Genomic DNA, 72,089 nt, shown 5'->3' with positions numbered 1-72,089 from the left:
TTCTTTCAAGAACAGATTGTGTTCTTCATAGAACCAAAAATATCCTTAGTAGTTAAGCTTGTGAGTTCTACAAGATTAATTGCACCAAGAATTTCAGAGTTGTTTTCAAGAGTACTTGAAGGTAAGTTTCTGATTCTTGTTCTAAATTCCTTGCTTTCTCTCTTCAAGAGTACTTGGGGGTTATAGGGATTGTCGGGTACTTCCGTGATTGCATGCTTTCCGCTAGATCTTCCTTGTTGATTTGCAAGAGTACTTGTTAATTGGCTGGGGTCGTATTACTTCCCCCCATTTGAACCCAACTTCTTTCTTTACCACCTCTGTGAGTGGGGCTGCTATGGTAGAGAAGTGATACGGATCCATTGGTGCTTCTTAATGGGACAATTACATGGAGCCATGCCAATCGATATGGGGGCAGCCATATCCTTATTTGTTCAAGCCCAAATTACACAAGAGCTTCATGATGTGGGCTTGAACGTGTTCTTATTCTTTCTTGCTTGTTTTAGTCTAATTAATAAGGGATGTGGGCTTATAGTATTTATTTAAGTTGTTTTGGGTTGGTTTTATGATGCATGCAATCTGCCCAATATTAAGTTGTCTATTTTGGGTTGGAAATCATTCTATTTTGTGTGTACTAGTTAGGCCCATATGTTTTGGCCTTAGGGCAGCCTAGTTAGATGCTCTTCTTTAGGGTTATGTTTGTTTAAGGCATATAAATAGCCTCCTTAAGATGTAAAACGAGATTTTTGGCATAATTTGAATCGAAGGCAGAATTGCTCATGCTCTTGCATGTTCTTCTTAATTAGAGTGATTGTGAGAATTTGCTATCCTCGAATTGCTTCAAGAATTAAGGTAAACTTATCAATTCATTTGTGGCGTTTATCTTGTTCTCTGCTCGATTATTGGTGTTACCGTTTCATTATAAACGTGGGGTGCCATAGAGCGTTTTAATCTCGATTATTGGTGTTTCCGTTTCATTATAAATGTGGGGTGCCATAGAGGCGAACTTACATCTCATTCCTTTGATTCCCGATCCCGGTTCCTTATCATTTGGTATCAGAGCCAAATCAAAGTTTTGGGGTAAGTTCTGTTATCTTAGTTTAGGAATTTGAGTTTTCTATTTGCTGGATTTCCTTTGATGTTATCTTAATACTTGCTTTCATTCTAGATCTGGATTTTTCTCTTTAGATCGTGTTGGATCTAGACATTTTCTCTTTAGATCTTGTTTAGACATTATCTCTTTAGATCTTGTTGGATCTAGACAATTTCTCTTTAGATTTTGTTGGATTTAGATAATTTCTATTTAAATCTTCTTGAATCTAGTTTTCTTTTGTATCTTCTTATTGTTTGCATCATTTTCTAGTTACCCTTTTGACTAATTCAAGATCTATCTTTGAATATTCTTGTTGTTTGCTTGTTTCTTGATTAAAAAAAAAAAAGGTTATTGATAAAGAGAGATAAGTCAGAATTTGTTAAGGTCATTACCTACTTAAGTTGAATTGGGAGACACAAAAATTGTTGGACAACGTACAAACTAAGTCAATATCTACCTAGATTGAAATTGAAAGACACAATTGCTGGACAACCTAAAGGCATTTTGACTTGATTTGGGAATTTATTGATAGTCCATCTTACATTCAATTGAAGGATATCATATTTTGACTTGATTTGGGATCTTATCTTGAGAAAACACAAAAATCATTGTTGGGCAACCTAAATATTAATTCATTACCTACCTAAATTGAAATTGGGAGACACAAACCATCCACTTATACCTTGTTAAGCCCTTACCCTACCTAAATTGGGTCACATTTGTAGGTTAAGTGAGGATATAAGTCAAAAACGTGTGCTACAGTAACTTGCTACAGGAACTCAGAAGCAAACTTGCTACAGTACCTTAAAACGTCTGCTACAGTAACTTGCTACAGGAACTCAGAAGCAAACTTGCTACAGTACCTTTAAATAAAAAAATTTTTTTTTTGGGTTTTCTTTGTTTGCTTGCTTTGATTGGGTAGAATTAATTAGGTCCATATTTGGTTTGCTTTGTAGTGAACTAAATTCATGCATTATATCCAGAAATTGTCTTTTAAATTCTAGTTTCTATTTCTTGTTTTTGTGCTATCTTTGCTTCATTTATATTGTTAGGGTGTATTTGCTTGTTCCAACACTCTAATTAATAATCAAGTAGTACATTGTTTTGTTCTTGTGCTACCATTCATTTCGTTTGAGTTTTCATTCTAGAATTGTGCTTACGTTTCTTTTGTTAAGGTTTATTTTCCTTGTGTTCTAAACTTGCTTTGAGATTGATTGGTTGGCCTGAAATTCTGAAGTACAATTGGAGGATTTGCATGGAGTGATTAAAGAGTGTAAACACGTGAGGGAGTGCTTTATCACTGACTCAAATGTTTTTGTGATTTCTATTTTGAACACTAACCATGAGTGCAGGCACATTTGGAGATAATAGTGGGGAGGGAAGTCAAATGGAGGATCCCCAGTTGAAACTTGTAATGGAGTCAATCCTAGGACAGTTTAGAACTTTCAACAATTCCGTCCAAGATATGAGAAAGGAGTTACAGGAGTTTAAAGCTACCCAACGCTCTAATACAAGAAGAGCTCGACCTAGTGGTACACCAACTAGATTTCAAACTCATGAAGAGAAGAAGGTCGATAATCCTGATCGTTACTTTAAGGATTTGAATAATGAGTTAGGAAGGGTGCAGGGAAGGAAGAATGTGGATTACCTCAATAGATATTCATCCACAAAGGAAGAGCGGAAGACCATTCTAACACCAGTTTGGTCAAAGGAAGTATATGTAGATCAATGTAAAAATGAAAGTATGAGACTTCATGTTGAAAATAAAGAAAAAGAGTGTAAAAATAAAATGAGTGAAAATATACTGAGTGCAAATAAAAAGAAAGAGGGAAAAGAAAAAGAAAACAATGTGAGTTTGATAGCTAGAGCAAGTAAGGATACACATGCTTTGTACCACAATCAGCCTATACTTGTACCTTTGTGTAAGGGACCTTATTTGGCCACTAATGATCTTAACCCATCCTTGCCAAGTGTGTTTGTTGATCTTTTGCAGGACTTTGAACATGTGGTTCCAGAAGAGATTGCCCAATCTTCATGTGAGGGTGAAAAGGTGGTTCTTGCACCATTGACACCTCAAGAAGTGAATATTGATCAGAAAAAGTTGCTTGAGAGAGAGAAAGAGGAGTTCACTGATGTCTTTCTTGAAGAGTTGCCTAGTGGATTGCCACCTTTGAGAGGGATAGAACATCAAATCGATTTCATTTTTGGCTCCACCATTCCAAATCAACCAGTCAATAGAAGCAATCCAATGGAGATAAAGGAGTTGCAAAGGCATAATCAAGTTCTAGCAACCAATGGAGTACAATACAGTCTAAAAAGGAAAGGAAGATTAAAGAAAAAGACATGGATTCTAAGGAAAAGTGGTCTGATCCTAGCTAGCAAAAGGATACCTCAACTTTTAACTAAGATTCGAGGACGAATCTTTTTGAGGAAAGGGGGAATGATACGGATCCATTGGTGCTTCTTAATGGGACAATTACATGGAGCCATGCCAATCGATATGGGGGCAGCCATATCCTTATTTGTTCAAGCCCAAATTACACAAGAGCTTCATGATGTGGGCTTGAACGTGTTCTTATTCTTTCTTGCTTGTTTTAGTCTAATTAATAAGGGATGTGGGCTTATAGTATTTATTTAAGTTGTTTTGGGTTGGTTTTATGATGCATGCAATCTGCCCAATATTAAGTTGTCTATTTTGGGTTGGAAATCATTCTATTTTGTGTGTACTAGTTAGGCCCATATGTTTTGGCCTTAGGGCAGCCTAGTTAGATGCTCTTCTTTAGGGTTATGTTTGTTTAAGGCATATAAATAGCCTCCTTAAGATGTAAAACGAGATTTTTGGCATAATTTGAATCAAAGGCAGAATTGCTCATGCTCTTGCATGTTCTTCTTAATTAGAGTGATTGTGAGAATTTGCTATCCTCTAATTGCATCAAGAATTAAGGTAAACTTATCAATTCATTTGTGGCGTTTATCTTGTTCTCTGCTCGATTATTGGTGTTACCGTTTCATTATAAACGTGGGGTGCCATAGAGCATTTTAATCTCGATTATTGGTGTTTCCGTTTCATTATAAACGTGGGGTGCCATAGAGGCGAACTTACATCTCATTCCTTTGATTCCCGATCCCGGTTCCTTATCAAGAAGTCCTTCACAAACCTCCGGTAGAAGCTTGCTAAGCCATGGAAACTCCTCACCTCAGATATAGATTTAGGAGTTGGCCATTCTCGAATTGCTTTAACCTTCTCCTCATCAACTTCAATCCCCTGTGCACTCACAACAAAACCAAGAAAAACAAGCCTATCTATGCAAAAAGTGCATTTCTGTAGCTTAGCATATAACTTTTCAGCTCTCAAAGTTATCAATACTAACCTAACATGTCAATATGGTCATCAATAGATTGGCTGTAAATCAGTATATCATCAAAATAAACCACAACAAATTTGCCTAGAAAAGCACGTAAAACATGGTTCATTAACCTCATGAAAGTACTAGGTGCATTAGTTAGACCAAAGGGCATAACCATCCACTCATATAAACCATATTTAGTCTTAACCTAGGAATTGGATGACGATACTTAACTGTGATTTTGTTAACAGCTCGGCAGTCAACACACATCCTCCAAGAACCGTCCTTCTTAGGCACAAGTAATACAGGAACTGCACATGGGCTCATACTCTCCCTCACAAATCCCTTAGACAACAGGTCATCAACTTGGCGCTGCAACTCCTTAGTCTCCATGGGTTGCTCCTATATGCTGGCCTGTTAGGAATTGTAGCTCCAGGCACAAAGTCAATCTGATGCTCAATGCCTCTTAGGGGTGGCAGTCCGCTAGGCATTTCATCAGGAAACACATCAGGAAACTCCTGCAACAAAGAAACAAAACTAGAAGGCAAAGAAGAAGTGTCAATGTTAGTCAAATTAAGCAAAGTTTCCTTAAACCGAATCATTAAGATTGGTCTACCCTCACTAACACTACTGCGAATCTCTCTCTCTCTTACATACATGTTTTGTTTCTTTCTTCCCTTTCTTGTTGTTTCACTCACCAATGGGCCATTCAATTGTTTCTTTTCACTCTTGGCCTCTTTTTCCCCTTTTTCTTTATCTTTATTTTCTCCCTCCCCCTAAATACAATTCTGCCCCTCACTTTCTAATATCCTCTTTTGGTCCATATAGACCTCTGGTGGTGTCAAAGGAGCTAGAACCACGTGTTTACCCAAATAGGTAAGAGAGAACCGGTTGGTGTACCCATCATGCTGGACTCGCCTGTCGTATTGCCATGGGCGGCCTAGAAGAATATGCCCAGCTAGCATAGGTACTGACGCGGAACCCAATGAAAATAAATTTCATGAACTCTATGACAAGTTTTGGAATAGATCAAAGATCTAGAATAAATTCCCCTCTATGGCACCCAAAGCTTAAAGAAGCAAGAACACCAATAATAGAGTAAAAGAATAAGATAAACGCCACAAAGAATTGATAAGTTTACCTTGATTCTTGATGCAATTAGAAGAATGCAATCTCACACTCTCTAAAAACATGAACACGCCTAAGCATGAAGAAATAGTCTTTAATTCATTAATTGTTGATGAATAATTACAAAATAACAAGCTATTTATACTAATCTAAAAGGTCCAGATCCTTAAAGGATTTAGAGTTAGCTAAGGAGTAGGATTTAGCAAATCTAAACCAACTAAGGATAAGACTAATAAAATCATAACAACTTAAGGATTTGGAGATCTAATCCAAATCCACTAAAGATTGACTAAATCTAATCAAAATAAGGCTAACTAATCAAGGGTGGTCGAAATATTGGAGGCCCAACCCATTAGCAAAGCAAAAACTCAAAATAAGCTAACTAACTTAATGATAGGCAGGGACAAGCACGGCCTGGGTGTGCTATTTGGCACGGGCGTGCTTCAATGTAGGAGTTCCCTCATGAGAGTCAGAGGGAAGCACGGCCTGGGTGTGCTATTTGGCACGGGGGTGCTTCAAAGTCAGAGGGAAGCACGGCCTGGATGTGCTATTTGGCACGGGGGTGCTTCAGAGTCAGAGGGAAGCACGGCCTGGGTGTGCTATTTGGCACGGGGTGTGCTTCAAGGTAGTTGTTTTCCTCAGCAAGTCAGACGAGGGCACGACCTGGGTGTGCCATCTAGCACAGGCGTGCTAACCAAGCATGGTCTAGGCATGTCTTGTGTTGGAAATTCAGGTTCCAACTCAACATGTGCTTCCATCAATGTGAGAAACTTAGATGTTCTCCATGCTTCCTTGAGCTTTATGTTTGAGTGGTAGCCATTTCGTATCAGGTACTACATCACAAGTGACCTCATCCTTGTACCATCCAATGGAGAATGGCACCTTCACCTGCTTGTTTACTCTTACAGAACCCATATCATTGAGCCATTGAAGCTTATATGGCCTTAGGTGCTGTACACATGTCAAACACAATTTCTGCACCATGCTCAAACTAGCTACATTAGTGCAACTTCCACTATCAATAATCAAAAGACATACCTTGTTAAGTACCAAGCATCTAGTATGGAAGATATTCTCTCTTTGTTCTAAGCTCTCCTCTTGAGCTTGCATGTTGAGAACTCGCCTGGTAACTAGTAACTGTCCCATCTCAGGTTGTAAAACTTCTTCATCGACCTCATCATCATCATCATGGTAGTCCTCAAGTGGCGGCATTGGGTTTTCTTCATCCTCAGATTCAGAATAGGTGTAGTGATACGAAATGGCTACCACTCAAACATAAAGCTCAAGGAAGCATGGAGAACATCTAAGTTTCTCACATTGATGGAAGCACATGTTGAGTTGGAACCTGAATTTCCAACACAAGACATGCCTAGACCATGCTTGGTTAGCACGCCTGTGCTAGATGGCACACCCAGGTCGTGCCCTCGTCTGACTTGCTGAGGAAAACAACTACCTTGAAGCACACCCCGTGCCAAATAGCACACCCAGGCCGTGCTTCCCTCTGACTCTGAAGCACCCCCGTGCCAAATAGCACATCCAGGCCGTGCTTCCCTCTGACTTTGAAGCACCCCCGTGCCAAATAGCACACCCAGGCCGTGCTTCCCTCTGACTCTCATGAGGGAACTCCTACATTGAAGCACGCCCGTGCCAAATAGCACACCCAGGCCGTGCTTGTCCCTGCCTATCATTAAGTTAGTTAGCTTATTTTGAGTTTTTGCTTTGCTAATGGGTTGGGCCTCCAATATTTCGACCACCCTTGATTAGTTAGCCTTATTTTGATTAGATTTAGTCAATCTTTAGTGGATTTGGATTAGATCTCCAAATCCTTAAGTTGTTATGATTTTATTAGTCTTATCCTTAGTTGGTTTAGATTTGCTAAATCCTACTCCTTAGCTAACTCTAAATCCTTTAAGGATCTGGACCTTTTAGATTAGTATAAATAGCTTGTTATTTTGTAATTATTCATCAACAATTAATGAATTAAAGACTATTTCTTCATGCTTAGGCGTGTTCATGTTTTTAGAGAGTGTGAGATTGCATTCTTCTAATTGCATCAAGAATCAAGGTAAACTTATCAATTCTTTGTGGCGTTTATCTTATTCTTTTACTCTATTATTGGTGTTCTTGCTTCTTTAAGCTTTGGGTGCCATAGAGGGGAATTTATTCTAGATCTTTGATCTATTCCAAAACTTGTCATAGAGTTCATGAAATTTATTTTCATTGGGTTCCGCGTCAGTTTGGTATCAGAGCCAAAGATTAAGGTAAATTCTTATTTATCTTAGCTCTAGGATCTGTGTTTATTTGTTTTCTTATTCTTATTGCTCTTTTGTTTGTTTTCTTCTTCATCTTGTTTCTTTGTGTGTTTGTTTTCTTTTGTTAGTTTCAATTCATTTTTTGCTTCAATTAAATTTAGTAATTTCGTTCTTGTTTCAATTCTGGAAGTTTAGATCTTAGATCTTGTTGACTAAAAAAAAAAAAAAAAAAAAAAGAGTATAGAAAGAAAAATTCGTCCACCATTGAAATTGCTTGTGTGCATCTTGATTTTGTTCCTGAATCCAAGGGATTTGATCCTAATTCAAAGGGATTTTACCTTATTTTATGGGATTTTGCCATCTTTTGTGGGATTATTCCTAATCCTTAGGAGATTTGACCATATTTAGTGGGATTGTTCCTAATCCTAAAGGGATTTGACCATATTCTATGGGATTTAGTTATCCACTATAATCTTGTGATAAAATCCAATCTTAACTACTTGTGGATAAGATAACAAAAATTAGTTGACCATATCTTTTGAGATTAAGCAAATCTATTACAATCCTTGTCAAATCTAAGAAATCCTACTTAAATTGGGTTGTAGTTGACCATATCTATTGAGATTAAGCAAATCTACTACAATCCTTGTCAAACCTAAGAATCCTACTTAAATTGGGTTGCATTAAAAGGGACACAAGGCAGCACGCCCGTGCTTCACCTTAAAGCACAAACGTGCACTTTTCTAACTTCCACTTGTTGGACTAGGACTTAAACGCACGCCCGTGCTCCATCTAGCACGCCCGTGCACGGTTCTGACCCTAGTTAAAACATTGTTTTCTTTTGTTTTTCTTTGATTACTTGCTTTGTTTTGGGTAGAATTAATTAGGTCCATATTTGGTTTGCTTTGTAGTAAGCTAAATTCATACATTATATCCTAATATTGTCTTTCAAATTCTAGTTTCTTTGTTTTTGTGTGAGCTTTCTGTTGCTTCTATTACATTATTAGGGTGTGTTTGCTTGTTCACTACACTCTAATTGATCATTAAAGTAGTGCATTGTTTATGTTCTTGTGCTACTGTCCATATCGTTTTGAGTCTTCATTCTAGAATTTGTGCTTGCTTTTCATTGTTAAGTTTTATTCCTTGATTCTAAACGTGATCTTTGAGTTGGTTGGTTGAACTAAGATTCTGAAGTTCAATTGGAAGAATTGCAAGGAGTGATTACAAGAGTGTAAACACGTGAGGGAGTGATTTACCAATAACTCAAATCTTTTTGTGTTTTTTCCTCTTTGAATACTAACCATGAGTACAGATAATAGTGAGGATGAAAGTCAAATAGATGATTCCCAATTAAAACTTGTAATGGAATCAATCCAAGAACAGTTTGAAAGCTTCAACAGTTTCTTCGAAGATATGAGAAAGGGTTTGAAGGAGATTAAAGCTGCCCAACGCTCTAATACAACAAGAGCTCGTCCTAGTACTACACTAACCAGATTTCAAATACCTAAAGATGAGGAGGTCGATAATCCTAATTGTTACTTTAGGAATTTGAACAATAATTCAGGAAGGATACAAGAAAGGAAAAGTGTGGATTACCTCAATAGGTATTCATTCACAGAGGATGGGTGGATGACTGGTTCAAATTCATCTTTCTCAAAAGAAGAGTATGAAGACCAATATGGAAATCAAAAGATGAGTTTTGAGACTATCAATAAAGAAAAAGAGTGTAAAAATAAACTGAGTGAAAATCTATTAAGTAAAACTAAAAAGAAAGAGGGAGAAGAAAAGGAAAGACAAATTCAAATTGTACCTTTGTGCAAAGAAGTTTGTTTGACCATCAATGATCTTAACCCATCTTTGCCAAATGTGTTTGTTGATCCTTTGCAAAAATTTGAAGTATGTGGTGACCAAGAGAAGCTACCTGAGATAGTGACCTCAACTTTGAGAGAACCAGAAAAGAATGAAGAAAAGGAGGAGGAAGAAGCCACAGGGCAAACAAAACAAATTAATAGCCCATTAGAGAGTGAATTGTCAAAGGAACAAAAGAGAGAAAAGAGTAAGGATGAAGGAAAAGAGGCCACAAAAATAACAAAACAAATTAATGGCCCAACTGTGAGTGAAAAAGAGAAACAAATTGTGTATGTGAAAAAGAAAGAGATCCAAAACAGTGTGAGAGAGGGTAGACCAGTCTTGATGATTCGGTTTAAGGAGTTTTTGCATAGTTTGACTAACATCAACACTTTTTCTCTACCTTCTAGTTCTGTTTCTTTGTTGCAGAGATTTCCTCAAAGTGAAGAAAAGCCTACATTGGTGAAGGAGATGCACGCTAAGGCTAGGATTCATATGAACATGAAGAACAAAAGCTATGCCAACCGTGCCAACAAGAGAAAAAGGCATGATGTGTTTAAACCTGGAGATTGGGTTTGGGTACACTTTCGCAAAGAAAAGTTTCCCAACCAAAGGAAGATTAAGATTGATGAACGTGGAGGAGAACCATGCCAAGTTGTGGAGCACATTGATGACAACACCTATAAGACAGGCTTACCAGGTGAGTATGGTGTTTCCATTACTTTCAATGTTAGTAATCTGTCTCCTTTTAACATGATTGCAGATTCGAGGACGAACCTTTTCGAGGAAAGGGGGAATGATACGAATCCGCCATCACTCATCCATAGAGACCAAGGGAACAAGGGAGCATGGATACCTCAACTTCTAACTAAGATTCGAGGACGAATCTTTTTGAGGAAAGGGGGAATGATACGAAATGGCTACCACTCAAACATAAAGCTCAAGGAAGCATGGAGAACATCTAAGTTTCTCACATTGATGGAAGCACATGTTGAGTTGGAACCTGAATTTCCAACACAAGACATGCCTAGACCATGCTTGGTTAGCACGCCTGTGCTAGATGGCACACCCAGGTCGTGCCCTCGTCTGACTTGCTGAGGAAAACAACTACCTTGAAGCACACCCCGTGCCAAATAGCACACCCAGGCCGTGCTTCCCTCTGACTCTGAAGCACCCCCGTGCCAAATAGCACATCCAGGCCGTGCTTCCCTCTGACTTTGAAGCACCCCCGTGCCAAATAGCACACCCAGGCCGTGCTTCCCTCTGACTCTCATGAGGGAACTCCTACATTGAAGCACGCCCGTGCCAAATAGCACACCCAGGCCGTGCTTGTCCCTGCCTATCATTAAGTTAGTTAGCTTATTTTGAGTTTTTGCTTTGCTAATGGGTTGGGCCTCCAATATTTCGACCACCCTTGATTAGTTAGCCTTATTTTGATTAGATTTAGTCAATCTTTAGTGGATTTGGATTAGATCTCCAAATCCTTAAGTTGTTATGATTTTATTAGTCTTATCCTTAGTTGGTTTAGATTTGCTAAATCCTACTCCTTAGCTAACTCTAAATCCTTTAAGGATCTGGACCTTTTAGATTAGTATAAATAGCTTGTTATTTTGTAATTATTCATCAACAATTAATGAATTAAAGACTATTTCTTCATGCTTAGGCGTGTTCATGTTTTTAGAGAGTGTGAGATTGCATTCTTCTAATTGCATCAAGAATCAAGGTAAACTTATCAATTCTTTGTGGCGTTTATCTTATTCTTTTACTCTATTATTGGTGTTCTTGCTTCTTTAAGCTTTGGGTGCCATAGAGGGGAATTTATTCTAGATCTTTGATCTATTCCAAAACTTGTCATAGAGTTCATGAAATTTATTTTCATTGGGTTCCGCGTCATGTAGCCATCTCGAATCACTATTACCCTCTTGTTAGGGCATTGAGAAGATATATGGCCCTTCCCAAGACACTTGAAACATTTGATGTCTCTACTAGGAGTATTGGAGCTTGATCCTTTCGAATAAGTTGGAGCATTAGGCGTGAATGCCTTAGGCACTGAATCTGTCCCCTTTTGTGTAGAACTTTGAAACTCCTTTTTCTCTTCTCTTTTAGGCCATCTAGCACCCCAAGAGTTGCTGTTGTTATTGGCAGCTCTATATGAGGTGTTGTTCTTTCCTTTTCGCTGCTTCTCTAACTTCATAGCCATATTCAGCATCTCCTCCATGGAATCATACCTGTACATCTCGAGTGCATCAGCTATGTCCTTATTAAGGCCACCTAGGAATCTAGCCATAGTCACCTCCTCACTCTCCTCGATGTGTGCTCTAGCCATGCACATCTCCATATCTTTATGGTAGTCTTCTACTGATTTGGCTCCTTGGACGAGTCTATGAAGCTTCTGATGCAACTCCCTGAAATAATGCTCAGGAAGAAAACGTTTTCTCATTACCTCCTTCATATCCTCCCAATTGTGGATAGGTCGTCTTCCCACTTTTCTTCGACTCTGATTAAGTTGATCCCACCAAAACAGAGCATAATCTTGGAATTCTAAGGCTGCAATCTTCACCTTTTTCTCCTCAGTATACCTGTTGCATTCAAAGATCACCTCAACCTTCTTCTCCCATTCCAAGTATTCGTCTGCATTGTTTCGGCCTTTGAAAGGTGGCACCTTGAGTTTGATGTTACCCAAGTTACCATCTAATGGCGTATCAACCTCTTCTTCATCCTCCCCATAGTAGGTTTCATTTCTGTAAACACGGCCTCTACCAATCCCTCTTCCTCTTCCTCTGTTATTTCTACCTCCTCTTGCCCACGGGGGCTCTCTATGCCATTCATCATTCTCTTCTTCATACTCTTCATGCCAAGGTTGTCTAGTGTGCTCTTTGGAAGTGGTTGCACCCCTCCTCGTGGCATTAGGGTCATGCCTTTCTGTCCTTTGTTCTTGAAGTTCCAATCTATCATTAAAGCTCTCCATAAGCCTAGTGATTCGTCCCATCTCTCCAGAGAAGGCATCTAGAAAGGCTTGTAGTTTTGGATCTTCAACGTTGAGAGGGCTGTCATTCTTATCTCTAGATGAATCAGACATCCTGAAATAGAAGAATAAACACAAAACTAAAGGAAATGGTTAGTTTATCACTCCCTCACGTGTTTCTCTCTTTACTTGGCTTTTCACAATATGTGAGTTTCACTCCAGCCTTTTACCACTCTTTCCACTTGAATAATTGCACTTCAGAATCCCAAAGTTGCTACAAAAGTCAAGAGAAAGTTAGGAAAGCAAAGAATAGAATCAAATAATGCACAAACTCTATCAAGAAATCACAACGTTTTGAATGGCAATACAAGAATAAGAAAGGTGTATTACTAGAAATTAATAAACTAAAGTGTAGGAACAAGCAAATAACACTTTAGCAATGATAAGAGGCAAGGCACGGGCGTGCTGGAACGACACGGGCAAGTTTTGGACTTCCAGAGGAGTGCACGGGGGTGCTATGGTTTGGCACGGGCGTGCTTAGACTTCCAGAGAGCTACACGGGCTGATTAGAGAGGGAGCACGGGCGTGCTTCTCCAGCCTGCAGTTTTGCCTGGACTTCCAAAAGCGTGCACGGGCGTGCTATGGTTTGGCACGGGCGTGCTTAGACTTCCAGAGAGCTGCACGGGCTGATTAGAGAGGGAGCACAGGCGTGCTTCTCCAGCCTGCAGTTTCGCCTGGACTTCCAGAAGCCTGCACAGGTGTGCTATGGTTTGGCACGGGCGTGCTTCTCTCTGGATGTGTGAAAACCAATATTTCCTAACTACTACAGCTCTAATTGTTCCACACAAACAAATAATAAATTACTAGAATCAATAAATAGACAATTCTGGATAAGATGAACGAAGTTAATTCACTACAAAGCAAAATTAACTATGGACCTAATCAATCTAATTATCAAAGCTAGTATTCAAGAAAATTTCCCAAGAACAATATGTAACTATAGCAATGCTAGGATATCAATTCACTTCAGTGCACAATTTCAGGTTGTCACAAGTCAATTCTCAAGCTTCATACAAGCATATAGTTTACTAGCATATAATTCTCAGGTCAAACGAATAATAATTCTTTTTTTTTTTTTTCAATGCGAATTTGCAGCAAAATATAAACAAGAATTCCTTTTTCTTTTCGTTTTTTTTTTTTTTTTTAAAGTCCCTAACCCTAGGATAGATTGAAATCCACAACCACAGTGCTCTGATACCAGATAATGCGACCCTAGCTAATTAACAAGTACTCTTGCAAATCAACAAGGAAATCTAACGGAAAGCATGCAATCACGGAAGTACCCGTCAATCCCTTTAACCCCCAAGTACTCTTGAAGAGAGAAAAACAAGGAATTTAGAACAAGAATCAGAAACTTACCTTCAAGTACTCTTGAAAACAACTCTGAAATTCTTGGCGCAATTAATCTTGTAGAACTCACAAGCCTAATTACTAAGGAAGATTTGGTTCTATTCATGCAAGGATGAAGAACACGGTTTGTTCTTGAAGAACAAAGAAAACACGTTGGTTTTGATTCAAATTAATGTTGGCTGCCGTGCAGCTCTTACAATGCAATATAAATAACCTAAGCTAACCCTAATTTAGCTATTAACTTAAGTTAGCCTAGGCCTAAACCTAATGTGGCCCAATTGGGCTTAATTAAATACAAGTCCAGGCTAACTAATTAAAACAAGCCTGACTTAAACATTAACTAATCTAGGACTGGCCCAACTCTGGAAAATAAGCCCAACCAGCCTTACACTAATTAATTAAGTCCACTAATAGAATTGAAACAAAACAGGACAAATGGGCCAGAGGCCCTACACAACCCATATAAAATAACATCCTCCTAAATTTGCCTAAGTATAGATTCATGTAGAATGCATCAATGGGCAGCCTCTTTGCACGCCTCAAGCACCATAACAAGCTTTGGCGTTTCTTCAAGTTCAATCTCACATCTTGCATAATTATGATCTTGAAGCTCTAATGTGATTTGTTCTTGAGCAAATGCATTCAAGGCTGCTCGTAGCTTGGTTGCACGAGCTCTTGTGATTGGTCCCACGGGTAGAGCTAGAGGATCCTTCACCTTGCTTCCTTGATCCGTATCACCCGTGCCAACTAGCACGCCCCAGACCGTGCAACCCTCTGCCTCTCGCGAGGAAACTCTTACACTGAAGCACGCCCTAGACCATGCAACCCTCTGCCTCTCGCGAGGAAACTCTTACACTGAAGCACGCCCGTGCCAACTAGCACGCCCCAGGCTGTGCAACCCTCTGCCTCTCGCGAGGAAACTCTTACACTGAAGCAAGCCCGTGCCAACTAGCATGCCCCAGACCGTGCACTCCTCTGCCTCTTGTGAGGAAACTCTTACACTGAAGCACGCCCGTGCCAATTAGCACGCCCCATACCGTGCACTCCTCTGCCTCTCACGAAGGAAGCTTTACATTGAAGCACGCCCGTGTGCATTGGCACACCCTAGACCGTGCAACCCCCTGCCTCTAGTTAAACTAGTTAGTTTATTTTGATTTTTTTGCAATGTTAATAGGTTGGGCCTCCTATAATTCGGCTACCCTTGATTATTTTAGCCTTGTTTTGTTTAGATTTAGTCAATCTTTAGTTGATTTGGATTAGATATCCAAATCCTTAAGTTGTTAAGATTTGTTAGTCAACTCCTTAGATGGTTTAGATTTGCTAAATTCTTATCCTTAGCTGATTTAGACTAACTAATCTAAATCCTTTAAGGATCTGGACCCCTTAGAATTAGTCTAAATAGCTTGCTATATTGTAATTATTCAATCATTCAATCAATTAATCAAAAAAGAGAATTTTCTTCTTTCATGCTTAGGCGTGTTCTTGCTTTAGAGGGTGTGAGATTGCATTCTTCTAATTGCATCAAGAATCAAGGTAAACTTATCAATTCACTTGTGGCATTTATCTTATTCTTTTACTCTATTATTGGTGTTCTTGCTTCTTTAAGCTTTGGATGCCATAGAGGAGGGTTTAGTTTGATCTTGGATCTCTTCCAAAACTTGTCATAGAGTTCATGGAATTTATTTCCATAGGGTTCCATGTCAGTTTGGTATCAAAGCCAAAGATTAAGGTAAATTCTTATTTATCTTAGTTCTAGGGTTTGTGATTATATGTGTTCTTGTTTCTTTTGCGTTTGTCTTCTTGTTTTGCTTAGTTTTAATTTCAAATTTGTTTCAATTGTGTTTATCAATTTCGTTCTTGTTTTAATTCTGGAAGTTGTGATCTTAGATCTTGTTGATTAGGTTTGCAAAAAAAAAAAAAAAAAAAAGAAAAAGAAAAAAAACAAAGTAAGAAAATTCGTCCACCATTAAAGATTGTTTGAGTTGTGTGGATTTTGTTCCTAATTCTTAGGGATTTGACCATATTTTGTGGGATTTGTTCCTAATTCTTAGGGATTTGACCTTATTTTGTAGGATTAAGTTTATCCACTATAATCTTGTGATAAAATCTAAATCTTAACTACTTTGTGGATAAGATAACAAGAATTAGTTGTCCATATCTTTTGAGATTTGGTGTATCTATTATAATCCTTGTCAAAATCTAAATCCTACCTAAATTGGGTTATATTGAAGGATAAGGGAGGATATAATTCAGCACGCCCGTGCTCGGTTCTGACTTGCAATTATTGGACCAAACTATACACGCACGCCCGTGCTCGGTTCTGACCATATAAAAAAAATTTCTTTTGAATTTTCTTTGATTGCTTGTTTTGTTTTGGGTAGAATTAAATAGGTCCATATTTGGTTTGCTTTGTAGTAAACTAAATTCATACATTATATCTAGAAATTGTCTTTTAAATTCTAGTTTCTTTGTTTTTGTGTGAACTTTCTTTTGCTTCTATTACATTATTAGGGTGTGTTTGCTTGTTTACTACACTCTAATTGATAATTAAAGTGGTGCATTGTTTATATTCTTGTGCTGCTATCCATCTCGTTTTGAGTCTTCTTTCTAGAACTTGTGCTTGCTTTTCATTGATAAGGTTTATTCCTTGTTTCTAAACATGCTTTTGAGTTGGTTGGTTAACCTAAGATTCTGAAGTACAATTGGAAGAATTGCAAGGAGTGATTAAAAGAGTGTAAACACGTGAGGGAGTGATTTACCAAAAACTCAAATCTTTTGTGTTTTCTCTTTTGAATACTAACCATGAGTTTAGGGAAATGTGGAGATGGTAATGGGGATGGAAGTCCAATTAAAGATCCTCAATTGAAACTTTTCATGGAAGCAATTCAAGGACAGTTTAGAACCTTCAACAATCTTTTCCAAGACATGAGGGAGGAATTGCAAGAGATAAAGGCTTCACAGAGCTCTAATACAACTAGAACTCGTCCATAAGCTAGATTTCAAACCCATGAAGATGAAGATACTGAAGATACTAATTTTAACAAAATTGATGGAGACGTGGGATCAATTAAGATGAGGATTCCAGAATTCAAAGGTAACAACAATGCTGAAGAGTACCTTGAATGGGAGAGAAAGGTAGAACAAATCTTTGAATGCCATAACTATTCTCAAGAAAAGAAATCCCATCTTGCTGCTGTGGAATTCAAAGGTTATGCTATGTTTTGGTGGGAACAATTGCTATTAAAAAAGAAGAAGAAAGGGATTGCGACCTGTACCACCATGGGAGATCATGAAAGAATTGATGCACCAAAAGTTTGTCCCTACTCACTACTTTAGGAATTTACACAATAAATTAGCTAGAATGGTGCAAGGAGGGAAGAGTGTGGAAGATTACTACAAGGAGATGGAGATTTGCATGGCTAGAGCCAAGATTGAGGAAGATGAGCAAATCACCATGTCACGATTCCTTGGAGGTCTAAATAAAGACATTGCTGATGCTTTAGAGATGTATAGGTATTATACCTTGGAGGAGATGATAGATATGGCTATGAAACTTGAAAGGCAGAAAAAGGGAGATCCACCAACAAGTACTCTAGCAACACATGGGGATCTAAATGGTCCAAAGAAGGTAAAAAGAAAGAATTTAGAGGCTCTAATTCTCAAAGGACAGATTCAACTTCAAAAGGTAAAGAAGCTGTCCAAACTCCAATTAAAAGCAACAAAGGTACTTCTAACTCTACAACCCCTTCTAGAGAAATTAAATGTTTTAAATGTTTGGGGAAAGGGCATTATGCATCTCAATGTCCTAATAAAAGGGTTATGATTGCTAAAGATGATGGGAATGTTAGTTCTGAATCTGAATGTAGTGATTGTGATGATATGTCTAATTTAATTGATGATGATGATGATGATTCAGAAAATTTAATACTTCCTGAACATGGAGAAGCTTTGGTTGCTAGGCGTGCCTTGAATATGCATGTCAAAGAGGAAAGCCTTGAGCAACGTGAGAACATATTTCACACTAGATGTTTGATTAGTGGAAAAGTGTGTACTCTCATTATTGATGGGGGTAGTTGCACTAATGTTGCTAGTGTAAACATGGTAAACAAACTGAACTTAACCTGTCTCAAGCATCCTAAACCTTATAGGTTGCAATGGTTGAATGATTGTGGGGAGGTGAAGGTAACTCGACAAGTACTTGTGACGCGGAACCCAATGAAAATAAATTTCATGAACTCAATGACAAGTTTTGGAAGAGATCAAAGATCTAGAATAAATTCCCCTCTATGGCACCCAATGCTTAAAGAAGCAAGAACACCAATAATAGAGTAAAAGAATAAGATAAACGCCACAAAGAATTGATAAGTTTACCTTAATTCTTGATGCAATTAGAAGAATGCAATCTCACACTCTCTAAAAACATGAACACGCCTAAGCATGAAGAAGTAGTCTTTAATTCATTGAATAATTGTTGAATAATTACAAAATAACAAGCTATTTATACTAATCTAAAAGGTCCAGATCCTTAAAGGATTTAGAGTTAGCTAAGGAGTAGGATTTAGCAAATCTAAACCAACTAAGGATAAGACTAATAAAATCATAACAACTTAAGGATTTGGAGATCTAATCCAAATCCACTAAAGATTGACTAAATCTAATCAAAATAAGGCTAACTAATCAAGGGTGGTCGAAATATTGGAGGCCCAACCCATTAGCAAAGCAAAAACTCAAAATAAGCTAACTAACTTAATGATAGGCAGGGACAAGCACGGCCTGGGTGTGCTATTTGGCACGGGCGTGCTTCAATGTAGGAGTTCCCTCATGAGAGTCAGAGGGAAGCACGGCCTGGGTGTGCTATTTGGCACGGGGGTGCTTCAAAGTAATACGATCCTAGCCAATTAACAAATACTCTTGCAAATCAACAAGGAACATCTAGCGGAAAGCATGCAATCTCGGAAGTACCCGACAATCCCTTTAACCCCCAAGTACTCTTGAAGAGAGAAAGCAAGGAATTTAGAACAAGAATCAGAAACTTACCTTCAAGTACTCTTGAAAACAACTCTGAAATTCTTGGTGCAATTAATCTTGTAGAACTCACAAGCTTAACTACTAAGGATATTTTGGTTCTATGACGAACACAATCTGTTCTTGAAAGAACAAGAAGAAAACGTTTTGTTTTGATTTCAATTCAATGGTTGGCTAAAAATCCCGTTTTACATCTTAAGGAGGCTATATATAAGCCCCAAACAAACATAACCCTAAAGAAGAGTATCTAACTAGGCTGCCCTAAGGCCAAAACACATGGGCCTAACTAGTACACACAAAATAGAATCATTTCTAGCCCAAAATAGACAACTTAATATTGGGCAGATTGCATGCATCATAAAATCAACCCAAAACAACTTAAATAAACACTATGGGCCCATATCCCTTACATATTAATTAGACCAAAACAAGCAATAAGGGATAAGACCACATCCAAGCAAAGTCCACTAGAATCCATTAGGAGGCACCAATGGATCCATATCATTCTCCCTTTCCTCAAAAAGATTCGTCCTCGAATCTTAGTTAAAAGTTGAGGTATCCTTTTGCTTGCGAGGATCAGTCCACTTTTCCTTAGAATCCATGCCCTTTTCTTTACTCTTCTTCTTCTTTTTAGATCGTATTGAACTCCATTGGTGGCTGCAACCTGAATATGCCTTTGCAACTCCTTTGTCTCCATTGGATTGCTTCTATTGGCTGGTCGATTTGGAAAGTCATTAGTGAACTCCTCTTTCTCTCTCTCTCAAACAACTTTTTCTGATCACTATTCACTTCTTGAGGTGTCAATGGTGCAAGAACCACCTCTTTACTGTCAAATGAAGATTGGGCAATCTCTTCTGGAAATGCATGTTCAAAGTCCTGCAAAAGATCAACAAACACACTTGGCAAGGATGGGTTAAGATCATTAGTGGCCAAATAAGCTCCCTTGCACAAAGGTACAAGTATAGGCTGATTGTGGTACAAAGCATGTGTATCCTCACTTGCCCTAGCTATCAAACTCACATTCTTTTCTTTTTCTTTTTCCTCTTTCTCTTTTTTTGCACTCTGTTTATTTTCACTAATTTTATTTTGAATCTCCTTTTCTTTCTTTATAACATCAAATCTCATGGTTTCATTTTTACATTGATCTACATATACTTCCTTTGACCAAACTGGTGTTAGAATGGTCTTCCGCTCATCCTTTGTGATTGAATACCTATTGAGGTAATCCACACTTTTCCTTCCTTGCACCCTTCCTAACTTATTGTTCAAATCCCTAAAGTAATGATCAGGATTATCAACCTCCTCATCTTCAGGAGTTTGAAATCTAATTGGTGTAGTACTAGGACAAGCTCTTGTTGTACCCCTCCTTGTGGCATTGTGGTCATGTCTTTCCGTCTGTTGTTCTTGAAGCTCTAATCTGTCATTAAAGCTCTCCATCAACCTAGTGATTCGTCCCATCTCTCCAGAGAGAGCATCTAGAAAGGCTTGTAGATTTGGATCTTCAATTTTAAGAGGGCTGTCATTCTTATCTCTAGATGAATCAGACATCCTGAAATAGAATACAAACACAAAACTAAAGGAAATGGTTAGTTTATCACTCCCTCACGTGTTTCTCTCTTTATTTGGCTTTTTTACAATATGTGGGTTTCACTCCAGCCTTTTACCACTCTTTCCACTTGAATAATTGCACTTCAGAATCCCAAAGTTGCTACAAAAGTCAAGAGAAAGTTAGGAAAAACAAAGAATATAATTAAGTAATGCACAAACTCTATCAAGAAATCACAATGTTTGAATGGCAATACAAGAATAAGAAAGGTGTATTGCTAGAAATCAATAAACTAAAGTGTAGGAACAAGCAAATAACACTTTAGCAATGTTAAATGAAGCAAAGATAGCACACAAACAAGAAATTGAAACTAGAATTTAAAAGACGATTTAGGGATACAGTGTATGAATTTAGTTCGCTACAAAGCAAACCAAATATGGACCTAATTAATTCTACCCAATCAAAGCAAGCAAACAAAGAAAACCCAAAAAAAAATTTTTTTTTTTAAAGGTACTGTAGCAAGTTTGCTTCTGAGTTCCTGTAGCAGGTTACTGTAGCAGACGTTTTAAGGTATTGTAGCAAGTTTGCTTCTGAGTTCCTGTAGCACAACGTTTTTGATTTATATCCTCACTTATCCCACAAATGTGACCCAATTTAGGTAGGGTAAGGGCTTAACAAGGTATAAGTGGAGGGTTTGTGTCTCCCAATTCAATTTAGGTAGGTAATGACTTAGTCCAACAATGACTTTTGTGTCTCCCAATTCAATTTTAGGTAGGTAATGACTTTAACAACCAATTCAAATCCAGATTTTTTTTTTATCAAGAAATAAGCAAACAACAAGAATGTTCAAAGATAGATCTTGTTGAATTAGTCAAAAGGGTAACTAGAAAATGATGCAAACAATAAGAAGATATAAAGAGAAAACTAGATTCAAGAAGATTTAACAAGAAAATTCTAGATCCAAGAAGATCTAATGACAAATTGTCTAGACCCCCAACAAGATCTAAAGAGATAATGTCTAGATCGAACAATATTTAAAGTTTTTTTTTTTTTTAAGTCCCTAACCCTAGGATAGATTGAAATCCACAACCACAGTGCTCTGATACCAGATGATACGATCCTAGCCAATTAACAAATACTCTTGCAAATCAACAAGGAACATCTAGCGGAAAGCATGCAATCTCGGAAGTACCCGACAATCCCTTTAACCCCCAAGTACTCTTGAAGAGAGAAAGCAAGGAATTTAGAACAAGAATCAGAAACTTACCTTCAAGTACTCTTGAAAACAACTCTGAAATTCTTGGTGCAATTAATCTTGTAGAACTCACAAGCTTAACTACTAAGGATATTTTGGTTCTATGAAGAACACAATCTGTTCTTGAAAGAACAAGAAGAAAACGTTTTGTTTTGATTTCAATTCAATGGTTGGCTAAAAATCCCGTTTTACATCTTAAGGAGGCTATATATAAGCCCCAAACAAACATAACCCTAAAGAAGAGTATCTAACTAGGCTGCCCTAAGGCCAAAACACATGGGCCTAACTAGTACACACAAAATAGAATCATTTCTAGCCCAAAATAGACAACTTAATATTGGGCAGATTGCATGCATCATAAAATCAACCCAAAACAACTTAAATAAACACTATGGGCCCATATCCCTTACATATTAATTAGACCAAAACAAGCAATAAGGGATAAGACCACATCCAAGCAAAGTCCACTAGAATCCATTAGGAGGCACCAATGGATCCATATCACAAAGTCAGAGGGAAGCACGGCCTGGGTGTGCTATTTGGCACGGGGTGTGCTTCAAGGTAGTTGTTTTCCTCAGCAAGTCAGACGAGGGCACGACCTGGGTGTGCCATCTAGCACGGGCGTGCTAACCAAGCATGGTCTAGGCATGTCTTGTGTTGGAAATTCAGGTTCCAACTCAACATGTGCTTCCATCAATGTGAGAAACTTAGATGTTCTCCATGCTTCCTTGAGCTTTATGTTTGAGTGGTAGCCATTTCGTATCAACTTGTTTCATTTTCTATTGGATGGTATGAAGATGAGATTTTATGTGATATAGTACCTATGCAAGCTGGCCATTTATTGTTGGGAAGACCATGGCAATATGATAGAAGAGCACTTCATGATGGATTCCATAATCGATACTCTTTGATTCATAAGGGGAAAAAGGTGGTTCTTGTACCATTATCACCTCAAGAAGTATATGAAGATCAAAGAAAGATAGTTGAGAGAGAGAGAGAGGTTTCGGCCTTGAGAAAACATGAGAGTGAGGTTTCGAAAGAACAAAAGAGAGAAAAGAGTAAGGATGAGGGAAAAGAGGCCACAAAAATAACAAAACAAATCAATGGCCCAGTTGTGAGTGAAAAACAAAGAGAGGGAAAGAAGAAACAATCTTTTTATGCGAGAGCTAGAGAGGTTAACTGTGCTATTGCTTTGGAGAAGCCCGTGTTGCTTCTTAGGTATAAGGAAGTTTTATTTGCTGAAACTAACACTAACCTTGATAATTTGCCTTCTATGTTTGTTTCTATGTTGCAGGAATTTGATGATGTCTTTCCTAGTGAATTACCTAGTGGTTTACCACCTTTAAGGGGAATAGAACATCAAATTGACTTCAGTCCTGGATCCACCATTCCAAATAGGCCTACCTATAGAAGCAATCCAATGGAAACAAAGGAGTTGCAAAGGCAAGTTGATGAACTTATGGAGAAAGGTTTGGTGCGAGAGAGCATGAGCCCGTGTGCCGTTCCCGTGCTTCTAGTGCCTAAAAAGGATGGAACTTGGCGCATGTGTGTTGATTGTAGGGCAGTCAACAAAATCACTGTAAAGTATAGACACCCTATCCCTAGACTTGATGATATGTTGGATGAATTGCATGGGGCAACTTACTTTACTAAAATTGATTTAATGAGTGGTTACCATCAAATTAGAATGCAACCAAGTGATGGATGGAAAACTGCTTTTAAAACTAAGTATGGTTTGTATGAATGGTTAGTTATGCCTTTTGGACTATTTAATGCACCTAGTACATTTATGAGGCTTATGAACCATGTATTGCGTACCTTCATAGGAAAGTTTGTGGTTGTATACTTTGATGATATACTCATCTATAGCAAGTCTCTTAATGATCATATTGAGCATGTTAGGATAGTATTACAAACATTGAGATCTGAAAAGTTGTATGCTAAACTTAACAAATGCACATTTTGTATAGATAGACTTGTATTTCTTGGATTTATTGTGAGTGCACAGGGAATTGAAGTAGATGAGGAGAAAGTGAAAGCTATCAAAGAATGGCCAACTCTCAAATCAATTTCTGAAGTTAGGAGCTTTCATGGGTTGGCAAGCTTTTATAGGAGATTTGTAAAAGATTTCTCTTCAATTGCAGCACCACTAATAGAAATAATCAAAAAGGAAGTTGGGTTCAAGTGGGGAGAAGAGCAACAAAGGGCGTTTGACACGCTTAAAGGGAAGTTAACTTCTGCACCTATACTTTCTTTACCTAATTTTGAAGGTACTTTTGAGATTGAGTGTGATGCATCTGGTGTGGGAATTGGGGCTGTCCTAATGCAAGAAAAGAAACCAATTGCCTACTTTTAGTGAGAAGTTGAATGGAGCACAACTCAACTATTCAACCTATGACAAAGAGCTTTATGCCTTGGTAAGAACTTTAAATGTTTGGCAACACTACTTACTACCTAAGGAGTTTGTCATCCATACAGACCATGAGGCCCTAAAACACTTGAAGGGTCAAGGTAAGCTTAATAAAAGGCATGGTAAGTGGGTAGAATTTATTGAACAATTTCCATGTGATTAAATACAAGCATGGAAAAGATAATGTTGTTGCTGATGCATTGTCAAGAAGATACACTCTAATTACTGCTCTCAATTTTAAATTGCTTGGATTTGAGTATGTTAAGGACTTATATGTGAATGATTCTGACATATATGTAGCATGTGAGCATGGAGCATTTGATAAGTTCTATAGACATGATGGATATTTGTTTAAGGGCAACAAACTTTGTGTGCCTAAATGTTCTATGCGTGAATTGCTTGTGCTTGAATCTCATAGTGGGGGATTGATGGGACACTTTGGGGTACATAAGACTCATGATATGTTGAATGAACACTTTTATTGGCCTCATATGCATAAAGATGTAGAAAGAGTTTGTAATTCTTGTATTGCTTGCAAACAGGCCAAATCTAAGTCTATGCCTCATGGATTATACATGCCTATACCTGTTCCTAATTCTCCTTGGACTGATATATCCATGGACTTTGTGCTTGGTTTACCTAGGACTAAGCGTGGTAAAGACAATATATTTGTTGTTGTTGATAGGTTTAGCAAGATGGCTTATTTTATTCCTTGTCATAAAACTGATGATGCCAATAATGTTGCTGATCTATTCTTTAGAGAAGTGGTAAGGTTACATGGGGTACCACGAACTATAGTTTCAGATAGGGATGTAAAGTTCCTTTCACACTTTTGGAGAGTTTTGTGGGGTAAGCTTGGAACTAAATTACTTTATTCTACAACTTGTCATCCATAAACAGATGGACAAATTGAGGTTGTGAATAGAACTTTAGGAACATTGCTTCGTTCCACTGTGGGTAAGAATTTAAAAACTTGGGAAGCGTAGCATACATTCTACTTCAGGTTTTAGTCCATTTGAACTTGTTTATGGCTTTAACCCACTAACTGTATTAGATCTTGTTCCTTTACCTTTGAATGAACTTTCTAATTTAGTTGGTGCTCAAAAGGCAGAATTGGTGAAGTTCTTACATGAGAAGGCTAGAGCCAACATAGAAAAGAGGAACAAGCAATATGCTAATAAAGCAAACAAGGATAGGAAGAAGTTAGTGCTTATGCCGGGTGATTGGGTTTGTGAAGCCTTTATCTCTTGCAATTCTTCCCTCATGTCTTGAAAGAGATTATTGAAGGTTCTAAACTGTCCTTGAATTGCTTCCATGAAAAGTTTCAATTGAGGATCTTTAATTTGACTTCCCTCCCATTACCATCTCCAGATTTGCCTGAACTCATGGTTAGTATTTAAAAGAGAAAACACAAAAAGATTTGAGTTTATAGTAAAGCACTCCCTCACGTGTTTACACTCTTTAATCACTCCTTGCAATTCCTCCAATTGTACTTCAGAACCTTAGGTCAACCAACCAACTCAAAAGCACGTTTAGAAACAAGGAATAAACCTTAACAATGAAAAGCAAGCACAAATTCTAGAAAGAAGACTCAAAACGAGATGGATAGCAGCACAAGAATAAAACAATGCACTACTTTAATTATCAATTAGAGTGTAATAAACAAGCAAACACACCCTAATAATGTAATAGAAGCAAAAGAAAGCTCAACAAAAAAATAAAGAAACGAGAATTTAAAAGACAATTTCTGGATATAATGTATGAATTTAGCTTACTACAAAGCAAACCAAATATAGATCTAATTAATTCTACCCAGAACAAAGCAAGCAATCAAAGAAAATCCAAAAGAATTTTTTTTTTTATATGGTCAGAACCGAGCACGGGCGTGCTAGATGGAAGCATGGGCGTGCGTGTATAGCTTGGTCCGACAATTGAGAGTCAGAGCCTAGCACAAGCATGCTTGTGGTGAAGCACGGGCGTGCTGAATTATATCCTCCTTTATCCTTCAATATAACCCAATTTAGTTAGGATTTAGATTTTGATAAGGATTATAGTGGATAAACTAAATCTCAAAAAGATATGTACAACTAATTCTTATTACCTTATCCACAAAGTAGTTAAGATTTAGATTTTATCACAAGATTATAGTGGATAAACTTAATCCCACAAAATAAGGTCAAATCCCTAAGATTTAGGAACAAAATCCCTATGAATTAGGAAAAAAATCCACACAACACAATCAATCTTTTAATGGTGGACGAATTTTTTTTTTCTTACTATTTTTTTTTTTTTTTTTTGCAAATCTAATTAACAAGATCTAAGATCACAACTTCCAGAATTTGAACAAGAACGAAATTGACAAACACAACTGATGCAAATTCAAAAATTAAAACAAACAAACAAGAAGACAAACACGAAAACAAGAAAAACAAGAACACATATAATCACAAACCCTAGAACTAAGATAAATAAGAATTTACCTTAATCTTTGGCTCTGATACCAAACTGACGCAGAACCCTATGGAAATTTATTCCAAGAACTCTATGACAAGATTTGGAAGAAGCAAGAACACCAATAATAGAGTAAAAGAATAAGATAAACGCCACAAGTGAATTGATAAGTTTACCTTGATTCTTGATGCAATTAGAAGAATGCAATCTCACACTCTCTCTAAAGCAAGGAACACGCCTAAGCATGAAGTTGAAGAATTTCTATTTCATTGAATAATTGAATTTTTCATGAATACAATATAACAAGCTATTTATACTAATTCTAAGAGGTCCTGATCCTTAAAGGATTTAGAATAGTTAGTCTAAATCAGCTAAGGATTAGGATTTAGCAAATCTAAACCAACTAAGGATAAGACTAGCAAATCTTAATAACTTAAGGATTTGGATAACTAATCCAAATCAACTAAAGATTGACTAAATCTAAACAAAATAAGGATAAAATAACCAAGGGTGGCCGAATTATAGGAGGCCCAACCCATTAACATTGTTCAAACTCAAAATAAACTAACTAATCTAGCTAGAGGCAGAGGCGGCACGGTCTGGGGCGTGCTAATTGGCACGGGCGTGCTTCAAGGTAAGTGTTTCCTCGCGAGAGTCAGAGGAGGGCACAGTCTGGGGCGTGCTAATTGGCATAGACGTGCTTCAAATTAAGTGTTTCCTCGCGAGAGTCAGAGGCTTGCACGGCCTGGGGCGTGCCACCTTGCACGGGCGTGCTAACCTAGCACGGTCTAGGTATGCCATATGTTGGAAATTCAGGTTCCAACTCAACATGTGCTACCATTAATGTGAGAAACTTAGGTGTTCCTTCAAGTTCTTCATAGCACTTGTTGAAAGCAAGGTCATAGAGCTCTTGTGTAACTTGTTCTTGAATGTATAAGGACATGGTTGCTCCATATTTTTTTGCACGGCTCCTTGTAATTGGTCCACTAGGAAGTACTAATGGATTGCCATTATTGTGGTCCTTGTTCCCTTGAGCTCCATAGGTGGTTGGTGATAGTGGATCCGTATCACAAACGTTTGTTTCTTTGTTCTTCAAGAACAAACCGTGTTCTTCATCGTTGTATGAACAGAACCAAATTATCCTTAGTAATTAGGCTTGTGAGTTCTAAAAGATTAATTGCGCCAAGAATTTTAGAGTTGTTTTCAAGAGTACTTGAAGGTAAGTTTCTGATTCTTGTTTTAAATTCATTGCTTTCTCTCTTCAAGAGTACTTGGGGGTTAAGGGATTGACGGGGTACTTCCGTGATTGCATGCTTTCCGCCAGATTTTTCTTTGTTGATTTGTAAGAGTACTTGTTAATTAGCTAGGGTCGTATTACTTCCAGTCATGATCTCTCTCCATTCAGGCCCCTGTTTTACAAATCGAGACTATAGATGAGTTCCTCTCGTCGTGATTACCCTTGACTAAATCTCAATCATTCATCAACAACTTTCTTAAAAAGTTGTTGGAAATTACAAAAATACCCTTTATGACTTATAAAATCCATTTTCTTTCATCCTGTGATATCATTTTTCCCCCTCTTCTTCTCCCTGATTGGCAGACTCTTTCCTCCTCCGTTTCTTCTATCTTTTTTTTTTTTTTTCCAATTCCAAGCTAAGAAACACACTAATCTCACCAAATTAAACCCATGGAAATTGAGGATTGTTGAAGATTAAGTCTTTGTGTGGACTGTACAGCTTGTAGAGATTAAGAGATTGGTGTTGTTCTCATAGAATTGGTCAGTTGATTTTTAGGTTTTGATTGTTATTTTCGGTTTGGATTTATGTTATAGCATTCTCCTTTCTTTCTTTTATTTGTTTTCTTTGTGATTTTTAGAATTTTCCTCCTTTGATTAGAGGTGGGTGAGCCCTTTACAAGGATAAGGGGAAGAGTAAGGTTTGAGCATAATTTCCAACCTTTAAAAAGCTCTATTAAAAGCTTAGTGTTCATTCATGCTGTCGAATTTTTGCTATTTCTTCATTTTTAGGTTTTATGTTAAATTTGGGGATTTTGATGTTCTTATATATAATTGTTAAAATTGTTTGATTAAATGTGAACTTGGGTGATAATTAAATGTTTTAAAATACTCGAAATTAAAAGGAAACTTCTCTCCCCTTATTTTCTTGAGATGGCCGAACCACCCATGGTGGGTAAGGCTTGTGATTTTTCTTCATTTAGTTTATGAATTAGCCTTTAAATGTTATGCTATGAATATGTTTTAAGTGTTGGTTTTTGACCACGGTTTTAGCACCATGCTCTAGAAGAATTAGCTTAATCAGATGTCATTTAGGCCTCGAACGTACTCCTGGAAGCCCAAAACTCAAAAATCAAGTCAAAAGGTAAGGCAGTAATTTGCCTCGATTGGTACCTATTCTATGATTTCAGCACCAGGATCTAGCAAATTGCTATGGATCCAACGATGCGAAAATCAACTCGATCGGACGACGTTTGGGCCTCGAACGAACTGTCGTGTGTGTGTGTGTGTGTTTATATATATATATATATATATATACACATATATATATATACACACAGTAACGATGATATAGATGACAACTTTTTTTTTTTAAACTACTGGTATTCGAACTCCTATGTTCAAAGATCGCTTAATTTAACTTTAATTGGAATTGAAGATGAAATTGTAAATAAAAAAGTACTTTCATTTATTTAAAAATTAATAACAAAAATAAAATTTAAATAGATGACACGTGTAAATTTAAAAATATAATATTCGAACTCCTATGTTCAAAGATCGCTTAATTTAACTTTAATTGGAATTGAAGATGAAATTGTAAATAAAAAAGTACTTTCATTTATTTAAAAATTAATAACAAAAATAAAATTTAAATAGATGACACATGTGTAAATTTAAAAATATAATATTTAAGACATGTAATTAAAATAATTAAGAAATTATTTATTATTTTTGTTAATGAATTGTACTTTTCAAAAAATTACTACAATTAAAATCTTTTCATTCTTAAAATATAGATAATATCAAATTAAAATATGTAACTAAAAATATAGTTTATTAATTTAATTTTTATACCATACTTGGAGATTTGGAGGTTCCAACATTAGTAGGCAATATAGTTTAGAACAATCATGTCGCAAACAATATCATATGGAACTTATTTTAAACAGTGGATCTATCAACAAATTATTTTAAATATTTCTTTCACCAAAAAGAGTCACTTGGCACATTTTTAACACTTCTAAAGAGATTGAGACCTAGAATAGCACCTCTTCCGCAGGTAGACCAAAAACACCAATTTTGAGTTATAAAATAAATCAGGAAAATATTCTCATGTAAACAATAGTAAATCATTTTTCTTAATTGCTAACTTATTTTCCATTTATCAACTTCCTATTTTTCTTGACTTATTTTCTTTCAATATTGCAAACAATGGAAAATTACGAAAATATTTTCTTGCAAATTATTTTACAAAAACAAATGGAATTTAAACAAAAAATTACCATCTCTCACAGGAAAATTGATTTTTAAGCTGTCAGCACCTTTATGTGAAAAATATTTTCTAGAAAGCAACTTTTTTTTTTTTCAAGACCAAAAACCCAATGATTTTGGGTTGCTCACTAAGACTCCCGTATTCCTATTTGTAAATGCACCACTTTGCATTTACAAAAAAGACAAAAAAAAAATGCAAAGTCCGACAATCTTATCAAAATTCAGTCTTAAAACTTCCAAAAGCACCACTTTAAACAATCCAATGATTGCTCAATAAGGCCTCATAAGATTTTGGGCCAACTCAATTGCCTATGATTTACAGAAAAAAAAAAATCCTTTTTGTAAATACTCAAATAGTTTTAAATCAACACAAGGACTATAGAGCTTCTGCAATGAGTTTCTCAGTAAGAACTTTTGAAAGTCCCATCACTGTATCAGTACTCCCTACCTGCAAGATACAAATTGATGCTTTTGTCAGACTAATTCAAGGGAAGGGCATGAGTAAGTTCCTACTCTCTCCAGGTTAAGAACAGACAAATGCATATTGGAACATTGTAACAGGTAAATTAGTTAGAATTCTACATGACTTAATTCCAAAAGAGACTTTTATGCATATTGGATTAGTCAAAAGTTCTATTTGATGGTGTGGTTGGGAAGAAAGTAAATTAAGAACAAAAATATCAAAAATAAGAAACACATAGTAAAGAATGAGGAAGAACGTTGTAGAATGAAGATAAAAACCACTAGAAATGGAACTCCATGGGATTAAGTAGATAATGCCTAAATCCATAAATATGCACTCGTGCGCGAATGCAGAGAGAGAGAGAGAGAGACCACTGCTTCAACAAAGGGTGATATCAGTGGGTGCTCTAGCATGAGACCTCCAGCAACCTTGAATGTGACACCATCCTCAATCTGAGCACAACTTGCCACCAAGAAAGAAACTTTTTTAACAATATTTAGCAAAGTGACTAGCTCCAGACAGAATTTAACAGAGAATGAGGACTTGTGAAATTTACCAGACTATTAATTACCCCGTCTGGTATCTCATGGAAATAAACCTGTACCACAATCGATATTATTTTTCACGACTTGTGTGCATGTCATGGTCAACTTGTATAAATTTAAAAATAAAAAATAAAAACCAAAAGAAAAAGAAAACACATTTTATAACCAATAAAATCCAACATTGAAGAAATTCCAAATAAAATTCCATTGACATAAAAATATAATTTTTAAACAAGCATTTTTTTTTTTAGGGGGAGGGGGTGGCAAAAGACCAAAATAGAGGGCGCAAAATCATGTATATAATCTCACAGGCATTACACATTCTAGATATATAGGACGTAACAAGTAAAACAAACTTCCATTGTTTTATTGAGTAGTCCATACAGAAAGGTTAGTTGAGTATGAATAGGCTCAACTCGGGTAAACCGGAAGTGTATTTATCAATTGCTTTCTTAAAGTTTAACATAATAACTGATAAATACTTTCTTATAAATAATATGCTTTTCAACTAGCCCCCACAATTAGTTGTGTGTTCAAAATTATTTAAATTTCCCAGTCCAGTAAAATTTACAATAAATGCTAGTACCAGAAAGTAATACCTCTGCCCTCTCCCATGCTCCCTTTCTTGTTCCTGTCTTAAGGTTAGTTACTACAACAGATCCTACAACAGCTCCACTATCACCAGAATAGCCTGCAAACAACAGACACATGGCCACTATACCTGTATGAGCCTTGTAAGTGGTGGAGAGAAGAAAACCGTTAACCAACCTTCGATGAAATTCCATGCTTCTTCCCTGCTGGTTGGCTTTTCTCTCACTGTCCCTTTATATACCACCACCTCAAAATCGAAGCAGATTAAGCAATGAGAAATAACTTTCAATTATTTACTTGACAATAAGGTGAAAATCATCAAACAACAATGTGGACTTCTAATGTTTGCATGTAATTTGTAGCCTGTTCTACTAATGGCGGACCACTTATGAACATTTAAAAGAAGTGTATCTATGAACAGAGAAACAAGTTCCAAACATAATAACTGAATAAGCAACAATGAGCTAAAACAAATGTCAAAACTTTGCATATTTGACCACGGAATCTTGCACATTTAAAACTTTAGACAATCGATTAAAGTATGCTTCACCTTTTTTTTTTCTCTCTTGGAAATTTTCCAAGATTGAAGAATTACTATGAAAAGTTGAAAAGGGATAATGATCGATAATATAAAGTAATCACTACAAAACAAACTATGTAAAGGAGCACAGGATATTTAGAGTTCGGCGCCAAAAAACGTATGGTTTCCATTAAAAAGCCTCAGATATTTAGTGCTTGCATGAAAGCCAATGGAAATGGTTGATCAATATATCAATTAAGGCTATCTGTTATGATTCAATTTTGGTCAACTTGGATATAACAGTACCGATCTCTTCTAGTTATCCAGAATAAGTAAAAATGAATTTAAGAATAATCGCATTTTAAAGTTTTTTGTTAGCAAGCCCGTCCAAGTGTACAAGAGGTTCACCCATGGACAAAAAGCTAAGTCAGTCAAGTCCAGCAGTTAGCTTCTTTTCTGTTTTGTCTGTCCAGCAATTAGTTTCTATTCTGTTTTTCTGTTTTTCCCATGTTCTGTCATGTGTTTGCTTTCCCTAAGTTAGTGGGTGGTTTACCAATTCCACTAAGGCAGTAACTTCCTTATTTGTAGAGGCAGTTACTTATATTTCTGTATTTAATCTTTCATTTCTGTTAATGAAATTCAGTTTGAACTTTCTACAGTTTTTGAGACTTAATGATACGGATCGAATCAAAGGATGAGATGTAAGTTCGCCTCTATGGCACCCCTCGTTTATAATGAAACGGAAACACCAATAATCGAGATTAAATGCTCTATGGCACCCCACGTTTATAAGGAAACGGTAACACCAATAATCAAGCAAAGAACAAGATAAACGCCACAAACGAATTGATAAGTTTACCTTAAATTCTTGATGCAATTAGAGGAAGCAATCTCTCACTGTCACTCTAAGCAAATGGAACAAGCAAAGCTTGAACAAATGAAGTTTTTCAATTTATCAAAATTCTGTCCTTACATGGAAGACAAGTTATTTATACTAAATAAGGAATCTAGGTTTAACAAAGCATAAAACACACAAAACACGCCTAAGTCACTCCAAGCCTTCAAGTCGATGTCACTGTAGCGAGTCAAATTTACTGTAGCAAGTCAAGCTAATTGGCGCGGGCACTGTAGCAGGCGTGCTTCCCTCCACTGTAGCAGTCAAGCTAATTTATTGGAGTGCTTCAACTTTACGGGCCACCAACAACATTAGAAGCCTAGGAATGCCTTCAAGTTCCTCACAACACTTGTTGAATGCGACATCATGAAGTTCTTGTGTTATTTGGGCTTGAACAAATAATGATATGGCTGCCCCATATCGCTTGGCACGGCTCCTTGTAATCGGTCCAATAGGAAGCACCAATGGATCTCCTTCGTCGTTCACCATGCCTCCTTGCGATCCAGTGACGAGTGATGATGGATCCGTATCATCCCCCCTTTCCTCAAAAAGATTTGTCCTCAAATCTGCACCCATGTCAAAAGGAGACAAATCACTAACGTTAAAGGTAGCGGAAACACCATACTCACCTGGTAAGTCTATCTTGTAGGCGTTGTCATTGACACGTTCCAAGACTTGGAATGGACCATCTCCACGTGCATCTAGCTTAGACTTTCGTTGGTTGGGAAACCTTTCCTTCCGAAGGTGCACCCAAACCCAATCTCCAGGTGCAAACACTAGCTTCTTCCTTCCTTTATTAGCCTTGTCAGCATACTGTTTGTTCCTCTTTTCAATATTTGCTCGAGCCTTCTCATGTAAAGACTTCACCAGTTTAGCTTTCTTTTCACCATCTAAACTAGAGAGCTCATGTAAAGGTAAAGGAATAAGATCCAAAACAGTTAGTGGGTTAAATCCATAAACAAGTTCAAATGGAGTAAAACCTGAAGTAGAATGTATGCTTCGATTATATGCAAATTCAATAAATGGCAAACAATCCTCCCAAGTTTTCAAATTTTTACCCACTATAGTACGAAGTAAAGTTCCCAAAGTCCTATTCACAACTTCAGTTTGTCCATCAGTTTGTGGATGACAAGTAGTCGAATAAAGTAATTTTGTACCCAGTTTACCCCACAAAACCCGCCAAAAATGTGAAAGGAACTTAGCATCCCTATCAGAAACGATAGTCCGTGGAACTCCATGTAATCGTACCACCTCTCTAAAGAATAATTTAGCAACATGAATAGCATCATCAGTTTTGTGACAAGGAATGAAATGAGCCATTTTGCTGAACCTATCAACTACTACAAATATACTGTCTCTACCATGCCTAGTCTTAGGTAATCCAAGTACAAAATCCATAGATATATCAACCCAAGGTGAGCTAGGAACTGGTAAAGGCATATACAACCCATGAGGCATAGACTTAGATTTGGCCTGTTTACAAGTAAGACAAGAATCACAAACTTTCTCGACATCTTTACGCATATGAGGCCAATAAAAATGTTCATTCAATATGTCATAAGTCTTATGTACCCCAAAATGTCCCATCAATCCCCCACAATGAGACTCAAGTACAAGCAAATCACGCATAGAGCATTTAGGCATGCAAAGTTTACTGCCCCTAAACAAATATCCTTCGTGTCAATAAAATTTATCAAATGCCCCATGTTCACATGCCAAATATACATTGCCAAAATCAGAGTCAGATGCATACAAATCCTTAACATACTCAAATTCTATCAATTTAGAGCTAAGAGTAGTAAGTAAGGTATATCTCCGTGACAATGCATCAGCAACAACGTTATCCTTTCCATGCTTGTATTTAATAACGTAAGGGAATTGTTCAATGAACTCAACCCACTTACCATGTCGTTTGTTGAGCTTACCTTGACCCTTCAAATGTTTTAGGGCCTCGTGATCAGTATGAATGACAAACTCCTTAGGTAGTAAGTAGTGTTGCCATACGCTCAAAGTCCTCACCAAGGCATATAGCTCCTTATCATAGGTTGAGTAATTGAGTTGTGCTCCGTTCAACTTCTCACTGAAATAGGCAATTGGTTTCTTCTCTTGCATCAGTACTCCTCCAATTCCTACACCAGAAGCATCACACTCAATTTCAAAGGTGTTCTCAAAATTAGGTAAAAAAAGTATAGGAGCGGATGTCAACTTCCCTTTAAGCATGTCAAACGCTTTCTGCTGTTCCTCGCCCCACTTGAACCCAACTTCCTTTTTAATTACCTCCGTGAGTGGTGCGGCAATCGAAGAGAAATCTTGTACGAACCGTCGGTAGAAACTTGCCAACCCATGGAAACTTCGCACATCCGAAGCTGATTTCGGTGTCGGCCATTCCTTGATAGCTTTCACTTTCTCTTCATCTACCTCTATACCCTGCGCACTCACAACAAAACCAAGGAACACAAGTCTATCTATACAAAATGTGCATTTCTTAAGCTTAGCATACAATTGTTCATTTCTCAAAGCTTGTAATACTAGCCTAACATGCCCAACATGATCATTAAGAGACTTGCTATAAACAAGTATATCATCAAAGTACACAACTACAAATTTTCCTAAGAAAGCTCGTAAAACATGGTTCATAAGCCTCATAAATGTGCTAGGTGCGTTAGATAATCCAAAAGGCATTACTAACCATTCATACAAACCATACTTAGTTTTGAAAGCAGTTTTCCATTCATCACCTGGTTGCATCCGAATTTGATGATAACCGCTCATTAAATCGATCTTTGTAAAGTAAGTAGCCCCACACAACTCATCTAACATGTCATCAAGTCTAGGGATAGGGTGTCTGTACTTTACAGTGATCTTGTTGACCGCCCTACAATCAACGCACATACGCCATGTACCATCCTTTTTTGGTACTAAAAGTACTGGAACGGCACAAGGACTCATGCTTTCTCGCACCAATCCTTTCTCCATAAGCTCATCAACTTGCCTTTGCAACTCCTTTGTATCCGTCGGATTGCTTCTATAGGCTGGTCGATTTGGAATGGTTGAGCCGGGAATGAAATCAATCTGATGTTCTATCCCTCTCAAAGGTGGTAATCCACTAGGTAGCTCCTCTGGAAAAACATCAGTGAATTCCTGTAACATAGAAACAAACACAGAAGGTAAACCATCAAGGTTAGTGTCAGTGTTAGAAAATAAAATTTCCTTGAACCTAAGAAGCAACACGGGCTGCCTCAAGGCTATGGCACACTTAACCTCTCTAGCTCTCGCATAAAAAGTGTGTTTCTTTCTCTCTCCTCTCGGTGTTTCACTCACCGTTGGGCCAATAATCTGTTTGGTATCTTTTGTGGCCTCTTTCTTTTCAACCTCTCTCTTAACACTCTTTTGTTCTCTCGAACTGGAAGCCTCACTCTCATTTTCCCTCAAAGCTGAAGTCTCTCTTTCTCTCTCAAGTATTTTCTTCTGATCGGTGTATACTTCTTGAGGCGATAATGGAACAAGAGTCACCTTCTTCCCCTTATGAACCCAAGAGTATCGGTTAAAGAACCCATCATGTAGTGCCTTTCGATCATATTGCCATGGCCTTCCCAACAATAGATGGCCTGCCTGCATCGGTACTACATCACACAAAATTTCATCCTTGTACCATCCAATAGAAAACGGCACAAGTACCTGGCGTGTCACCTTCACCTCTCCATCAACTGTACTAACTCCAGGATTATCGACTTCATCATCTTCAGGAATTTGAAATCTCATCAGTGGAGTATTACTTGGACGAGCTCTTGTAGTATTGGAGCTTTGGGCAGCTTTAATTTCCTGCAATTCCTCTCTCATATCTTGGAGGAAGTTGTTATAGGATCGAAATTGCCCTTGAATCGACTCCATAAAGAGCTTCAATTGGGGGTCTTGAATTTGTCCTCCATCTTTACTAATATCTCCTGACTTTCCTGTACTCATGATTAGTACTCAAAGAAATCACAAAGGAAATTGGTTAAAGTGAAGAAAACACTACCTCACGTGTTTACACTCCTTACCACTCTTTGCAAATCCTCCAATTGTACTTCAGAATTTTAAGCCAACCAATCAATCTCAAAGCACGTTTAGAACACAAGGAAAACAAACCTTAACAACAAGTAAGCACAAACTCTAGAAAGAAGACTCAAAACGATAATGGATGGTAGTACAAGGACAAGATGATGTACTACTTGATTATATTAATTTAGAGTGTAGTGAACAAACAAATACACCCTAATAATGTAATAGAGGCAAAAGAAAGCTCAAAACAAGAATAAACAAACTAGAATTTAAAAGACGAATTCTGGATATAATGTATGAATTTAGTTCACTACAAGCAAACCAAATATGGACCTAATTTACTTCTACCCAAACAATGCAAGCAAACAAAGAAAAACCCAAAAAAAATAAAATTTTTTTAAGGTACTATAGCACGGATGCTACTGAGTACCTGTAGCACTTTACTGTAGCAAGTGACTGTAGCAAGTTCCTGTAGCAAGTGACCCAATTTAGGTAGGGGAGTTCCTGTAGCAAGTGACCCAATTTGTGTCTTCGAATTCAATTTAGGTAGGTAATGATTATGTTGTCCAACAATGTTTTTGTGTCCCCCAATTCAAATTTGGTAGGTAATAATTAGTTGTCCAACAATGACTTTTTTTTTTTTTTTTTATCAACAAGATTCAAGAAGACAAACAAATCTCCAGATTTGGTATTTAATAACTTATAAATTCTTAATAACGTAATCAATTGATTTGTTCTCTTTTTTTTTTTTTTTTTTTTTGAATGAAGAACAAGCAACAACAAGAAGATTCAAAAGAAGGTAATTCTAGATCTAAGTAGATCCAATGAGAAAAATATCTAGATGCAACAAGATCCAAAGAGAAAATTCCAGATCTAAGAAGATCTAACGAGAAACACCTAGATCCAGCAAGATCTAAAGAGAAAATTCCAGATCTACAATGAAAACAAGAAAAAAGACAAACAACAATGGAATCCAGCAACAAGAAAACTCAAATTCCTAACTAAGATAACAGAACTTACCCCAAAACTTTGATTTGGCTCTGATACCAAATGATACGGATCGAATCAAAGGATGAGATGTAAGTTCGCCTCTATGGCACCCCTCGTTTATAATGAAACGGAAACACCAATAATCGAGATTAAATGCTCTATGGCACCCCACGTTTATAAGGAAACGGTAACACCAATAATCAAGCAAAGAACAAGATAAACGCCACAAACGAATTGATAAGTTTACCTTAAATTCTTGATACAATTAGAGGAAGCAATCTCTCACTGTCACTCTAAGCAAATGGAACAAGCAAAGCTTGAACAAATGAAGTTTTTCAATTTATCAAAATTCTGTCCTTACATGGAAGACAAGTTATTTATACTAAATAAGGAATCTAGGTTTAACAAAGCATAAAACACACAAAACACACCTAAGTCACTCCAAGCCTTCAAGTCGATGTCACTGTAGCGAGTCAAATTTACTGTAGCAAGTCAAGCTAATTGGCGCGGGCACTGTAGCAGGCGTGCTTCCCTCCACTGTAGCAGTCAAGCTAATTTATTGGAGTGCTTCAACTTCACGGGCCACCAACAACATTAGAAGCCTAGGAATGCCTTCAAGTTCCTCACAACACTTGTTGAATGCGACATCATGAAGTTCTTGTGTTATTTGGGCTTGAACAAATAATGATATGGCTGCCCCATATCGCTTGGCACGACTCCTTGTAATCGGTCCAATAGGAAGCACCAATGGATCTCCTTCGTCGTTCACCATGTCTCCTTGCGATCCAGTGACGAGTGATGATGGATCCGTATCACTTAAACTCAAGAGGTTTTCAGGGTTCCTCTATTTAGCCTGAACGTCTGCAACCATAGGTCGCAGTAAACGCCCTTCGTCATCCCAATCACCCACCAATCCCTCATACCATCGCCCCATAACTAGATCCTTATCTAGGGACCATAACATTTTTCTACCCATAAAAATTCAATGCTTAAAAATTACGTTGTGAATTCTTCATTTCCTTATCTGCACCATTAATTTTATGAATGATGAGTTACAAAAAGAAATGCTTCAACTGTAGCATTGTTTGTAAATTCTGGCACATACAGCACCTCATAAAATTTTTAAAATCTATCACTGAGCTAATTTAAAAAATATATATATATTAAACTGAAATTTGCTGATGTAGGAAAATCTTTTTTCTTTTTGCAAATCATGTGAAAAAAAATTAACATAATAAAGTACTTCATACCAATGACTCATAATTTTTAATTAGTACCGTAAATTAACGAAAAAGTAAGGAATTGTGGGTTGTCATATCAGCCAATCTACGTGTAATTTTGCATGAAATTGGATCAATGATAGAACTGCAAAAGATTAGAATTGTCATATAAAATCACTAAAATTAAAAATTCATGACAGAATTACCAAAAGCGTTGAAATTGAGGGGTTTTTTTTTTTTTTTTTTTTTTTTTTTTTTTTGTGTGTGTGTGTAATTAAGGCTTTACAAATAGCGATTCACTGAATAACACAAGTTAGACCTAAACCTTCCTTTCTTTTCATATTAAAGCAACCGGAGTTTAGCAACGGAATTTAGGTATTCATATTCAAATCAAAACAATTTAGAACTGGGAATAACAAAATAGAATTAGCACAAACTGTGTCTGCCGTAATCAGTAACGTTGCACGAGTATCCTCTTCCAGTTGACTGTAGTTTGGAGCCTAGCTATGATGACATTTGCCTAGGGAATAAAATAAAAAGACAGGAAATTTTGTTAAAATAAATATAAATAAGAATGGAGCCCAAAACACACAAGCTTTACATTATTAGTTAAGCAGCAACAAGGATTTTTCCTACCTTAGTATTCAATCATGATGCTAAGGTTTGCGTATTGATAAATGTCTACAATTTATATAGCAAGTTCAGAAGGAAAAATTAAATGGAAATGTACAAAAAGTTATCAGGTGGTTTCAGACTTTTTCAATGTAGGATACATGGAACTATTTTGACAAAAAAGGGTTAGTGTTTCTTTTTGTTAACAATTACGGATCTAGTGTCTTATATCATTAGTTTGTGCTGATTTGGTGGTTAGATGTCAGACCTTAATCGATACATGGCATCATTAACCAAGTGCCACTCAGACCCTTACTTGTATATATAATAAAAACACCAAACCCTTTTTTTTTTGTCAAAAAACAATTCATAGACCCTGAAATGAAAGTCTTTAATTGGAGTAGTTTTTTTATACTTTTACCAAAATTAGACCATGAACCAGTTGACTATGTTTAGCTGAAGTGGCAAATTTACATAGCCCAGTCAAAGCAATTAATTGCATTCAGGGTATTTAAGAGTAAGAAAAAGTAGTAGCTAGCAAAGAACCCAAACCTTGGCATGAGCCAAAGACATAACCAATTCCTCAGGCTTGTCTTTCCTTATGCTCTTTTCATCTATATCTGCAGTCTAAATTGAGTATCTTTTTAAATTTCTACCTCATATCCTTAATAAGAATCTAAAAGAGCACAGCATGTGCTTGCATTTCCAAAAACACAGGGGAATATGAGCTGCTGAAGAATATACCACGATTGAGAACTCATATCCCATATCAGTTAAAATTCGCCGCCGAGCCATGGATGATGAACCCAATATTATCTGCCAGAAATTTCATGCCCAATAAGAGGAGCAGATTGAAAGAGAGATCTTGGCTTTTAATAGGCCAAAGAGACATATTTATCCCAAACTTTGCAACTTACAACAATTACACTCCATTTTTAAATTTTTACTAATTGTATCCCAATTGGCAAGTTTGGCATTAATTATATACCCTAGAACAAATTTTGACAATAAACTTCAAATTGGTTGGCAAGTGATAAAGTTGACTTCTACAATAATTTTATTTGGGTCAATTAAATCCAATTTTTTTTCAATCAAAACAAAAAATTATTTTCACATTTTTAAAATATAAAAAAAAAAAAAAAAAAAAGAGAAAGTAGAAACACAAAATATCAAGAATCTAATATTCAAGACTAAAAATGAAAAGAAATTGATTTTGGCAACTTATAATTCTGTTTTTTTTTTTATTTTTATCTTCTAATTGGGTATGGCTATGTAAAATTATGGGTTTAATTAAATATGTAAAATTATGATAGATTTTGACTATCTATGATATTGACATAAAAAGATTTTTCATCACTTATGTCTATTAGTCTTGAATTTTTTAAACGCCCCCCAACAACCCCAACACCACAACCCCCCCCCCCCCCCCCCCCCCCCCGGGCGGGGAATCTGTTTTAGAGTGGAAATCGAAAAATACATTAAAATTATATGTATTTTTCTATTTGGCCATTTAACTAATTTATACGAAATGGAAAAACAAGAGCCAAATGAAACTATGTAGTCCACATAACAAACATTAAAAGAGGATTTGCAAACATCCCTCTCTTTCTCTCCCAAGCTATACTTTCTTGGGGATGCTATGCGTACCAAGGGGATTGTTGACATAGTTGTCCAAGAAGCAAGAGGCATTATGTTGCAGAGAGTACCCAAAGGTCTAGGCACTCTGTGCATATCCATTTCTTTCAAACTCCACTTTCTTATGTGTAAAATGGGAGATGTTAACACTGTTGTCAAAGAAGCAGGACGCATCATGGTGCACAAAATACCAAAAGGCCTAGAGATACATGCACACCTGAGAGATGAAAGATGAGTATTTAGTATATAAAACAGATAAAAAATTCTGAATTTTCAACATAATCTTCAAAAGAAAAGAAAATAAATGCAGGCATCAGTAATTGAAAATGCACATATTGATAATGGCTAAAATTAAATGGGATTAACAAGGAGTTTTCTTCTTCCGTTCTAAATCAGCAACAATGATCTGTATGTTGAGGATGTTATCTTTTGTCCAGCATCATGGTGGCTCTCAAGTGGTCAATTCTAACGAAAAAGTTTTACCTATTTCATTTAGGGGCAGGGTTAAGTCTCAAAACAGACCCACTTTCCATAACATTATTCAACACTTGAAACTGAAAAAATTTCCAGCTCTTTTCAGTTTTAAGTTGTTTGGTAACTTTATGCTTAAAATGACATGTTAAAATTTTTAAATTTAAATGTGCATTGGACACAATCAGTAATCAGGTTTTAAACAACTTTAATTTAGAAGTTTCGTCACTTGTATCATTCAATGCTTCACATTCAGCTCTTAAATATTCTGTAGTTAATTTTAATCTTGCTAGAAATCACCTAAACAAAATTCTAATGCAGACTTAATTTGAAATCTGATAAAGTTTACCCATACATTATTTGTAGTATGCTCTCATAAAAGCTGAAAAAGTAAACTTATAAAACCAACAAAGAATATCATGTCAAAAAAATAAGTTTCTTACGCAAGTCATAAGAGCAAGAAACAATTTCATAACTAGTTGTGTTGGGATCTTATTTGCACCTCTGTTGTACATTAATCACCCGAGCCTGCAAACCATTTCGCTATAACAACCACTAATTTCCTAAGAACTCATATCATCTATAAGCATACGGAAGCAAACCATGTGGTGAAAATGCGTTATTATCAAGCAAGACCAGTTAAAGCCGGAAAACAAGTAAAACATTTCATCGAACAATTATAGTGCAATAGCAGCAGTTTTGGTCCAATAAAACAGAACCCAATAAATAATATCATCTAAACTGCACCAATTTAGAAGACAGTAGGACTAAGAAATTGTACCTCGACGGGTGCAATGTCGTCATTTTCAGCATAACGGTAGGCACCCACCGTTCTACCAATTTATCGATATCAAAAGGTCTCCCTTTGTCGGTATTTCGTTGGCCAACGAGCTTCTATGTCTAAAGATTGGTTTGGCGACTCTTCCACGAGGGACACTGGATCTATTAACTTATCATTGATTTTGTTATTACATTGTCAGTTGTTATTTCCTTTTATTTCATTATTGTAGTTATGGATTTACTTCTTTCCCAAAATTAATATTTTTTGGAAAAATTATTATTATATCCCTATATATTGATTAAATAAACTAGTCAGAATCTGCTTTTTATAAAATTTATGTCCTTTAAATTATGGTTCCATTAAATAGGTTAATCCTTCCGTCTTTTTTCCGTGAGTCAAAACACTAAGATACAATCAAGGGAGAGAGAACATTTTTTATGACTAGAATACCCTTACGCATTTAACCTCACTATCCTCTCACCTCTCTCTAACATTCTCTCTGTCCTATCGCTTCATCTTCCTTACACTTTGCTTCTTCTTGGTTTTTCACCTTCCTCTCAATAAAAGACCAAACCTTTCTATTCACATCTCCTCGATTAACTCTCTTTCCTTCTTTGCAATTTCATCTATACCCTCAAACCCCTCCCCTACCCAGTTATTTTTGAAGAGGACATTAATAGATACGAAGGGGCAAACTAGAGTGAGGCAATTTTGGGTTTAAAATGGTGTATATTATGATTTTGGATTGTATGGAAAAGCATGAAGCTTCCATGGAATTGTTGCAATATTTTTACGGGGAATTTTGATACAGATTCAAAACGAAACACTACCAAGAGATAAGAACTCTGTTCCCTCTTACCCCCACTTTCTTAGACTTTTCAATATTATTTGCATTCTTTTAGGAGTCCTTGTTTCTCGGTTTTGAGAAGTTAAGGATTTCATGGAGTTGGAGAAGAAAGAGAATCTTCATCCATGTCGGCACTAGTTTCATTTTTTTTTTTTCTGTTTTCTACTTATAGATTAGATTAATTTACTGATGAAATTAACTTAATTAAAATTAAAATTATAATAAAAACTAGTTTATTTATTTTTGACAAAAAAATTACAGTAAATAAAATTAATTTACTATTTTTTATTTTTTATTTTGAGTGTCTTTTATGAATTTATTTTGTATTTTTTGGAATCTATGTTTATATAGTTTATATTAGGGTAGTTTCGTCTTTTCATACTAATTTAACAACAAGATGCATAAAAAATGACGGAAGGACTAAAGTTTCTAAGGGGACCATAACTTAGAGATGTAACGGGACCATAACTTATAAATGTAATCATGTATTTTACAAAAAGCAGGTTCTGTCTGGTGTATTTGATCAATATATGGTGACGTAATAGTAATTTTTTGTTTTTTTTTTTTTATAACCGTCAGATGTAATCTCAGGACAGTAGAGTCTAAAGGATTTTGACACATTAAAGCGCATTTTCTAGATATGGAACTTATATATTATGAGAATTTGAATTGAAGTCGCTTACTACTCAAATCAGCAACCTACTTATTGCATTTTAAATTATATTAATTTTATCAAAATAATTATTAATAAAATCATTTTTTATATTACTCATGTATATATGAATGCAAAATGCATGAGCGATTCAGATTATCTACCTCTACTTAAGTTTTATAGTTTAGTTAGAAGCTATGTTCCTTTCCCGATACTTTGCTATTTGGAATTTAATTCCTCAGGACCCACAATAACATCTAATGAAAGAACCAAAATAAGCTTACTATTCATGAATTCTAACTGTCTTTTCTAAATTCTAATTTTTAATAATATTATATCTATTTTTCCTTAATCGTTTAGGCAGGCTATTCTAGACTGACATTGATCCCTTAAGTCGGTTTCCTAATCTAAGTTTTCTATTGTATTCTATATATGTTATACATGCTAATCTAACCTCATTAAAATTCTTTAACTAAACAATCTTCTGTAAACATTAATTAATGAAAATAAGAAAATGCTAATTTCATTATTTAAGATTGTCCTACTGAAAATTCGATAATAATAATAATAATAATAATAATAATTTAAGCAATTATTTTCCACTAATATTATAACTAAGCTAGTCCTTTAGTAACCATTTTCTTGAAAATTCGGCAGCTTTCCTCCTATAAATTTAAATTGGACTATCCATAAGTACACACAGCTCATCCATTGGGCAAGACAATTCGATCTAAGTCCCATCCACCATTATTGCATCATTTATATATCAATATTTGCATAGTCATCTATGTGCATTATACACATTACCATTCCTACTAACGGATAATAATCATTAAATATTTTTACCCAATATTAGCAGTAAATTACTTACCAACTTACAATTCACTTTAAAGCAAATAAGTTCAATGTTTTATATAAATATGCTATAACTTCTTAAATCACAATAACAATCAATCCTGATCATTGTAATACTAATTAAACCTTTCTAAGATCATATGGTTCATTAGTTATTCATTTTCTGTGATTATCGACTTCTATCGCCTAGTTTTGAATCATGTCAATTCACAATACGAATATTACGAAACCGTATTGCAAAACTAATAGCATCTTTGGAATCTGTGCGACAAGACTAACATTCTGACTTCAGTGAACTTCTCACTCATCGGAGTCCGCCGCCGGCCACCGCTACTGCCGCCGTTCACGGTGGTCGGACGGTGACAGACTGAGACTTGGCGTTCTATAAACCAAATCGCTCGAAATTTCTAACTAAACCGTAAACTTAAACTAAGTGTTACTAATCAAATCATTATCAAGCAAAACTCCAAATTCTTCCATTTAAATCCCTAAGATTTATATTGTCCAAATATTTAAACTATTACTCCATTTTATAGCGAATAACTTGTAAATATCTGATGAGGAAGGTTAGTAATACGACCCTAGCCAATTAACAAGTACTCTTGCAAATCAACAAGGAAGATCTAGCGGAAAGCATGCAATCACGGAAGTACCCGACAATCCCTATAACCCCCAAGTACTCTTGAAGAGAGAAAGCAAGGAATTTAGAACAAGAATCAGAAACTTACCTTCAAGTACTCTTGAAAACAACTCTGAAATTCTTGGTGCAATTAATCTTGTAGAACTCACAAGCTTAACTACTAAGGATATTTTGGTTCTATGAAGAACACAATCTGTTCTTGAAAGAACAAGAAGAAAACGTTTTGTTTTGATTTCAATTCAATGGTTGGCTAAAAATCCCGTTTTACATCTTAAGGAGGCTATATATAAGCCCCAAACAAACATAACCCTAAAGAAGAGTATCTAACTAGGCTGCCCTAAGGCCAAAACACATGGGCCTAACTAGTACACACAAAATAGAATCATTTCTAGCCCAAAATAGACAACTTAATATTGGGCAGATTGCATGCATCATAAAATCAACCCAAAACAACTTAAATAAACACTATGGGCCCATATCCCTTACATATTAATTAGACCAAAACAAGCAATAAGGGATAAGACCACATCCAAGCAAAGTCCACTAGAATCCATTAGGAGGCACCAATGGATCCATATCATTCCCCCTTTCCTCAAAAAGATTCGTCCTCGAATCTTAGTTAAAAGTTGAGGTATCCTTTTGCTTGCGAGGATCAGTCCACTTTTCCTTAGAATCCATGCCCTTTTCTTTACTCTTCTTCTCCTTTTTAGATCGTATTGAACTCCATTGGTGGCTGCAACCTGAATATGCCTTTGCAACTCCTTTGTCTCCATTGGATTGCTTCTATTGGCTGGTCGATTTGGAATGTTGGAGCCAAGAATGAAGTCGATTTGATGATCTATCCCTCTCAAAGGTGGCAATCCACTAGGCAACTCTTCAGGAAAGTCATTAGTGAACTCCTCTTTCTCTCTCTCAAACAACTTTTTCTGATCACTATTCACTTCTTGAGGTGTCAATGGTGCAAGAACCACCTCTTTACCGTCAAATGAAGATTGGGCAATCTCTTCTGGAAATGCATGTTCAAAGTCCTGCAAAAGATCAACAAACACACTTGGCAAGGATGGGTTAAGATCATTAGTGGCCAAATAAGCTCCCTTGCACAAAGGTACAAGTATAGGCTGATTGTGGTACAAAGCATGTGTATCCTCACTTGCCCTAGCTATCAAACTCACATTCTTTTCTTTTTCTTTTTCCTCTTTCTCTTTTTTTGCACTCTGTTTATTTTCACTAATTTTATTTTGAATCTCCTTTTCTTTCTTTATAACATCAAATCTCATGGTTTCATTTTTACATTGATCTACATATACTTCCTTTGACCAAACTGGTGTTAGAATGATCTTCCGCTCATCCTTTGTGATTGAATACCTATTGAGGTAATCCACACTTTTCCTTCCTTGCACCCTTCCTAACTTATTGTTCAAATCCCTAAAGTAATGATCAGGATTATCAACCTCCTCATCTTCAGGAGTTTGAAATCTAATTGGTGTAGTACTAGGACAAGCTCTTGTTGTGCCCCTCCTTGTGGCATTGTGGTCATGTCTTTCCGTCTGTTGTTCTTGAAGCTCTAATCTGTCATTAAAGCTCTCCATCAACCTAGTGATTCGTCCCATCTCTCCAGAGAGAGCATCTAGAAAGGCTTGTAGATTTGGATCTTCAATTTTAAGAGGGCTGTCATTCTTATCTCTAGATGAATCAGACATCCTGAAATAGAATACAAACACAAAACTAAAGGAAATGGTTAGTTTATCACTCCCTCACGTGTTTCTCTCTTTATTTGGCTCTTTTACAATATGTGGGTTTCACTCCAGCCTTTTACCACTCTTTCCACTTGAATAATTGCACTTCAGAATCCCAAAGTTGCTACAAAAGTCAAGAGAAAGTTAGGAAAAACAAAGAATATAATTAAGTAATGCACAAACTCTATCAAGAAATCACAATGTTTGAATGGCAATACAAGAATAAGAAAGGTGTATTGCTAGAAATCAATAAACTAAAGTGTAGGAACAAGAAAATAACACTTTAGCAATGTTAAATGAAGCAAAGATAGCACACAAACAAGAAATTGAAACTAGAATTTAAAAGACGATTTAGGGATACAGTGTATGAATTTAGTTCGCTACAAAGCAAACCAAATATGGACCTAATTAATTCTACCCAATCAAATCAAGTAAACAAAGAAAACCCAAAAAAAAATTTTTTTTTTTTAAAGGTACTGTAGCAAGTTTGCTTCTGAGTTCCTGTAGCAGGTTACTGTAGCAGACGTTTTAAGGTATTGTAGCAAGTTTGCTTCTGAGTTCCTGTAGCACAACGTTTTTGATTTATATCCTCACTTATCCCACAAATGTGACCCAATTTAGGTAGGGTAAGGGCTTAACAAGGTATAAGTGGAGGGTTTGTGTCTCCCAATTCAATTTAGGTAGGTAATGACTTAGTCCAACAATGACTTTTGTGTCTCCCAATTCAATTTTAGGTAGGTAATGACTTTAACAACCAATTCAAATCCAGATTTTTTTTTTTTTATCAAGAAATAAGCAAACAACAAGAATGTTCAAAGATAGATCTTGAATTAGTCAAAAGGGTAACTAGAAAATGATGCAAACAATAAGAAGATACAAAGAGAAAACTAGATTCAAGAAGATTTAACAAGAAAATTCTAGATCCAAGAAGATCTAATGAGAAATTGTCTAGACCCCCAACAAGATCTAAAGAGATAATGTCTAGATCGAACAATATTTAAAGATTTTTTTTTTTTTTTTAAGTCCCTAACCCTAGGATAGATTGAAATCCACAACCACAGTGCTCTGATACCAGATAATACTACCCTAGCCAATTAACAAGTACTCTTGCAAATCAACAAGGAAGATCTAGCGGAAAGCATGCAATCACGGAAGTACCCGACAATCCCTATAACCCCCAAGTACTCTTGAAGAGAGAAAGCAAGGAATTTAGAACAAGAATCAGAAACTTACCTTCAAGTACTCTTGAAAACAACTCTGAAATTCTTGGTGCAATTAATCTTGTAGAACTCACAAGCTTAACTATTAAGGATATTTTGGTTCTATGAAGAACACAATCTGTTCTTGAAAGAACAAGAAGAAAACGTTTTGTTTTGATTTCAATTCAATGGTTGGCTAAAAATCCCGTTTTACATCTTAAGGAGGCTATATATAAGCCCCAAACAAACATAACCCTAAAGAAGAGTATCTAACTAGGCTGCCCTAAGGCCAAAACACATGGGCCTAACTAGTACACACAAAATAGAATCATTTCTAGCCCAAAATAGACAACTTAATATTGGGCAGATTGCATGCATCATAAAATCAACCCAAAACAACTTAAATAAACACTATGGGCCCATATCCCTTACATATTAATTAGACCAAAACAAGTAATAAGGGATAAGACCACATCCAAGCAAAGTCCACTAGAATCCATTAGGAGGCACCAATGGATCCATATCAGTTAGTCGACCTACCTTGTCGACAAATGCTGCCGGAAACGCTCGAGGTGAGCGGAGAGAGAGACTGAGATTGCGCCGTCTGCGATTTCTCGTGCGAATAGGGAAACGGCAGGCAGTTGCCACAAACAAGGAAAGAAAGCAAGTCGTGGTGGGAGTGTTTCTTCGGCCGGCGATGACTGCTCGGCCGCCGTCAAGAGAGACGGGCTGAAATTGGGAAAGGGGAGAGGGAGTCTAGCGACGCAAAGGAGAAGGAAGGGGAGAGAAGAATCGGGAAGGAGGGGTTAAGGGAATGGCTTTCAAATCGGTTTTGCCCTCTTCCTTAACCCAACCCAGTTTGGTTTGACTACAATAAGCTTAGTGGGTCCTTCTAGAAAATCTATTTCAAAGTTTATTTATTTCCAATAAATTCTAATATTTGTAATTTATTGATGAAATTTCTTGGTTTAGAAATGGACTTCAACATATCGAATGGGCTCAAGCCCAATACAATTTTCGTGTGGGCTGAACTCTACAGAGTAATACTGATGGCAAGAGAAAAATTAGGAATTTAGATTTAAATTAATTCGAAAAGTTTTGAAAATAAAATTACTGAGTGTCACATATTATAATTACCAGTATCATTTTGATAGTACTATAATTATAGAATTTCTAATTATTACTAATTTCTAATCTACAAGTTAAGCTATTACTAATTGTGATTACGAAGCTATTGAATTATTGTTGGTTAGCTTGTGTAAGCGTTGATCAGCCATATGTTTGGTGGTCTCACGAAGGTGGTCCCAATAATCAATAGTCTCTAATTACAGTTATTAATTTGCAAAATGAGTATATTACTAAATCTTCTTTCTAATAATAAGTCTTGAATATTAATTACCCTAGTTCTAGCATTAGTGATCTAAATAACCAAGAGATGAATATCGGTCATGTGGAAAATCAGCTATATAATTGATCTATCTCAAAACATGATGTTTGCACTATTTACAAAATTTCTTCTTTTGATTTTCTTTCTTATTATTCAATTAAACAAACCGAACAATATGTTTTATTAAGTCGTATGCATGAAAATATTCAATTATTTTCTCCACAAGCTATTTTAAAGCATAAAGAAAATATAAATTTTTGCATATAGATATGGTTCAAGTTGCAATTAAACATTTATTTTGAGTTGATTTAGATATTCCTATTTTTGCATGTTTGTGAGATGCAAGGCATTTGAATTTTTCAAATTCTCTTTTAGCTATGATTGAATCTAATTTAGCTAATAGTCTTAAATTCGGTTTAAGTTATGTTTCTTCGCCGCATGACTAGAAAGAAATTTTCCTAGTTCAATAATTATTTTGCTATGTAACTATATGTATAAGAATCTATGTATGTCTAACAGTTAGTGACTCCGCAATTGTAGAATTTACATGCATTTAGTCGTGTATTAATATAGATGAAATAATTTTGTGAGCCCTTATTAGAAATGTGATGTATTGTAAATTGAGCTCGAACTGTGAAATGTTAAAGATGATAAATTTGGGCCAAGGCATAATAAAATCTTGAGGTTTATTTTTTTTTTCTAGTAATATGGGCTGAATGTTTGAAATTTATATTGAGATAGTAGATTTTAGTGTTTTAGGCTTACTACGGGCCTCAGGTGACGCGGAACCCTATGGAAATTAATTCCAAGAACTCTATGACAAGATTTGGAATAGATCAATGATCAAACTAAACTCCCCTCTATGGCACCCAAAGCTTAAAGAAGTAAGAACACCAATAATAGAGTAAAAAATAAGATAAACGCCACAAGTAAATTGATAAATTTACATTGATTCTTGATGCAATTAGAGGAATGCATTCTCACAATCTCTCTAATCAACGGAACACGCCTAAGCATGAACAAAATCTGTAGATTTCTTAATTCATTGAATTGTGTTTTGTTTTACAATATAGCAAGCTATTTATACTAAATCTAAGAGGTCCTGTCCTTAAAGGATTTAGAATAAATAATCTAAATCAGCTAAGGATAAGGATCTAACTAATCTAAACCAACTAAGGATAAGGACTAATTAATTCAATCCAACTAAGGATAAGGAATAACTAATCCAAATAAACTAACGATAAGGAATAATTAATCCAAACCAACTAAGGATAAAGATAATTAATCCAAACCAACTAAGGATAAAAATAAAAGGGTGGCCCAATTTATTGGTGGCCCAACCCATTAACAACATTACAACTCAAAACTAACACAAACGGGCTAACTTATTATGCCAAAGTTAGGCTCTAGTACAGCCAGGGCATGCTACACCATCAACATATGCCTCTAACAATGTAAGAAGCCTAGGTCTGCCTTCAAGTTCCAAACAACACTTGTTGAAAGCAAGATCATGAAGCTCTTATGTAACTTGGTCTTGAACATATAAGGACATGGCTGCCCCATATCTCTTTGTATGACTTCTTGTAATTGGTCCACTAGAAGCACTAATGGATTTTCCATGTTGTTCTCCTTGTTTCCTTGAGCTTCATGGATGAGTGATGACGGATCCGTATCATCCCCCCCTTCTTTAAAAAGATTTGTCCTCAAATCTGCATCCATGTCAAAGAGAGACAAATCACTAACATTGAAAGTAACAGAAATACCATACTCACCTGGTAAGTCTATCTTGTAGGTGTTGTCATTAACGTGCTCCAAGACTTGGAATGGTCCATCTCCACATTCATCAAACTTAATCTTCCTTTAGTTGGGAAACTTTTCCTTGCGAAAATGTACCCAAACCCAATCACCTGGCACAAATATTATCTTCTTCCTTCTCTTGGTCACACGGTCAGCATATTGTTTGTTCCTTCTTTTTATGTCTCTATGAACTTTAGCCTTAGCATGCATTTCCTTGACTAAAGCGGCCTTCTTTTCACCATTAGAAAACTCCTGCAACAAAGAAACAATACTAGATGGTAAAGTAGAAGAGTCAATGTTAGGCAAATTAAGCAAAAACTCTTTTAATCGAATCATCAAGACTTGTCTACCCTCACTAACACTGCTTCGTTTCTTTCCCTCTCTCAAATAAAGAGTTTGTTTCTTTCTCTCCTCTTTTGGTGTTTCACTCTCTAACGGGTCATTATTTTGTTTTGTTTGTTCTGTGGCCTCTTTCTCCTCTTTTCCTTCACTCTTTTCACACTTTGGCTCACTTGATCTCAAAGCCTCACTCCCATTTTCTTGATAAGGATCTGAACCCCTGACTTCGCCCCAAAAGCTAGGTCGTAGGGGAAGGACTGAACCCAGCCTTATACACTAGCCTAGAATGTACTCCGCGAGCAATGTGGGCCGCATCATCCCCACCCTCATAAGACCCGACTGCCTCAGTCGGCGTTCTGACAAACCCCATGAGACACCGACCCTACGAAGCCAGAGCTCTGATACCAAATGATAAGGGACTGGACCCCTAACTTTGCCCCAAAAGTTAGCTCGTAGAGGAAGGACTGAACCCAGCCTTATACACTAGCCCAGGATGTACTCCGTGGGCGATGTGGGACGCATCATCCCTACCCCCATAAGACCCGACTGCCTCAGTCGGCATTCTGACGAACCCCATGAGACACTGACCCTATGGAGCTAGAGCTCTGATACCAAATGATAAGGATCTGAACCCCTAACTTCGCCCTAAAAGCTAGCTCGTAGGGGAAGGACTGAACCCAGCCTTATACACTAGCCCAAGATATACTCCGCGGGCGATGTGGGACGCATCATCCCCACCCTCATAAGACCCGACTGCCTCAATCGGCGTTCTGACGAACCCCATGAGACACCAACCCTACGAATCCAGAGCTCTGATACCAAACTGACGCGGAACCTTATGAAAATTAATTCCAAGAACTCTATGACAAGATTTGGAATAGATCAATGATCAAACTAAACTCCCCTCTATGGCACCCAAAGCTTAAAGAAGCAAGAACATCAATAATAGAGTAAAGAATAAGATAAACACCACAAGTAAATTGATAAGTTTACCTTGATTCTTGATGCAATTAGAGGAATGCACTCTCATAATCTCTCTAATCAACGGAACACGCCTAAGCATGAACAAAATCTGTAGGTTTCTTAATTCATTTAATTGTGTTTTGTTTTACAATATAGCAAGCTATTTATACTAAATCTAAGAGGTCCTGATCCTTAAAGGATTTAGAATAATTAATCTAAATCAGCTAAGGATAGGGATTTGACTAATCTAAACCAATTAAGGATAAGGACTAATTAATCCAATCCAACTAAGGATAAGGAATAACTAATCCAAATAAACTAAGGATAAGGAATAATTAATCCAAACCAACTAAGGATAAGGATAATTAATCCAAACCAACTAAGGATAAAAATAAAAGGGTGGCCCAATTTATTGGTGGCCCAACCCATTAACAATATTACAACTCAAAACTAACACAAACGGGCTAACTTATTACGCCAAAGTTAGGCTCTAGTACGGCCAGGGCGTGCTACACCATCAACATATGCCTCCAACAATGTAAGAAGCCTAGGTGTGCCTTCAAGTTCCAAACAACACTTGTTGAAAGCAAGATCATGAAGCTCTTGTGTAACTTGGTCTTGAACATATAAGGACATGGCTGCCCCATATCTCTTTGTATGACTTCTTGTAATTGGTCCACTAGGAAGCACTAATGGATTTTCCATGTTGTTCTCCTTGTTTCCTTGAGCTCCATGGATGAGTGATGGCGGATCCATATCATCAGGGGCCTTAAGCTTACCTGGGCCCTAGTGATAAGGATCCGGGATCGGGAATCAAAGGAATGGGATATAAGTTCGCCTCTATGGCACCCCACGTTTATAATGAAACGGAAACACCAATAATCGAGATTAAAACGCTCTATGGCACCCCACGTTTATAATGAAACGGTAACACCAATAATCGAGCAAAGAACAAGATAAACGCCACAAATGAATTGATAAGTTTACCTTAATTCTTGATGCAATTAGAGGATAGCAAATTCTCACAATCACTCTAATTAAGAAGAACATGCAAGAGCATGAGCAATTCTGCCTTTGATTCAAATTATGCCAAAAATCTCGTTTTACATTTTAAGGAGGCTATTTATATGCCTTAAACAAACATAACCCTAAAGAAGAGCATCTAACTAGGCTGCCCTAGGGCCAAAACACATGGGCTTAACTCTAAAACACAAAATAAAGTCATTTCCAGCCCAAAACAAACAACTTGATATTGGGCAGATTGCATGCATCATAAAACCAACCCAAAACAACTTAAATAAACACTATGAGCCCATATCCCTTACATATTAATTAGACCAAAACAAGCAACAAGGGATAAGAACACATCCAAGCCCACTAGGAAGCACCAATGGATCCATATCACCTAGTGCTGGTCCGGACCATGAAAACGGGTCGTGACAAAGTTGGTATCAGAGCTTAGGCTAGGGTTCTAGGACACAACTGAGGAGTATAGGAAATTTCTTTATGTTGGGATCGACCGTAACCAATATAAGGAAAGAAACTTTGTGATTTTCCTCCTTAGGGATGGTGGACGCACTAGACCCTATGAGGTGGGAAAACCCACACCTATTGTGTAGATCAATAGACTATAGAAGAAGTAATTCAAGGTTTGAAGTGAAAGTAGTGAATAATAAGATAAGTCTATCACAATACCCATAGGGGCTAGAACTAGTATCAATCTTTAGGTTAGGGAACAGAGTAATACATGGACGGTAGTGGATTGACCTGATCACCCAGTACACCACTTTTCATATGACCTCTATTCCTATCGGTAGGTAGGATTGCATAGTATAATAGGATTTTCATTGGTGGGGCAGATTCATAAACATATAAAGTAATTTTAAGGTGATTAGGAATATGTGATCAAATATTCAGCTCAGCTACTGAATTTCTTTAGAGTTTATTCAAAATATAAACTTTCTATTAGTTTATTTACCTGATATCTAAATTTAAAACCCCATTTTGATTTTGAATTTAAATTATGTTATGACAAATAATCTGAAATTGATTATTTATGTAAATATATATATATATATATATATATATATATATATATGTTTGGAAGTTGTCTATTTATATCACGGGGTTAGTTAGGTGGGATAATAAAGTGAATTGATCATGAGTGTAGTTAGAACTTAAAAAGAAAGTTTTGAGAAGAATAAGATAAAAGGTAGTAATGATAAATGGTGATGTTAATAATAAGTAAGTAGACAATTAGTAGTCAAGTTAAGGATATAAACGTTGGAAAGGTTTGAGGAGACAATTTTAGTTTATAAGCTAGGTTGCAACTAGATTTAGAGTGTGGGACTGATTAATGTAATAAATGGAAGAAATAACATTAGGAATGGACTTGAATGGTTTAAGGGTATAGAAATGGTATGTAAAATAAGTTGTAATATATGTTAGGAGCAAGTGGTAGGCAAATCAGAGTAATTTATAAATATCTTACTAGACTTGAATAAGAAAATATTGATTGATTAAAGACAAATGAGATAGGTAAGTTAAATATAAAGTTGACTCAAGTTAGTGATAGGTAGACGTATGGTTAATTAAGATTTTTAATTAAAATGTTAAGACTATAGTTTGGACAATTCTAGTCCATGATATGGACAGAAAAGTGAGAACTTATTAGTATTTATAAATTAGGCGATAAGAAGCTAACGAGATCGATTTGATGTGATATTTAGGTGTTAAGATAGCATTAGGTCAGGACTTAAGGAATTTTATTAGTATTGATGAGTATCAGGTAAAAGGTGAATAGTTAGAGCAAGCAATAAAGGTTAGGTTAAAATGTTGGTAATTAGATAAATCATGAATAATGATGATTAGTGGTACGAAAGAAACCAAGTGGACGAAATAATTAATAAGAGAGTATGTAGGATAAATAATAATGTTAGGTTGAAATGATGATATTAAATAACTCATGATGGGAAAGAGTAGATGAAATAATTGATGAGAGTATTCTAATATCTTTAAGGTATGTTAATGAGTAACTCAAGTAGAGTAAAAGGTTACCAAAAAAGGAGTCAAGATCATGAACCGAAACAAGAACTATTAAAAGATATTGTTATGAAAGTTAATTTTTAGAGATAAGTATTAAGAAAACTTAAGGAATAAGTATTAGAAAGAAAGAAATTGATGGTTGAGTGGATGTGGGTCCCGTTTATGTTTTCCATGTTTCCTTGAGCTTTATGGTTGGGTGGTAGCGAATCCGTATCATTCCCCCTTTCCTAAAAAAGATTCGTCCTCGAATCTTAGTTAGAAGTTGAGGTACCCATGCTCCCTTGAGCTCCATGGTTGAGTGGTAGCGAATCCGTATCATTCCTTCTTTCCTCGAAAAGATTCGTCCTCGAATCTTAGTTAAAAGTTGAGGTATCTTTTTGCTTGCCATAATCCGACCACTTCTTGGAATCCATGCCTTTTCCTGTACTCTTCTTCTCCTTTTTAGACCATATTGAACTCCATTGGTTGCTAGAACTTGAATATGCCTTTCCAACTCCTTTGTCTCCATTGGATTGCTTCTATAAACTGGTCTATTTTGAATGGTGGAGGCAGGAATGAAGTCAATTTAATGTTTTATTCCTCTTAAAGGTGGCGAATCACTAGGTAACTCATTAGGAACGACATTAGAAAATTCCTGCAACACAGAAATAAACACAGAAGGCAAACTATTAAGGTTAATGTCAGCACTAGAAAATAAAACCTCCTTGAACCTAAGAAGCAACACGGGCTGCCTCAAGGTGATAGCACTCTTAACCTCTCCAGCTCTCGCATAAAAGGTTTGTTTCTTTCTCTCTTCTCTCAGTGTTTCACTCACCAGTAGGCCATTAATTTGTTTTGTATCTTTTGTGGCCTCTTTCTCCTATTTTTCTTCACTCTTTTCACACTTTGGTTCTCTTGAACTCGAAGCCTCACTCTCATTTTCTCTCAAAGTTGAGGTCACTTTCTCAGGTAGCTTCTTTTGGTCATCATCTACTTCAAATTCTTGCAAAGGATCAACAAACACACTTGGCAAAGATGGATTAGGATCATTGATGGTCAAACAAAGAAGAGGTTGAATTTGTTTTTCCTTTTCTTCCCCCTCTTTCTTGTTATTTGCATTCAGTATATTTTCACTCATTTTATTTTTACACTCTTTTTCTTTATTGACACCCTCAAAACTCATCTTTTGCTTTTCACATCGGTCTTTATAGACTTCTTTCCGCTCATCCTTTGTGAATGAATACCTATTGAAGTGTTCCACACTTTTCCTTCCTTGCACCCTTCCTGACTTATTGTTCAAATTCCTAAAGTAATGATTAGGATTATTGACCTCCTCATCTTCAGGAGTTTGAAATCTAGTCGATGTAGTACTAGAACGAGCTCTTGTTGTATTAGAGGGTCGGGCGACTTTAATCTCCTTCAAATCCTTTCTCATATCTTGGAGGAAACTGTTGTAGTTTCTAAACTGTTCTTGGATCGACTCCATTATAAGTTTTAATTGGGATTCCTCTATTTGACTTTCATCCCCACTATTATCTCCAAACTTGCCTGCAGTCATGGTTAGTATTCAAAAATAGAAAACACAAAAAGATTTGAGTTAATGGTAAATCACTCCCTCGCGTGTTTACACTCTTTAATCACTCCTTGCATTTCCTCCAATTGTACTTCAGAATCTTAGGTCAACCAACCAACTCAAAAGCACGTTTAGAAACAAGGAATAATCTTAACAATAAAAAGCAAGCACGAATTCTAGAAAGAAGACTCAAAATGAGATGGATAGCAGCACAATAACAAAACAATGCACTACTTAATTATCAATTAGAGTGTAGTAAACAAGCAAACACACCCTAATAATGTGATATAAGTAAAAGAAAGCTAAAACAAGAATAAAGAAACTAGAATTTAAAAGACAATTTCAGGATATAATGTATGAATTTAGTTTACTACAAAGCAAACTAAATATGGACCTAATTAATTCTACCCAAAACAAAGCAAGCAATCAAAGAAAATTCGAAAGAAAAATTTTTTTTATATGGCCAGAAGCGTGCTAGATGGAAGCACGGGCGTGCTTGTATAGCTTGGTTCGATAATTGAAAGTCAGAACCGAGCACGGGCGTGCTTGTAGTGAAGCATGGGCGTGCTGCTTTGTATCCTTTCAATGTAACCCAATTTAGGTAGGATTTAGATTTTGTCAAGGATTATAATGGATAAACTAAATCTCAAAAAGATATGGACAACCAATTCTTGTTATCTTATCCACAAAGTAGTTAAGATTAGATTTTATCAAGAGATTATAGTGGATAAACTCAATCCCACGAAATAAGGTCAAATCCCTAAGAATTAGGAACAAATCCCACGAAATAAGGTCAAATCCCTAAGAATTAGGAACAAAATCCCACAAAATAAGGTCAAATCCCACAAAATAAGGTTAAATCCCTAAGAATTAGGAACAAAATCCCACAAAATAAGGTCAAATCCCTAAGAATTAGGAACAAAATCCCACACAACACAATCAAGCTTTTTTAATGATGGACGAAAAATTTTATTGTTACTCTTTTTTTTTTTTTTTTTTTTTTTTTGCACACCTAATTAACAAGATCTAAGATCACAACTTCCAGAATTTTTTTTTTTTTTGATTACGAACGAAATTAACTAACAAAATTGATGCAAATTCAAAATTCAAACTAACAAACAAGAAGACAAACATAAGAATTTAAAAAGACAAGAAAACAAATAGTCACAAACCCTAGAACTAAGATAAATAAGAATTTACCTTAATCTTTGGCTCTGATACCAAACTAACGCGGAACCCTATGGAATTCAATGAACTCTATGACAAGTTTTGGAAGAGATCCAAGATCAAACTAAACTCCCCTCTATGGCACCCAAAGCTTAAAGAAGCAAGAACATCAATAATAGAGTAAAAGAATAAGATAAACGCCACAAGAGAATTGATAAGTTTACCTTGATTCTTGATGCAATTAGAAGAATGCAATCTCACACTCTCTCTAAAGCAAAACACGCCTAAGCATGAAAGAAGAAATTCTATTTCATTGAATAATTGATGAATGAATTAATTACAATATAACAAGCTATTTAAACTAACTCTAAGAGGTCCAGATCCTTAAAGGATTTAGAATAGTTATTCTAAATCAGCTAAGGATTAGGATTTAGCAAATCTAAACCAACTAAGGATATGACTAACAAATCTTAACAACTTAAGGATTTGGATAACTAATCCAAATCAACTAAAGATTAGCTAAATCTAAACAAATCTAGGATAAGGAATAATTAATCCAAACCAACTAAGGATAAGGAATAATTAATCCAAACCAACTAAGGATAAGGACTAACTAATCCAAACAAACTAAGGATAAGGAATAATTAATCCAAACCAACTAAGGATAAGGAATAGTTAATCCAAACCAACTAAGGATAAAAATAAAAGGGTGGCCCAATTTACTGTGGCCCAACCCATTAACAACATTACAACTCAAAACTAACAAAAATGGGCTAACTTATTACGCCAAAGCTAGGCTCTAGTATGGCTAGGGCGTGCTACACCATCAACATATGCCTCCAATAATGTAAGAAGCCTAGGTGTTCTCCATGTTTCCTTGAGCTCTATGGTTGAGTGGTAGCGAATCCGTATCATTCCCCCTTTCCTCAAAAAGATTCGTCCTCGAATCTTAGTTAGAAGTTGAGGTACCCATGCTCCCTTGAGCTCCATGGTTGAGTGGCAGCGAATCCGTATCATGAAGAATCTTCTTTTTCTTTTTCTAAACTTGATTCCATTACCAATTTAAAAAGAAAACTAAGAAAAAGAATAAAATAAAAGAAATAACACAAAAAAATAAAGAAACAAAATAAGATGAAATAAATAAAAGTAACATAATTAAAAAAAATTTATTTTTTTTTAAACATAGAATCTGATGTAGATGAAGACATTTGAAATCGGTGACATTAGAAATTCACATCAGAACCTTATATAGCTCTTCTAAACACAAAAACGTTTTTCAAAGTCACACAAGATAGAATTTTAAAACATGACACAGAATAGATTTTTCAATGTCAAATAAAGAAAGCATTTTAGAACATACTCACAGAGTTCTAAAATTAAGAGTTTAGAATTAACATACCCAGTTCTCTTCTAATCAAGCAGAATTGACTTTCATTTAAAGGTTTAGTAAAAATGTCTGCCAATTGCTTTTCTGTAGGAATGAACTCGATCACTATATCACCTTTTTGAACATGATCACGTATGAAGTGATGTCTGAGTTCTATATGCTTGGTTCTAGAGTGCTGGACTGGATTCTTAGATAAGTTGATAGCGCTTATGTTGTCACATTTAATTGGAACTGTTTTTAATTTCAGACCATAGTTTGCCAATTGTTGTTTGATCCACAGAACTTGTGCAACACAGCTTCCAGCAGCAATATATTTTGCTTCTGCAATAGAAAGAGCAACAGAAGTCTGTTTCTTGCTAAACCATGACATAAGGGCGCTACCTAGAAACTGGCAAGTTCCACACGTGCTTTTTCTATCTATTCTGCTTCCTGCAAAATCAGAATCACTATACCTAACAAGATCAAATGTATCATTTTTAGAATACCACAGACCTAAATTAGAAGTTCCACAAAGATATCTTAGAATTCTTTTTACAGCAATTAAATGAGATTCTTTAGGAACATGATTGAAATCTAGCACATAAACAAACACTAAAGTGAATGTCAAGTCTGCTTGCAGTTAGATATAGTAAAGAACCAATCATACTTCTAAACATCTTAATATCCACATCCTTTCCATTTTCATCTTTTTCTAATTTTGAGTATAGACTCATTGGTGTACTACATACCTTGGCATTCTCCATTTTGAACCTTTTTAACAATTCTCGAGTGTACTTGCCTTGGTTTATAAAGATTCCATCGTCGCATTGTTTGATTTGAAGTCCAAGGAAGAAGTTTAATTCTCCCATCATACTCATTTCAAACTCACCCTGTATAATCTTAGAAAATTCCTTACAAAGGAGGTCATTAGTAGAACCAAAGATTATGTCATCAACATAGATTTGCACAACCAGAATATTAGGTGCTTTATTCTTAATAAATAGTGTAGTATCAACCTTTCCTCTAAAAAAACCATTTTCTAACAAGAACTTACTTAATCTTTCATACCAAGCTCTAGGAGCTTGTTTTAAACCATAAAGTGCTTTAGTAAGTTTATAAACATGATTTGGTTTATTATAAGCTTCAAAACCTGGTGGTTGTTCTACATACACCTCTTCATTTAGAACACCATTTAGAAAAGCACTTTTTACATCCATTTGATACAACATGAAGTTTTTAAAACATGCAAATGCACAAATCATTCTAATGGCCTCAAGTCTAGCAACCAGGGCAAAAGTCTCATCAACATCGATACCTTCTTCTTGGTTGTAACCTTAAGCCACTAACCTTGCTTTATTTCTCACAACATTACCTTGTTCATCAAGCTTATTTCTAAACACCCATTTTGTACTAATAACAGAATGATTTTTAGGTCTAGAAATAAGTTTCCAAACTTGGCTTATTTCAAACTGATTTAGTTCTTCTTGCATGGCAATAATCCAACTTTCATCATTTTGAGCATCTTCTAAATTTTTAGGTTCTAATTGAGAAACGAAAGCAACATTACCAAAATATCTTCTAAGTTGAGCTCTAGTCATCATCCTTTCTGAAGGGTTGTCAATGATATTCACTTGAGGATGATACTTGTGGAATCGCCACTCTTTTGGTAATTCAGAATTCTCATTTTCTGTTTCTGGCATTTGATTTTCTGTTGCGTTCTGATCTTCATGTTGAGTTTCTGGTTCAGCCTGATTTTCAACGTTCTACTCACTTTCTGGCTGTTCTAGTTGTTCTGATTGTTCATTCTACTTTTCTTAATTGAAATCTACAACATCATTATTTTCTAATATTCTAGAAGTAGAATCAAATTCATCAAACACAACATGGATAGATTCTTCTACAACTAGAGTTTTCTTATTAAACACCCTATATGCTTTACTATTACTTCAATATCCTAGAAAAATTCCTTCATAAGATTTAGCATCAAATTTAGTAAGGTGATTTTTCTTGTTATATAGAATAAAACATTTACACCCAAAAATGTGAAAATAACCAATGTTTGGTTTTCTACCTTTGTATAGCTCATATGGAGTCTTTTTTAGTTTAGATCTTACCAATGCTCTGTTTAGAATATAACAGGCAGTGTTAACTGCTTCTGCTCAGAAATACTTTAGTAACTTAAAATCACTCAGCATGGTTCTGGCCATTTCCTGGAGTGTTCTATTCTTGCATTCTACAACTCCATTTTGCTGGGGTGTTCTAGGTGCTGAGAAGTTATGGAAGGAAGATTCCTGATTCTTTGCAAAAAGCATCGAATTTCTGATTTTCAAATTCTCTTCCATGGTCATTTCTAATCGCAGAGATGTTGTATTCTTTCTCATTCTGTATTCTCTTGCAAAGATGAACAAACATGTCATATGACTCATCCTTATTTCTAAGGAAGAGTGCCCAAATGAATCTAGAGTAATCATCAATAATAACAAATGCATAAGATTTACCTCCAAGACTAGAAGGAGTAACAGGTCCAAATAAATCAAGGTGTAGCAATTCTAAAGGTCTAGAAGTAGAAACCATGCCCTTAGATTTGAAAGATGTTCTGATTTGTTTGCCCGATTGACAAGCATCACAAATGTGATCTTTTTCAAACTTTAGCTTTGGCAAACCACGAACCAAGTCTTTCTTAGACAGTTTAGAAATAAGGTGCATGCTTGTATGTCCAAGCCTTTTATGCCATAACCAACTAGAATTATCAACAGAAACTAAGCAAATATCTAGGTTATGCATATCAGAAAGGTCTACTAGGTATGTGTTCCCAAACCTTTTTCCAACAAATAAAGTTTTGTTATCATGCATGTTCTGAACTTCACAATAAGAGGGTTCAAAGATCACTCTTCTATTTTTATCACAAATCTGACTTACACTTAATGACGCGGAACCCTATGGAAATTTATTCCGAGAACTCTATGACAAGATTTGGAAGAGATCAAAGATCAAACTAAACTCCCCTCTATGGCACCCAAAGCTTAAAGAAGCAAGAACACCAATAATAGAGTAAAAGAATAAGATAAACACCACAAAGAATTGATAAGTTTACCTTGATTCTTGATGCAATAAGAGGAATGCAATCTCACACTCTCTCCAAAGCAAGACACGCCTAAGCATGAAGAATTTCTTAGACAGTTTAGAAATAAGGTGCATGCTTGTATGTCCAAGCCTTTTATGCCATAACCAACTAGAATTATCAACAGAAACTAAGCAAATATCTAGGTTATGCATATCAGAAAGGTCTACTAGGTATGTGTTCCCAAACCTTTTTCCAACAAATAAAGTTTTGTTATCATGCATGTTCTGAACTTCACAATAAGAGGGTTCAAAGATCACTCTTCTATTTTTATCACAAATCTGACTTACACTTAATGATGCGGAACCCTATGGAAATTTATTCCGAGAACTCTATGACAAGATTTGGAAGAGATCAAAGATCAAACTAAACTCCCCTCTATGGCACCCAAAGCTTAAAGAAGCAAGAACACCAATAATAGAGTAAAAGAATAAGATAAACACCACAAAGAATTGATAAGTTTACCTTGATTCTTGATGCAATAAGAGGAATGCAATCTCACACTCTCTCCAAAGCAAGACACGCCTAAGCATGAAGAAGAAATTCTCTTTGTATTGATAAATTGTATGTTTAATAATTACAATATTGATATGGATCAACCATCACTCAACCATGGAGCTCAAGGGAGCAAGGAGAACAACATAGGAGATCCATTAGTGTTTCCTAGTGGGCCAATTACAAGAAGTCAAGCAAAGAGATATGGGGCAGCCATATCCTTATATGTTCAAGCCCAAATTACACAAGAGCTTCATGATGTGGCATTTAACAAGTGTTATGGGGAACTTGAAGGCAAACCTAAGCTTCTTACAATGTTGGAGACATGTGCTGTTGGTGTAGCACACTCTAGCCATGCTAATATGTAAGGGATGTGGGCTTGGACGTGTTCTTATTTCTTATTGCTTGTTTTGGTCTAATTACTATGTAAGGGATATGGGCTTATAGAGTTTGTTTTAAGTTGTTTTGGGCTAATTTTATATGCATGCAATCTGCCCAATATTAAGTTGTCTATTTTGGGTTGGAAATGATTCTATTTTGTGTGTAATAGTTAGGCCCATGTGTTTTGGCCTTAGGGCAGCCTAGTTAGATACTCTTCTTTAAATTTAGGGTTGTTTGAGGCATATAAATAGCCTCCTTAAGATGTAAAACGAGATTTTTGGCATAATTTGAATCAAAGGCAGAATTGTTTATGCTCTTGCATGTTCTTCTTGATTAGAGAGATTGTGAGAATTTGCTATCCTCTAATTGCATCAAGAATTAAGGTAAACTTATCAACTCGTTGTGGCGTTTATCTTGTTCTTTGCTCGATTATTGGTGTTACCGTTTCCTTATAAACGTGGGGTGCCATAGAGCGTTTTAATCTCGATTATTGGTGTTTCCGTTTCCTTATAAACGTGGGGTGCCATAGAGGCGAACTTATATCCCATTCCTTTGATTTCCGATCCCAGTTCCTTATCATTTGGTATCAGAGCCAATTCAAAGTTTTGGGGTAAGTTCTGTTATCTTAGTTTAGGAATTTGAGTTTTCTATTTGCTGGATTTCCTTTGATGTTATCTTAATACTTGCTTTCATTCTAGATCTGGATTTTTCTCTTTAGATCTTCTTGGATCTGGACTTTTTCTTTTAGATGTTCTTGGATCTGAGTTTTCTCTTTGGATCTTCTTGTTGTTTGTTTGTTTATTAAAAAAAAAAAAACAAAAAAAAAATCAATTGATTACGTTATTAAGAATTTATAAGTTATTAAATACCAAATCTAGAGATTTGTTTGTCTTCTTGAATCTTGTTGATAAAAAAAAAAAAAAAAGAGAGGTAAGTCAAATCTTGTTAAAGTCATTGATACGGATCGAATCAAAGGATGAGATGTAAGTTCGCCTCTATGGCACCCCTCGTTTATAATGAAACGGAAACACCAATAATCGAGATTAAATGCTCTATGGCACCCCACGTTTATAAGGAAACGGTAACACCAATAATCAAGCAAAGAACAAGATAAACGCCACAAACGAATTGATAAGTTTACCTTAAATTCTCGATGCAATTAGAGGAAGCAATCTCTCACTGTCACTCTAAGCAAATGGAACAAGCAAAGCTTGAACAAATGAAGTTTTTCAATTTTATCAAAATTCCGTCCTTACATGGAAGACAAGTTATTTATACTAAATAAGGAATCTAGGTTTAACAAAGCATAAAACACATAAAACACGCCTAAGTCACTCCAAGCCTTCAAGTCGATGTCACTGTAGCGAGTCAAAGTTACTGTAGCAAGTCAAGCTAATTGGCGCGGGCACTGTAGCAAGTCAAACAAATTTATTGGAGTGCTTCAACTTCACATGCCACCAACAACATTAGAAGCCTAGGAATGCCTTCAAGTTCCTCACAACACTTGTTGAATGCGACATCATGAAGTTCTTGTGTTATTTGGGCTTGAACAAATAATGATATGGCTGCCCCATATCGCTTGGCACGGCTCCTTGTAATCGGTCCAATAGGAAGCACCAATGGATCTCCTTCGTCGTTCACCATGCCTCCTTGCGATCTAGTGACGAGTGATGATGGATCCGTATCAGTCATTACCTACCTATGTTGAATTGGGAGACACAAAAGTCATTGCTGGATATTCTAAATATAAAACCATTACCTACCTAAATTGAATTGGGAGACACAAAATTCATTGTTGGTTACCTACCTAAGTTGAATTGGGAGACACAAAAGTCATTGTTGGACAACCTAAATATTAAGTCATTACCTACCTAAATTGAAATTGGGAGACACAAACCATCCACTTATACCTTGTTAAGGCCTTACCCTACCTAAATTGGGTCACATTTGTGGGTTAAGTGAGGATACAAGCCAAGCACGTCTGCTACAGTAACTTGCTACAGGGACTCAGAAGCAAACTTGCTACAGTACCTTTAAAAAAAAAAAAATTTTTTTGGGTTTTCTTTGTTTGCTTGCTTTGATTGGGTAGAATTAATTAGGTCCATATTTGGTTTGCTTTGTAGTAAACTAAATTCATACACTATATCCCTAAATTGTCTTTTAAATTCTAGTTTCTATTTCTTGTTTGTGTGCTATCTTTGCTTCATTTATATTGTTAGGGTGTATTTGCTTGTTCCAACACTCTAATTAATAATCAAGTAGTACATTATTTTGTTCTTGTGCTTACCATTCATTTTGTTTGAGTTTTCTTTCTAGAATTGTGCTTACGTTTCTTTTGTTAAGGTTTATTTTCCTTGTGTTCTAAACGTGCTTTGAGATTGATTGGTTGGCCTGAAATTCTGAAGTACAATTGGAGGAATTGCAAGGAGTGATTGAGGAGTGTAAACACGTGAGGGAGTGCTTTATCACTAACTCAAATCTTTTTCGTGTTTTCTATTCTTGAATACTAACCATGAGTACAGGCACATCTGGAGGTGGTAACGGAGATGGAAATCCAATTAGAGATCCTCAACTAAAATTGTTCATGGAATCTATCCAAGGACAATTTAGAACCTTCAATAATCTCTTTCAAGACATGAGGGAAGAATTGCAAGAGATGAAGGCTTCACAAAGCTCTAATGCCACTAGAGCCCGTCCCCAAGTTAGGATTCAAACCCATGATGATGAGGAGACTGAAGATACTAATCCTAATAAAATTGATGGAGACTTGGGAGCAATCAAAATGAGGATCCCAAAATTCAATGGTAACAACAATGCTGAAGAGTACCTTGAATGGGAGAGAAAGGTAGAACAAATCTTTGAATGCCATAATTATTCCCAGGAGAAGAAATCCCATCTTGCAGCTGTGGAGTTCAAAGGATATGCTATGTTTTGGTGGAAACAATTGTTACTAAAAAGAAGAAGTAGGGGGATGCGACCGGTACCACAATGGGAGATCATGAAGGAATTAATGCACCAAAAGTTTGTCCCTGCTCATTACTTTAGGGATTTACACAACAAACTAGCAAGAATGGTGCAAGGAGGGAGGAGCGTGGAAGAGTACTACAAGGAGATGGAGATTTGCATGGCAAGAGCCAAGATTGAGGAAGATGTCCAAATCACCATGTCACGATTCCTTGGAGGTCTAAATAGCGATATTGCTGATGCTTTGGAGATGTATCGCTATGATACACTAGAAGAGATGGTAGATATGGCCATAAAGCTAGAAAGGCAGAAAAAGGGAAAGTCTACCAACAAATATTCCAACAATACTTTGGGAACCAAATGGTCCAAAGGAGGAGAGAAGAGAGTTTCAAAGGTCCTAGTTTCCAAAGAACGGAATCAGTTTCGAAAGGTAAAGAGGTTGCCCAAACTACATTCAAAGGAAACAAAGGTACTTCTAACTCTATAAACCCTGCTAGAGAGATTAAATGCTTTAAGTGTTTAGGAAAAGGGCATATTGCATCTCAATGTCCTAATAAAAGGGTTACGATTGTTAGGGAAGATGGAAATGTTAGTTCTGAATCCGAATGTAGTGATTGTGATGATATGCCTCATTTGCATGATGTTGATAATGATAATTCAGATGAGGATGACCATAACTTGTTGTTTGCTGAACGTGGAGAATCTCTAGTTGTTAGGCGAGTTTTGAATATGCATGTTAAGGAGGAGAGCCTTGAACAACGTGAGAACATATTTCACACTAGATGCTTGATACATGGAAAAGTGTGCTTGCTTATTATTGATGGGGGTAGTTGCACTAATGTTGCTAGTGTGAGTATGGTGAATAAGTTGAATTTGGCATGTCTTAAACATCCTAAACCTTATAGATTGCAATGGTTGAATGATGGTGGAGAGGTGAAGGTGACACGCCAGGTGCTTGTGCCATTCTCCATTGGATGGTACAAAGATGAGATTTTGTGTGATGTAGTACCGATGCAGGCAGGCCATCTATTGTTGGGAAGGCCATGGCAATATGATCGAAAGGCACTACTAATGGGTTCTTTAACCGATACTCTTTGGTTCATAAGGGGAAGAAGGTGACTCTTGTTCCATTATCACCTCAAGAAGTGTACACCGATCAGAAGAAAATATTTGAGAGAGAGAGAGAAACTTCAGCTTTGAGGGAAAATGAGAGTGAGACATCCAGTTCGAGAGAACAAAAGAGTATTAAAAGAGAGGTTGAAAAGAAAGAGGCCACAAAAGATACCAAACAGATTATTGGCCCAAAAGTGAGCGAAACACAAAGAGGGGAGAGAAAGAAACACACTTTTTATGCGAGAGCTAGAGAGGTTAAGTGTGCCATAGCCTTGAGGCAACCCGTGTTGCTTCTTAGGTTCAAGGAAATTTTGTTTTCTAACGCTGACACTAATCTTGATGGTTTACCTCCTGTGTTTGTTTCTATGTTACAGGAATTCACTGATGTTTTTCTAGAGGAGCTACCTAGTGGATTACCGCCTTTGAGAGGGATAGAACATCAGATTGATTTCATTCCTGGCTCCACCATTCCAAATCGACCAGCCTATCGAAGCAATCCAACGGAGACAAAGGAGTTGCAGAGGCAAGTTGATGAGCTTATGGAGAAAAGATTGGTGCGAGAGAGCATGAGTCCTTGTGCCGTTCCAGTACTTTTAGTACCCAAAAAGGATGGTACATGGCGAATGTGTATTGACTGCAGGGCGGTCAACAAAATCACTGTAAAGTATAGACACCCTATTCCTAGACTTGATGACATGTTAGATGAGTTGTGTGGGTCTACTTACTTTACAAAGATCGATTTAATGAGTGGTTATCATCAAATTCGAATGCAACCAGGTGATGAATGGAAAATTGCTTTCAAAACTAAGTACGGTTTGTATGAATGGTTAGTTATGCCTTTTGGATTGTCTAATGCACCTAGTACTTTCATGAGGCTTATGAACCATGTTTTACGTGCTTTCTTAGGAAAATTTGTAGTTGTGTACTTTGATGATATACTTGTTTATAGCAAGTCTCTTAATGATCATGTTGGGCATGTTAGGCTAGTATTACAAGCTTTGATGATACGGATCAAGGAAGCAAGGTGAAGGATCCTCTAGCTCTATCCGTGGGGCCAATCACAAGAGCTCGTGCAACCAAGCTACGAACAGCCTTGAATGCATTTGCTCAAGAACAAATCACATTGGAGCTTCAAGATCATAATTATGCAAGATGTGAGATTGAACTTGAAGAAGCACCAAAGCTTGTTATGATGCTTGAGGCGTGCAATGAGGCTGCCATTTGATGCATTTTACATGATTCTATACTTAGGCAAATTTAGGAGGTTGTTATCTTATTATGAGCTTAAGTATGGGTTGTGTAGGGCCTTCGACCCATTTGCCCTATTTTGTTTAAATTCTTTTAGTGGACTTAATTAATTAAGTGTAAGGTTGGTTGGGCTTATTTTCTAGAGTAGGGCCAGCCTAAGTTAGTTAATGTTTAAGTCAGGATTGTTTTAAGTAGTTAGCTTGGACTTGTATTTAATTAAGCCCATTTGGGCCACATTAGGGATAAGCTTGGGCTAACTTAAGTTAATAGCTAAATTAGGGTTAGCTTAGGTTACTTATAATGTTGTAAGAGTTGCACAGTAGCCACCATTGAATTGAAATCAAAACAAAACGTTTTCTTCTTGTTCTTTCAAGAACAGATTGTGTTCTTCATAGAACCAAAATATCCTTAGTAGTTAAGCTTGTGAGTTCTACAAGATTAATTGCACCAAGAATTTCAGAGTTGTTTTCAAGAGTACTTGAAGGTAAGTTTCTGATTCTTGTTCTAAATTCCTTGCTTTCTCTCTTCAAGAGTACTTGGAGGTTAAAGGGATTGTCGGGTACTTCCGAGATTGCATGCTTTCCGCTAGATCTTCCTTGTTGATTTGCAAGAGTACTTGTTAATTGCATGCTTTCCGAGATTTGCAAGAGTACTTGTTCCTGCTACAGTAACTTGCTACAGGAACTTAGAAGCAAACTTGCTACAGTACCTTAAAATTTTTTTTTTTTTTTTTTTGGGTTTTCTTTGTTTGCTTGCTTTGATTGGGTAGAATTAATTAGGTCCATATTTGGTTTGCTTTGTAGCGAACTAAATTCATACACTATATCCCTAAATTGTCTTTTAAATTCTAGTTTCAATTTCTTATTTGTGTGTTATCTTTGCTTCATTTAACATTGCTAAAGTGTTATTTGCTTGTTCCTACACTTTAGTTTATTGATTTCTAGCAATACACCTTTCTTATTCTTGTATTGCCATTCAAACATTGTGATTTCTTGATAGAGTTTGTGCATTACTTAATTATATTCTTTGTTTTTCCTAACTTTCTCTTGACTTTTGTAGCAACTTTGGGATTCTGAAGTGCAATTATTCAAGTGGAAAGAGTGGTAAAAGGCTGGAGTGAAACCCACATATTGAAAAAAAAAAAAAGCCAAATAAGGAGAGAAACACGTGAGGGAGTGATAAACTAACTATTTCCTTAGTTTTTGCAATCTTATTTCAGGATGTCTAATTCATCTAGAGACAAGGATAATAGCCCTCTCAAAGTTGAAGATCCAAAACTACAAGCCTTTCTAGATGCTTTCTCTGGAGAAATGGGACGAATCACTAGGCTTATGGAGAGCTTTAATGACAGACTGGAGATTCAAGAGCAAAAGACAGAAAGACATGACCCTAATGCCACAAGGAGGGGTGCAAGCACTTCCAAAGAGCACTCTAGACAACCTTGGCATGAAGAGTATGAAGAAGAGGATGATGAATGGCATAGAGAGCCTATGTGGGCAAGAGGAGGTAGAAATAATAGAGGAAGAGGAAGAGGGATTGGTAGAGGCCGTGTTTACAGAAATGAAACTTACTATGGAGAGGATGACGAAGAGGTTGACACACCATTAGATGGTAACTTGGGTAACATCAAACTCAAGGTGCCACCTTTCAAAGGCCGAAACAATGCAGACGAATACTTGGAATGGGAGAGGAAGGTCGAGATGATCTTTGAATGCAACAGGTATACTGAAGAAAAAAAAGGTGAAAATTGCAGCCTTAGAGTTCCAAGACTATGCTCTATTTTGGTGGGATCAACTTAATCAGAGTCGAAGAAAAGTGGGAAGACGACCTATCCACAATTGGGAAGACATGAAGGAGGTAATGAGAAAACGTTTTCTTCCTGAGCATTATTTTAGGGAGTTGCATCAGAAGCTTCATAGACTCGTCCAAGGAGCCAAATCAGTAGAAGACTATCATAAGGATATGGAGATGTGCATGGCTAGAGCACACATTGAGGAAAATGAGGAGGTGACAATGGCTAGATTCCTAGGTGGCCTTAATAAAGACATAGCTGATGCATTAGAGATGTACAAGTGATACGACCCTAGCCAATTAACAAGTACTCTTGCAAATCAACAAGGAAGATCTAGCGGAAAGCATGCAATTACGGAAGTACCCGACAATCCCTATAACCCCCAAGTACTCTTGAAGAGAGAAAGCAAGGAATTTAGAACAAGAATCAGAAAC

The 72,089-nt window shown here is 36.3% G+C and overlaps 1 protein-coding gene and 1 pseudogene across 1 annotated transcript; both read right to left on the bottom strand.

Moving 5' to 3' along the window:
• Positions 1–30,608: 30,608 nt before the first annotated feature.
• LOC149496819 (uncharacterized) lies at positions 30,609–41,952 on the bottom strand (annotated as a pseudogene).
• On the bottom strand, positions 32,218–37,209 carry LOC149496820 (uncharacterized). The gene is made up of 3 exons (XM_089720374.1): positions 36,730–37,209; positions 35,747–36,657; positions 32,218–32,242 (listed from the first exon to the last, which is right to left on the bottom strand). Exons 1-3 carry the CDS (start codon positions 37,207–37,209, stop codon positions 32,218–32,220), a joined length of 1,416 nt encoding a protein of 471 aa, XP_089576500.1.
• Positions 41,953–72,089: the final 30,137 nt, after the last annotated feature.

The sequence above is a fragment of the Jatropha curcas genome, chromosome 4 (assembly GCF_041381405.1).
Source record: "Jatropha curcas cultivar XTBG-Jc1 chromosome 4, XTBG_Jcur_1.0, whole genome shotgun sequence".
Taxonomy (NCBI): domain Eukaryota; kingdom Viridiplantae; phylum Streptophyta; class Magnoliopsida; order Malpighiales; family Euphorbiaceae; genus Jatropha; species Jatropha curcas.
The sequence above is the reverse complement of the archived record's forward strand: the minus strand, read 5'-3'. Positions and strand labels throughout refer to the sequence as shown.

Excerpts from the sequence above, each read along its gene's own strand:
- LOC149496820 (XM_089720374.1), bottom strand. The coding sequence starts at position 37,209 with ATGAGTACAGGAAAGTCAGGAGATATTAGTAAAGATGGAGGACAAATT. Across the intron at positions 36,658-36,729 it reads TTCCATTATCGCCTCAAGAA|GCTTCCAGTTCGAGAGAACA; the intron begins GTATACACCGAT and ends AATGAGAGTGAG. Across the intron at positions 32,243-35,746 it reads GCTTTGAGAAATGAACAATT|ATACACTTCTTTTAAATGTT; the intron begins GTATGCTAAGCT and ends CTCTGTTCATAG.